The sequence below is a fragment of the Barbus barbus genome, assembly GCF_936440315.1.
Source record: "Barbus barbus genome assembly, chromosome: 2".
In the NCBI taxonomy this organism is placed as follows: domain Eukaryota; kingdom Metazoa; phylum Chordata; class Actinopteri; order Cypriniformes; family Cyprinidae; genus Barbus; species Barbus barbus.
In genome coordinates, this window is record NC_136730.1 from 40,478,071 (window position 1) to 40,540,110 (window position 62,040).

The 62,040-nt window shown below is 36.2% G+C and overlaps 3 protein-coding genes across 3 annotated transcripts; 2 read left to right on the forward strand and 1 right to left on the reverse strand.

The window, feature by feature from the left end:
* The first annotated feature begins 16,731 nt into the window (after positions 1-16,731).
* On the forward strand, positions 16,732-28,039 carry LOC306882543 (eukaryotic translation initiation factor 4 gamma 2-like). The gene is made up of 21 exons (XM_079437250.1): positions 16,732-16,888; positions 17,689-17,799; positions 18,021-18,086; positions 18,745-18,870; positions 19,135-19,237; positions 20,061-20,192; positions 20,287-20,353; positions 20,450-20,601; positions 20,693-20,803; positions 20,879-21,061; positions 21,880-22,018; positions 22,120-22,256; positions 22,341-22,448; positions 23,720-23,848; positions 23,932-24,036; positions 24,118-24,333; positions 24,427-24,685; positions 25,170-25,374; positions 25,469-25,677; positions 26,037-26,158; positions 26,242-28,039. Exons 8-21 carry the CDS (start codon positions 20,518-20,520, stop codon positions 26,305-26,307), a joined length of 2,073 nt encoding a protein of 690 aa, XP_079293376.1. The 5' UTR covers positions 16,732-16,888; positions 17,689-17,799; positions 18,021-18,086; positions 18,745-18,870; positions 19,135-19,237; positions 20,061-20,192; positions 20,287-20,353; positions 20,450-20,517; the 3' UTR covers positions 26,308-28,039.
* Positions 28,040-31,514: 3,475 nt separating this feature from the next.
* LOC306882854 (RNA polymerase-associated protein CTR9 homolog) lies at positions 31,515-49,953 on the reverse strand. The gene is made up of 23 exons (XM_079437820.1): positions 49,787-49,953; positions 49,218-49,316; positions 48,910-49,149; positions 48,714-48,831; positions 47,408-47,497; positions 45,951-46,207; positions 45,767-45,874; positions 44,852-45,088; positions 44,679-44,768; positions 44,462-44,590; positions 43,701-43,884; positions 43,529-43,617; positions 41,697-41,882; positions 41,518-41,605; positions 41,284-41,432; positions 41,079-41,195; positions 39,976-40,121; positions 39,815-39,886; positions 36,570-36,852; positions 36,325-36,479; positions 35,842-35,920; positions 35,648-35,754; positions 31,515-33,594 (listed from the first exon to the last, which is right to left on the reverse strand). The coding sequence occupies exons 1-23, from the start codon at positions 49,829-49,831 to the stop codon at positions 33,201-33,203; spliced, it is 3,462 nt and encodes a 1,153-aa protein (XP_079293946.1). The 5' UTR covers positions 49,832-49,953; the 3' UTR covers positions 31,515-33,200.
* Positions 49,954-51,194: 1,241 nt separating this feature from the next.
* On the forward strand, positions 51,195-57,603 carry LOC306880211 (inositol 1,4,5-triphosphate receptor associated 2-like). Its single transcript, XM_079433580.1, has 16 exons — positions 51,195-51,385; positions 51,478-51,531; positions 51,621-51,806; positions 51,908-52,015; positions 53,102-53,282; positions 53,390-53,448; positions 53,844-53,904; positions 54,074-54,232; positions 55,265-55,382; positions 55,477-55,527; positions 55,607-55,684; positions 55,761-55,817; positions 55,904-55,963; positions 56,057-56,112; positions 56,226-56,319; positions 57,043-57,603. The coding sequence occupies exons 3-16, from the start codon at positions 51,626-51,628 to the stop codon at positions 57,214-57,216; spliced, it is 1,437 nt and encodes a 478-aa protein (XP_079289706.1). The 5' UTR covers positions 51,195-51,385; positions 51,478-51,531; positions 51,621-51,625; the 3' UTR covers positions 57,217-57,603.
* Positions 57,604-62,040: the final 4,437 nt, after the last annotated feature.

Here is a 62,040-nt window from a genome sequence, read left to right on the forward strand (position 1 = left end):
TTAAATATTGTGAATGATTCATTCTTAATTATTATGAAGTATTTGTTTTATTTATTTATTTATTTTTATTTATGTGTTTGTTTGTTTATTTATTTATTAGTCGCACAACATAACTTTGGACAAAAAAAAGTTAAAAATTAAAAATTAGAGGACCAGTTATTATTATTATATTTAAAATAAATGATCACTGATATTACAAATTACAAGTTTTCCATTTTTTAATTAGGCTTTTTATGCATTATAATGAAATCATATTAGGACCGTTGTATCACCTTGACATTGTTGACTTAATGCCCTCAAAAAAAAAAAAAATTAAAACATGCTCATCATAGAAGATAATATTTTTTTTTATAAATAACATTATGTATTTTTTCCATGAGGGAAAAGCGTCAAATCATGGATTCTGTTTTTCTAATGCAATGAAACATTGTGCCCAAAAGCATCTAAAACTGGACTGTACATCCTTAATTAATGCCTGAGCAAAATATATTTGTAGCAAAACAAATACAAGCACAGATTGCATTGAGAAAATGAAAAATCTGTTAATTATACTATGAAAAGGGTGGTCAATGTCTGCTTGCACAACTCATGTTGATTAGATGGCACACATGCCTTCCTGGCTTAACCCTGATTCATATCCGCAGAATAATTTTTTGCTTTGTGACAGCACTGAATGGAATCAGAGTGTGTCTTTTACTTCAAAAGATGTAATGACAGCTCAGTGAACTGATCATCCAAATGCCTGAATCTCCTTTGCATATTTGAATATTGAAATGAAGCATCAGAAGCACATGTAACAGCTCAAATGGAGGCGGGCCGAGCATTATTGAGGCAGACGGTGTCGGTTTTCCTTCCAGCATGAATATTACAGCTCTCAGGATTTGTCATTCTGCTGTCTTTCACAGACAGGGTACGGGGGATGTCATCCATCACAAAGATCATTTCATGGCCCAGACCTTTATCAGAGTAGATTCACATTTAAGGTGGAGCATTTATGCACTGACATTAAGCTCACATGATGGATGATAGGGCAAACAAAGCCTGAACTTCAGTCCTCCATCTTACGGCTGCAGGTAACGATGGCAAATGTCTGCATATTCACATTTAATGATACAAATGTTGATGTTTACCATCCAGCTACTTTAATATTGCAGATAATATCTTTAGATTGTTTGTCACTTTGTTATACATTAGAGATCATCAGGGACCTCACTGAGATCCTTGATTAAATATTCCTTCTGTGAACTATATCTCGAGGCAACTTTATCATTAATACTCAGATAATGGAAGACATCTTTCCTTGTGTTTTTCACCGCTGCGTGGGAAAAAAATGCAGTAATTTTCATGGGAAATCAACCAGAAAGAACATTGAGAATGCCGAATTGTTTAAAAGAGAAAATCTGTCATTATTTAATCACCCTCATGTCATTTCAAGTATTTCTTTCTTCTGTAAGACACAAAAGTAGATGTTTAAGTGAATGTTCAGGCTGCTCTTTTCCTAACAGTTAAGTTAAACAAGAAGCTGTCAGCCTGTTTCTGCAAACAGAAAGTGCTGTTATTCACCTAAACAAGGTCCCAGAACCACCCTCGACCTCATGCTTCTACATTATCATCCTTCAATCTGAGAGGCATTGCCTTGACGTGAAAGTAGCTGCGGGGCTCTTGCTATCTGAGTCAGATGCACAGAGGGCATCAGGCAGACTTCTATGATAGTCTTTGTTTGGTTTTTGCACTGATCTCAGAGGTAATTATGCTGGGTTTGAGGGTTTACAGAAAGTTACAATACATGAAATAATGAAAATCTGTGGGCAAATGCACCACTCCACATTACATTTAGTCTGGCATTACTCTCACTGAAGCTTGATGAGTCCAATTTAGAGTCCAAATGGATACTACATGCTGGGCCAGACACAATAAATATTTTGAAAATAAAATCAATAGGCAGTGCAGAGACCTTTCTAAAAATGTTACCTAAAAAGGATTTTCTAAAAAGTCGCTAAATGTGCCTTACTCAAAACGTCCATGCTTCTCATATACTCTAATTTTATATTATATTAGAATAGATTACAATATATTAGATCAGATTAGATTAGATTATTAAATTAGGTTGCATTATACACTGAATATTTATATTTCTACAAGAAATGAAAAATATATAGTGATTTAAATTTAAAGTATATACAATAGAAAAAAAAAGTTTTTCAAACTTTGATAGTGTATATACTTAACATTTTATTTAAAATGTTATGGTTTTTGAAAGGGGTCTCTTATGCTCACTAAGTTTGTATTTGTTTTGATCAGATATACAGTTGTTGTTGTTGTACATTATTGACACACTATTTTCCTATTTTGATATTGTGAAGTTGTTTTGACACAATCTGTGTTGTTAAAAGCGCTATATAAATAAAGGTGACTTGACTTGTTGGGTTTTTTTAAGTAATATTGTGAATGTTGTTAAAATGATTTTTAACGCTTTATCTTTATCGTTATCATTATAGTTATCGTCTTTGGTGTGAACGGGCCTTAAATCTAGTAAAAGTTATAGTCGGCCTAAAAGTTACCTGGAGTAAAATTAAAAGTTAATGGCAATTTTGTATCTCACAGTCATGACTAAGCTGCATAGTAGTAATTGCTTAAAGGGATATTTCACAAAAAAAAAAAAAAAATCTGTCATTAATTATCTCTCGTGTCGTTCCAAAACCATAAGACCTTTGTTCATCTTCGGAACACACATTAAGATATTTTTGGTGAAATCCAAGAGTTTCTGACCCTGCATAGACAGCAAGGGTCCTACCACGTTCAAGGCCCAGAAAGTGGGACATTGTTAAAATAGTCTGTGACATCAATGGTTCAACCATAATTTTATGAAGCTAAGAGAACGTGTCATGATACTGACATGAACACGCATCGAAAACTGACACAGAAAAGAATAAATAGTTGAATAAAGTCATTGTTTTTTGTTTTCTTTGCACACAAAATGTATTCTCGTAGCTTCATAAAATTAAGGTTGAACCTCTGATGACACATGGACTATTTTATCGATGCCCTTAATATCTTTATCGGAGTGTCTATTTACACTAAGTGCAAATAGCCCATCTTGTTGGCAAAGGCTATTTACACTAACTCCGCCCACTAATGTGTGATTGGGTTAGTCAACAATAAAAAAATAAGTTGGTTCAACATCAGTTTCAGTGGCGTAGATGGTGAGGCGCATGCTTTTTGACGCGAGCGACCCGAGTTCGACCCCACCTTTTGCCAAACATTTTTTTCTCCCTTTTCAAATCTCATATCGCATCAGAAAGGCATTTATTTTCAATAAAAATTAAGGACATAATCAAAAAGTTGAAAATAAAGTATCGGGTAGGGTTAGGGTAGGTGTAGGGAGGGCTTTATTGTCCCAATAAGGTGGCATCCATTTAATAAATTTGAATTAAAATTATAATTTACACTACGTTATTATTGCGTACTGTTTTATAAAGTACTACAATACTAAGGTGCAGATAATTGCCACTATTTGCAATAAGTAGTATAAATAGCAGAAAATCTTGCTATTTTAATAGTGTAAATAGAATCTATAGCTATTTGCACTTAGTGTAAATAGCATATCGTTAAAAAATACTGCTATTTTCACTTAGTGTAAATAGAATCCATCGCTATTTGCACTTAGTGTAAATAGCATCTGTCACTAAAAAAATATACACTTCCTATCTTTATAGGCCTTGAATGTGTCAGTTGTGTTGCTGTCTATGCAGGGTCAGAAAGCTCTTGGATTTCATCAAAACTATCTTAATTTGTTTTCCGAAGATGAACGAAGGTCTTACATGAGGAACGACATGAGGGTGAATAAATAATGACCGAATTTTTATTTTTTGGGTGAACTATCCCTTTAATTGTGAAATTTCTTGTAATTGTGACTTTATTTTTTATTTCAAAACTTGTCGTCTTTAACTTTTTATTTTATAAAAACAGGCTTCAGTAGTTAATATATCAAAAATGACACATATAACAAATTATATAAAACGGTTTTAAATAAAGAAAAAATATTTATATATTTTCATCTCACAATCATCCCAAACATTCTTTCTGCTATGTTTCAACAGAAAGCATGGCTCAGTAGTCAATGCTTTCCAACAGTTAGTGTTTATAAAGTGCTCTTGACAGTGAAAGTATGGAGACTGCCAGCGCTGGTGAGCAATTCACACAGCTAACCACCTCAAGTGTTTGAGTGAACACAGACCACATACCTAGAATTTGTGTGAGAGGCAGGTAATGAAATCCAGGTCATTTAAATGGAAAACAACAGCTTAGGTGAAATCTGTAAGGCCTCTAAATAATCAACATGATCATAGCTTTAAAAACATATAGTACACAAACCTTTTAGTATGCAAAGAGATGCACACTTTTTGCTTTAAAATGGTTTGCGTTAATGGTTTTAGAAAGTGCATGGGGGGGGGGGGGGGTATTATATGGTAATATTTCAAGATGAACATTTACTAGACTGAAGCAACTAGAATATTCATGTTAAAATGTGAGTATCAAATATAATACATTTGTGGATTTTTTTTAGGAAGCTTATTTGTTCATCTCTTATTATTCTATTACATTGCATTATATGTAATAAAAAACTATACAGAGCTTTGATCCTAAAACTAAGCATTTAAATATCATCTTACTAAGACATTTTACTAGGCACTATAGAGTGTAAATTGATATTTAAATTTTATGTAAGTAGTCTGTTTTACTGTTGTAAAGATGTCATAGATTCACATTAAAAGGGGTGCATTATAATTTATGTTTTCTTATTTTTTTTATATATTCATTATAACTTGTTTTATGCTTTTATTACTTTCTATTCATATTACTGTATAATGTTACTCATATACTCAGTTACTCAAGTATTATGCATTTATATTCATAATTATATTACTCATATTCCATTGATTCCTTCAATTGACATATAAAAGGAACATTTTGTTATGCTTAAGTGATGTTTGGACAGGATGTTGGAAACTTATTCTCTGAAAAAATATTTTATATGCAAGGATGTATGTTTGCTTACATTTGTCTCCTATTTTCGTGATACTAGAAGTTGTTTTCCAAGAGCTGGTATTTGCAAGAAGATTTGCTTAACTCTGTTGTTTCTGCTAGAAGGATGTAAATCCACAACCCATGTCTCTATTTATATCTTACTTCTACAACCCAAATTCCGGAAAAGTTGGATTTTTTTTTTTTTGAATAAAATGAAAACTAAAAGACTTTCAAATCAAATGAGCCAATATTTTATTCACAATATAACATAGAGAACTTAACAAATGTTTAAACTGAGAAATGTTACACTTTTATCAACTAAATGAGCTCATTTCAAAATCAGCTGGGAGAACATCTAGCATCTAATTAAGTTAATTGACATCAGGTCTGTAACATGATTAGTTATAAAAGGGATGTCTTAGAGAGGCAGAGTCTCTCAGAAGTAAAGATGGGCAGAGGCTCTCCAATCTGTGAAAGAGTGCATTAAAAACAACATTCCTCAACATCAAATTGCAAAGGCTTTGCAAATCTCATCATCTACAGTGCATAACATCATCAAAAGATTCAGAGAAACTGGAGAAATCGCCATGCGTAAGGGACAAGGCCGAAGACCTTTGTTGGATGCTCGTGGTCTTCGGGCCCTCAAACGACACTGCATCACTCATCGGCATGATTCTGTCATTGACATTACTAAATGGGCCCAGGAATACTTCCAGAAACCTCTGTTGGTAAACACAATCTGTCGTGCCATCTTCAGATGCCAACTAAAGCTCTATCATGCAAAAAGGAAGCATGGTCCAGAAGCGCCGTCGTGTCCTGTGGGCCAAGGCTCATTTACAGTAACTGTTTCAAAGTGGAAAAGTGTTCTATGGTCAGACGAGTCCAAATTTGACATTTTTGTTGGAAATCACGGACGCCGTGTCCTCCGGGCTAAAGAGGAGGGAGACCTTCCAGTGTGTCATCAGCGTTCAATTCAAAAGCCAGCATCTCTGATGGTATGGGGGTGTATAAGTGCATACGGTATGGGCAGCTTGCATGTTTTGGAAGGCAATATGCTGAAAGGTATATAAAGGTTTTAGAGCAACATATGCTTCCCTCCAGACTACATGTATTTCAGCAGGACAATGCAAAACCACATACTGCAGCTATTACAACAGCATGGCTTCGTAGCGGATGTGAGTCTCCGCAAATTGGCTTCTTTACCTTCTCTTATTGCATGCTCTGAAGATTTTCATCTCTTTTGCTCTTGAAGATTATTATACTCAGATTGTTAGAATATTAGAATTTAGCATAACATATTCAGTTTGGTTATTGTATCCATTTTTAATCCTTTATTTTATTTTTTTTATATATTTTACATTTAATCATCTGTAATCATTGTCACTTATACTTGATTTTTGCTTGATACTTGATAAATTGATTTTTAATGAACTGCATTTTGACGGAAAGACTGTGTCTGCCTGGATCTCTTCTCAGTGCATTACATTTTTAGACCGATAAATATCAGCAACTGCACCGAATTGTATAATTTTTCTCAGTATTGTTCCTCCTTAAGTATGAGCTCAATGTTCTCCTATATACTATATAAAATCATACAAAATTATATTTTACAAATATGCTAACATGTGCTAAAAAATATTACAATGTGTTCAATAAACTTCCATTTCAAAAATATAGAATTTTCAGGCTCTTATTTAATATGTCAGACTTTACAGGATAATGTAAGACAAAATGAGGCATGTTACAAAGACACAATAATTGGGGGGGACTTTATGTATAAATATTTGTTTCTACAGTTATACAAAAAAGCAAAGCTAAAGCATTCAAACAAATAAATAAATAAATAGACTGTGGTAGCTTACACACACACACACACACAAGCTCACTATGATCTCAAGCAACAATATCTCATGACCATTTTAGTCTGTAACACAGGGATAAAATATGCATACATTTCCCACATGAATGAACTGGATTAATTAACACAATGAAAACACAATTGACCAAAACCATTTGATAGTTAACTGTCAGTCATATGCAAATCATCATACCACAGTCATTGAAAATGATGAAACCAGTCAGTCATCTCCTATAACCTTTCATTGTACAGGGTCCCATGGGTGCACATACACACATTATAAATGACTTGGTCTATGATACATGGATCTATAGATATTACTGCATAGATTCAGCATTCAGCTGCCTCTGGATAAAATGATTAACGAGAGCTATGAATGAAAATGAATGTTGCCTCAGCACAGTAAATAAACTGATTTACTGTCTGAATAAATTCCTGCCGTGTTTGAAATAGCATAATAATTTTACAAAAATTACAGCTTTAAAAAAAAACAAAAAAAAAACAGAACAGAGCAGTATTTTGTTCTTGTTTCTGTCTCTAGGTGAAATAGCATGAATCCAACAGGGAGAAAAATACTACAGTTCCATCAAGGAACTACTTTTTTTGTCATAAATATCCCAAAGATCCCTTCCGATTCAGCCTATGCAGTGCACTCAAAATCTCTCTGCTGATAGTTTTGACACTTCATACATAACAAGCCACAAGAGAGCTCAGTGTAAACTTTGAACCAGCCTTTCAAAACTGACGCTGATACATAGAAACACATTCTCTCACTTTTCATGAAATTAAGCTATTTCAGGTTTTTAATTTTCTGCTTAAATTTGTTTTCCCCAGCTAGGTGAGTTCTCCACAATTTGAGATTTTGTCACATTTGCTTTTGTACCCACTCAAGGCCACTTATTCAAAAAGCCTGGCATCAACATTGTCAAAATTTGCAATATCAGATCAGTATTTGACTGAACACTCAAATTATAGTGAGCTTCAGGGAGTGTACATAATCCAGACAAAACTAGCAATACACACAAAATAATAAGTTATGAAAATGAGCAGCGTGGTACTGACTGTCAAAGCAGCGAGTAGAAACACTGGCAACACTTAAAGGGTAAGTTCACCCAAAAATAAAAATTCTGTCATCATTTACTCACCCTCAAGTAGTCCCAAACCTGTATGAATTCCTCTGTTCTGCCGAACACAAAGGAAGATATTTTGAAGAAAGTTTGTAACCAGGCTGTTTTAGGGCACCATTGACTTCCATAGTAGGAAAAAATACTATGGCAGTCCATTGTGCCCCAGAACTGCTCAGTTTCCCACATTCTTCAGAATATCTTCCTTTGTGTTCAGCAGAACAAAGACATTCATACAAGTTTGGAACTACTTCATAGTGAGTAAATGATGACCGAATTTTCATTTTTGAGTGAACTATCCCTTTAAGTGTTGCCAAACATTCACTTTGAATGTTTGGCAGTTTCTTCTGCTGAGAAGTTTCTTCTCTTAGTTTCTTCAAATTTAGAGAAATGTAGCATTACATCACTTGCTCACCAATGGTTCCCCTGCAGTGAATGGGTGCCGTCAGAATGAGAGTCCAAACAAAATATGATTCAGATTGCTCTAGAACCATATTTTAGAACACTGTAGAATCATAATATAGATCTAGGTTCTATTATAGTCTTTCTCGTTATATTTCCATCACATTACCTGATTAGGCCCGTTATCTAGATACAATCCAACATATCTGCAAAACACATAAGAGCAAGGGTAGCTACAATAAATGACTCCAAACCTCAGAATTCATTCCACAGCCTGCCCTCCTCAATCAATAGCAGCAGTTATGGCTTCAGCTATAATATGTAGTCTGTTCCCAGTATTGATCCAGCACTGCTTCTCGACCCATGCAGCTTTGCCGTGGTGGCACAAACTCGTATCTCAGAGAAACATTACTGCTAATTACTAAATGATGAAATGAATGCAAATTATATTCGCAGGTAGTTTTGCATTTTGTGCAATTTGGCAGCACTTCCCAAAAATGATGTATCACACTGGCTCTGTGCGTAAATTTTTTATGACTCACATTAAGTTTCCACTTAAGTTCTTGTTCCCAGTTTTTTAAATCTGTTTACTAGAACACAGATAAAAACTGTGTTGTAGTTCCAGACCAGATTCGGACTTGAATGAGCTGGCCTTGACTAGTCATAATATGGACGGTCATATTATTAAGTCTGAGTCAGATCTTTTCTATATTATTCTAAAATAACACTGTGTTATATTATTTTATATTATTTTATATATTTTTCTGTTTTTGTTTTAATTTTAGTTAAAGCTTTAGTAATTTTGTTTCATGGTTTTGTCATTTTCGTATCATTTTAGTTTGCATCATTTTATTAGTTTGTGTCATTTTTGTATGTCTGTATAGTTTTTATAATTTTTTATTTCCTTTTTAATTTTAGTTATTTTAGTACATTAAGTTAATTATAATGAGAAATGTTGCTGAAATAAAACAGGTTTAAAGTTTTTACATTTTAATTTATTTTATTTCAGCCTAATATTTAATATTATTATTATTATTGTTGTTGTTTTGGTTTTAGTTTTAATTAATTATAATAATCCAGCGCTGTATAAAACACATTTGAACTGCCAGAGGAGCATGTTTTAGTCATTTCTCTATTTTAAACTGTAAAAAAAGAAAGAAACTTAACAAAAGTTAAGTCATAAATATATGAGATTTCTGAGTAACTGTCCCCAGTAACACTTTGTCTTGCCAAATTGAATTTGCTTGTTCGCCAAATGCAAAATGTCTCACTCAACCAATAAATTGCTGTCAAGTCAACCACAGATTCCTTATTCAGGAAAATATCATTTAGAAATGACAAAAAAAGTGAATTTGTCATCATTGCGTATACATAAACGATGCATACTGTATATGAGATCTGTGCAATTTTCTTAAAAACAGAGTCTTACAAACAACACTATACACAACACGTCATACACAAACCTCAATTAATAAGCAAAATATGAGCTCTAACAGCACCACATACCACACAGCAAATAAATAATAGTGATGATGACAACAACAACAACTGCATAATAATAGATGCAGCAAACAGCAAAAGACTAAGCCTATAATACCAACTGCATAAATTAGTCATGCTGAAATGCATGCTGGGAGCTCGCAAATCAGCAACATTATTCAATATGAACTTGCTTGTTCGGGCAACTAGGAGCTGTGAAATATTGTTGGTGCAAAATGTGATTCAAAGTAATTAATTCCTTAGTATCTGTGATTTAAAAAGCCCTGTACGCTCGATAAACCACACAGATTACTGGAGATGAGCTCATTGAGAGTAAGTGTTTATGCAGATGAGTGTCCAGTGTGTTTATCTCACATCAACCTAATGTGAAATCTTTACATAACACTCAAAACTGTGGCAGGTGATCTTAATAGGAATAATTTCATTAATTAATTAATAAGAAAGACTTCAATGCACTCAGTACCCTTGTATAAAAAGATGGGCCTACACATTAGCAAGAGGACTTATTCCAAAAAATTATATACTAGAAAATAATATACAAATAAATAAATAAATGTGAACTGAATGGAATGTTTTCAGACACTTAATTGCATGTTATTTACAGTGTATTTACAATGTATTATAGTTTGAATTTATATTAAATGCAATTAGTTAAACCTAAAAGTGTTTTTGACCCATTTAGAACATCTTTATATGTAATTTCATAATTCTGGGGTTAAAGTGCAGCATTGAATATACTGACAAGCATTTATGGTAAACTGTAATTTGCATTGTCATGTATTGAAATAGCCTATATTTTGTACTCATTTGTAATGATGAAGTTGCAATTTATTATATTTAAAATATATTAACTTTAATTGTAATATTGAACAAAATATGACAATTAAAAAAAATAATAATAATCAAGTACTTTGCATACATTTCAGTATGCTAGTTAACACATCAAAATAAGTGTACTTCTTCAAAGCATGACAAAAGAAATGTGAAAAACACATACTTAAATGGATAGTTCGCCCAAAAATGAACATTGTGACATCATTTACTCAACCTCAAGTTGTTCCGAATGTTGGTTACCAAATAGTTGCTGGTAACCATTGACTTCCATGGGGAAAAAATACTAAGGAAGTCAATGGAGACAAGAGCTGTTTGGTTACCAACGTTCTTCAAAACATCTTCTTTTGTGTTTCTCTTTAAGTACACTTAAGTAGCCTTTTATTAAATTAACACTATTACCTGCAAGTAGCTACAATCTTTATAAATATACTTTTAAGTACACTACAAGTGCACATTTAATTAAGCACACTTAATTTTTAACAAAGGTAATCATCATGACTATGCAACGTTTAGGTCCCAGCATCACCATCTATATACAGGCCTGTTTTTCTGCTGGCATAGAGCTCTATCTAATTTGCAAAGAAATTAATCATATGTGACAAAGCATAGGATTTACCTTCTCACCCATACAGCTGAAGATAAATGATTCATAATAGCAAGCATTTGAAGTGAGTATAATTCATGTAAGCAGCTGTGAGTACAATTTATTATGTTTGCATAGGAGAGTAGAAGCAGATTTAATGCCTTATTGTGCCCATAGTTTCTCCACTTAAACTCGTTTCATTGAATCTGAGCTCTTTTGTCCTCTACTGTGACACAAAACCAATAAACCCTTGTCTCTAATTGTATTTATGAGCTTGTAATAGCGTTTTTCGGACTTGAATGAAAACAGGGTCACTTTGTAAGTATGTTGACAGCATTGTAGAGAAAATAGATGGTCCATCTCACTGAATACTTGCTATCCATCAATCATCTCCCGGTGAAAGACCACAACAAAAACGCAAAATTGGATTTATTCAAACAGTTACAGCCATTCATTAAATTACATTCAGATAAACAATGTAGTCTAGATTGTCTTCACAAAGGTGGATGATGGAGAATTTTATCCGATAAGAATGACTTGACAATGATTTTTAAATCTTAAATCAAATTCAGAAGAAGAAGAAGAAGAAATGAGCTGAAGGACAATCATTGAAGAGTCACTGACCCCATCTGCTGGTTAATGGTGATAGTACCTCAGTTCGCACGTCATGTAAACATGCCAATGCGCTGCAGAGTTTAGCTCCAACCCTGATCAAACTCCCCTACCTGTGGTTTTCTAATGATCCTGAAGAGACTGATGTGTTTAATTAGGGTTAGAGCTAAACTCTGCAGGAAAGTGGATCTCGTGGGCCAGATTTGAGGATCCCTGATATAGGCTATACTTAAACATTTAACTAATCAAACAACCAGTTGTTGGTTAAATAAGTTAAGAGTCATCAAAGCAATTTTATGAGTAGGGTGGCATTTAATAACTTATTTTCATTAACACTGTTAAATTAAAAGTTGAATGTCTGAAATCTTGCTTTTCCCTGAGGACCCCATTACAGCACTTAAAGCAGATCAGAGCAACACATTATTACACGGGTTTCTCTGAACCTCATCAGCATAAGGTGGACGGACGATAAACCTCAAAACAGAAACAAACCAGGTACTTGGACATTACCGTTCTCCCTCCAGAGGAACATTATTGTAATCTAAAAAGACACTAGCAATAGCTTTAATAAAATTTCTGTCTTTGTAATAATTTCTGTGACAAGTTCATTAGAAATAGCAGTGTAGCTGTATCAGTTCAAGGGCACATCGAGTGAATCCATGTTTTGTGGAAGCTGTAACTATACTGTGGTGTGCAAAAACCAAAGGGATCATTATACTTTCTAAAGAGGCTATCATGTTGCAGTAGAATTGCTCTCATCAAAGGGAGGAAATTAAAATCTTAATCTTACATCTTAAATGTGAGGATATTTGCAAGGCATATCAGTGAGGAAATAAACCATGGGCAATAATCTCTGATTCAAATTATTTCCCTTGTGCCTCTGGATTTGCTGTCTTAAAAATAAAGATTTGACATTGATGTTTCCATGAAGAAATGTTATTCCATGTATGGCCATTTGTAAATTTGATGGGTCTTGTTTCCGGTCTCATTTGCTTCCAGCTATATCTTACAATAACGCTAGTTTTGCTGCTTGATACTACAAATTGGTGTGTCTTACCATATTAGTTTAGTGTATTATCTTAATTATGAACACACTGGTTTATAATGCAAACCGCTGTTATCCTTCTTGTTATTTCCCTATAGCGACTAATGAATCAGAAGTCTCAACCCTAAATGGTTCTTCTGTGGCATTGCTGTGAAAAGCACATTTTGGACCCTTTATTTTTTAGTACATATCTATAATTTCAGTCATATCAAATCATTTATCATGTGTCATTTAATACTTGCAGTGATTAGGGTTATTGGACATCACATTTGAGCTGTGTCTGCAATGATATGAACAATGTAAATAAAAATAGAAGAAGGTAAAATATTCTGAATTTGCTAGAAAATCATTATAGCAGATAACCACAGATTATGGAGGAAATTTAGATGTTGCATTGAGAAATAGGTGATATTTGCTATATGGAGGCTGTCTGAATCTCCAGTCTTTTTTGGTCCAGGAACATGGTGAAATCAGGTAAATAGGGCCACTTCTTGACTAGTCTCAGTGACAAAAGTGGCCTAATTTACCTGAAGTCAACCTAAATAAGTAATTCAGACACTACTTCTAATGTTAAAGGTAATGTAGGTTCTGTAAATGGCAAAATTATAAAATAATAATAAATCTGTCCACGTGTTGATTGCATACACGTATCAGACAGTAAGTGTGCAAGACTGTCCCAGGTCTGAAAAATGGCAAAGCTTGGTGACCTTAACAAATACTAAATCCACAAGATCTCTAATAATGCTTCAGAGTAGCATCTGGGGCTATCCCATCATGTTCAGGAGCTCACATGCCTTGAAAACTAAAAAAAAAAATGTAAGAAAAAAAAAAAAACCCTTTCAGACTCAAATGAATTAAATATCACATCTAATTGTAAACATAAAGTGTTGCACTATTTATTGATGAGTACAGCTGGTAAAATAAGTAACTAAAATAAGAACTAAAAGATCGGAGAAGAGGCCCACAGAGCCTTCAAGATTTGAAGACTGTGTGGAAGAATGGGCCAAAATCACAGCAATGCATGTGACAAGTTTCTCCATACAGGAGGCGTCTTGAAGCTGCCATTACCAACAAAGGCTTTTAAATCAATTTCAGCAATACCTTTTCCCTGTGTCATTCCATTTTATTACACATAACTTAATTTCTGAACTTATTTGTTTTGTTTTATTTGATTACTTGGGTTGTTACTGACATCTGGTGAAAATTTCATGTCAACAGCACCTTTAGAAATGCAAATTACCGGGGAAACTGGTGACGTGATCAATACTTATTTTAACCGCTGTATGTGTACTAATTGTTTTTATCAGTTGATTAGAAGTACCACGATGAATACATTTTGTCTGTTACTGAACAGACATTTAGAAGTTTATTTTAAAGTGTGAAGTATTGAAAATCAAAATGTAATAAAAAGTACTCCACGCTTGTGGCCTTCATTTGAACACTTGGGCCATATACAGGAAATACTTAATCTAAGTAGACAAGTGGACAAGTGTCATCAGTAGTTATACAGTATAGTTAAGATGTCAGTGTGAGAATATCTGTGTTGTAACATCGGAACTTTCTGGAACGTTTGGTCCATGCCCTGTTGAAAAACCAGCATATCCTGGTTAGGTAAGTTTTGAAGCATGACTGCTGGTTTGAGCTGGTTTAAGCTGGTTCTTAGCTGGTCATGAGCTGGTTTAAGCTGATCATGTGCTGGTCCTAAAATGGTCTTAAGCTGGTCCTGAGCAGGAGCTAGTTGCTTAGGACCAGCAATGACCAGCTAAGGACCAGCTTAAACCAGCTCAAACCAGAATTCATGCTTCAAAACATAACTAACCAGCATATGTTTTTTTTTGTTTTTCAACAGCGTGGACACATGTGGTCTTTACACCACTTGAACACTTGGGCCAAATAATACTGTAAATATATCATGTATTGTAAATAGACAAGACCATAAATCTGAGTATTGAGATAGTCCCTTTACTTCGTTTTTTATGTGTGCACTATAGGGTAGGCCTACATGTGCAGTGTGTGTGAAGTAAATTTCATTGTCAGTATATTTTGTGTGTGCTGTACATGTGCAGCCAGATTTTTTAAAATACGTCAGTTTTTACATGGGTTCACAAAAGTGCACATCGAGGTTGTGTAAGCACCTTTCTGAAACCTAAAATGACTATGGTCTCATGGACTTTATGGAAATGTGCTTGTGGTGGCCATTTTTTCAGTGCGCACAGGGCCAGATTTACCTCTTATTATGACATTGGCAAATTACATTTGTGGGCCCCCCCTTCCCTGTTAATATAGAATATTACCATCCCAGCAAACAAAAATATTTGGTAATCAGTGGAAACCGTTACCGTGCTCTCTATCACCATTAGCGCAAAGTCGTTCCGCTTGCGTTTTGTCATTGAAAATCGAATGTAGTTCTTAATTTTTTGAAAACAGAGACAGACCATTTTTATTTCAAGACATTTGTCATGTTTCCATCCTGAAAACTGTTGTTGCCAAAGTTAATGCACCTCCCACCAAACTTTCGGTTGCTAATTCCAAAATGTCATTTTAGAGCTAATAATGGATGTTTGAGCCATTGATATGCAGGCTAATGCAGTTATTAGAGAGAGAGAGAGAGATTAAACGCATTACTGTGAATACCTGCATCTGTGCGTCCCTCAGCAGTATTCAGCAGCACCATCTCTTAATCTTTAAGTTGAACTACTTCAAGAACTTAGATACTGAGAAATGTCATTCATAGCTTTTCAGCTGCAAAACTATTTAATTGATGAACTTGTGGGGCAGCGCTGACAAGTTTATGTGCACGACTCTGTGTGTGTGCACAAGTGCGTGTCTACTGTGTGTGTGTGCGTTTGTGAGAGAATGGGAGAAGGAAAGTGTGATTTCCGTACATAAAAATGGTGCAAAACATGGAAAAGTTTTGTCATTTTTATCCTATTGTTTGTTATATTTATTTTGGGTTTTGGTTCTTTAGCCCATAGTATAACAAAGATATATTACATACCTCTTCATTATACTTGGGGCCCCCCTGGACAAGCGAGTATAGGCACGTGCCGAGAATGCCGAAATCTGCCCTGAGTGAGCAAGACTGCCAGACAAGTGATAAAAGCCTAGTTCTAAACAGTACTTCATGTAGCTTTGAAATATTTACGATTTAACCGAGGGGGACCTCCCACAGAACGCAATTTCAACTGGGACCCACAAACCCTATCTATAATTTGAATGTCAAATAAATCAATACTAATGACCATACACAGTTAAAATAATGTGAGGACATTATTAAAACTAAATAAATGTATCTAATCAAATCTCCATCACCTGCTTTCAGATGAAGCGGCATTTAATACACGGAGCCGTAGTTCGCTGGCAAAATCGCGTTCATAATTGCATGCGATTAATCGTGCAGCCCTACTTTTAAATAAATAAATAAATATACAAATAAATCGAATGATTATAACATTTAGAAAATAGATAGGGAGCTTTCATTTCATGCTAAATTAACCAAGTAAATGATTCAATGACTCACATAAAAGACTATAGTCGCCACCTACTGGCGAAACGATAAACTGGGGCCACCGATTGAACATCAGTGAATCTTTTCGATGAACTGGCTCGAAAGACTCGAGTTATTGAGGTGAATGGCATCCTAATTATTATTTGTCCAGTGCAGGTGCAGCACAACGTGATGATGACGGAACATCCAGCATGTTTGACTCGTTCAGTGAATAAAGCTGCGGCTGCGCGTGACGTCAGGTCGCAGTTCTCCTCCTCACACCGGTGCGGCCAGAGTTATCACGGCGCACTGCTCTTCAACAGTATTATTATTCACGGTTAAATAAACTTCCTATCTCATCTTTTTCTTTTTTGGTAACCCAACACCATCAAAGCTGAAGTTCTTTTAAGAACAGGTAAGATTACTCTAATCAGACTTACATTAGCCACTGAGCTGCTGCTGTAAAATGGCTCCGGTTGCTCGCATGTTCTTCACTCGCTAGACCTATAACGGCTAACTCCGTTATCCCGGTGAACCGAGCGCCGTTACAGAGTTAAACCCGGAGGTGTAGCGCTGTATGTGAGCTGCTGTGTGTTTATATGTTGATTGTGGGCTGTGTTGACTCGCTTTATGGTCCTTTATGAGAAAATGGCGTCCGGTTATTAGATCAGCTGTTCTCTCCCTGCCGGTAAACCGCCCGTTTGACCATAAAACAACGAATATTATACTGCCAAGTGACCCGCTATTAAACCTGAAGCCTGGTTTTGTTTTCCACTTGTTAATAGAGTTGAATTGAATGTCCAGATCGTGGCCGTCTTCTTCTGTGCGATAACTAGCCTCAATGCTAATGACAACTAAGTGTGTGATTTTAATTATTACTGTCTATCATAATCATAAAATGCACGGTAATTTAAACTGTCCGTGTGTAGTCTTTATTATCTGACTGTACAATTTTTAATAAACGCAATTATAATGCCGCTTGAACGTGTTTAATAAATCAAGGCTCTTTTGTGAAATCTGAGCTCATGGCAGAGGCCTTGTGCTTTGTTCAGATTTGATGGCAGTTCAATTCTTTACATTTATCTGCATTGTCACTTTTATTCAGTACGACTGAAGAACCATTTAATCTCTCCTGTACGTTTCAGTTCAACTTAAATGCTTGGTGTTTCCATTTATGTTGTAAATGTATCTCAAAGTGCTTTTCTCCTCTTTTAGGCCGTGTTTCTACACCCCCACCCTTTCACTTTCATTCTTTTTGAGGATCTTTCATTGTCAAGCCGCCAAAGTGGAGAGTGTGATTGCAGAGGGGGGTGCTTCTCGTTTCAGGTACACATTTCACTTATTTTATGGCTCTATGCCTTTTCAGAAGATCATTAATTTACCTAAGGTATAGTTAATAAGATGCATATTGTTAGCTTTTAGTTAAGCTTATAGCCAGAAAGAACTCGTATTTCATGTGTAAATTCCGGGGATGTGGGGAATGTAGATTGGAAAATGAGTTTGAGTAATTTAAATAAAACTCACAATACGAATCTTCAATTTTATAGTGCTTCTTCGGGCAGAGGAGGAGGTACGGGTGCATCTCAGCACTATCCCAAGTCTGTCGGCAACAGGTATGTTTGGAAAAAAATTAGTTGACTCTGAATGGCAACCAGCAAAAAAAAAAAATACTGTAGTATTTTCTTTGTCTGAAGAAAAATAAATAGGTGAAGTCACCATGAAATCAAAACTGATGGTTCTTTTTATGTAATGTTTGTTATAAATGTATTCTCATATTTATTTATTTTTAAATTCATATCTCCTCATAATGTGTAACCGAAATAACATGTGTTCTCTGAATTGTGCATCATTGCGGTCAATCGGTCACTCAAGAGATCGCAGTAATGACAAACAAGTAGCCAATCAGTTCCTGAAAGGCAAAATCAAGTCCAGCCCACCTTTTTTGGTTTGAGCCTTTTCACATGGATATAGGTCAATTGGAAAGAAAAGATTATTTCAACTTGCGTTTCATGCTGTCTAAACATAGTCAGATGCTACTTATTAATACGGGCACACTAGTTTTAAATGTAGACATTTTAATAGTAGCTTGTCCTGAATCTGAGGTGTTGACCTCATGTGAGGAAATGCTAAGTGTTTCAGTCATGTACGGGTGGTGGCAGAATCCTTTCTGATTGGTACAAAAAGATATTTCAATGCTGATGTTTTATGATGGACCGTAGTAAGTCACTAAAGCCTTGGCAAAACAAATGACTCTGCACTGTTGTTTTATAGCGAATTCCTGGGGAAAACCCCAGGGCCTAGCGTTCAGAGATGGGTTCCTTCACGAAGCACTAGACGAGATGTCAACTCCTCCAACGAAAAAGAACGACACGATGCAATCTTCAGAAAAGTGAGAGGGTAAGAGTCTGAAATGAATCTCCTCAGTGACACAGTAGAGTTTGTCCCGATTTACCTTTTGAGAGTAATATAATACACCGTGGAAAGCAGAATACACTCCTATGTCCTGCTGTGAAAAGTGTGTAAAGACAAGTGTCTGGCTTTGCAAAACATTTCCTCCTGGATTTGAATATTCTTGGTTGCAAATGTCCTTGAAGTAGCTTTTTAAATGTCAGTGGCAATGGATATAACTGAAGAACTAACTGATTTGTTTGTTTTTTGTAGCATACTTAATAAACTGACACCTGAAAAGTTTGACAAGCTATGCCTTGAGCTCCTGAATGTGGGCGTAGATTCAAAGCTCGTCCTCAAAGGAATCATCTTGCTGGTGAGGGTTTTGTTCATTATAAATATGTAGGCTAGAGTCACAATACCAATACTGGTGAAATTTTATGATGCTCAATGCCAACTTTAATACCAAAGCCGATGGCTTTTCTTACACTAAATTAGCACGTCAACATTTGTGGATCTGTTCACCTGAATCCCTCCATAACGCTGTAATTTGCAAAAACGTACCTTTTTGTTTGGCGCGTGCACAGTCGTGTACTACTTGCGTTTCGGCCGCATAGAAGAAATAATATGCCATGCACAGGACAGACAGATGCAAAAATAAGCTGGGAAAGCCATTTGATTGAATTCCAGTAATCTCAATGCTCGGGCAAACCGCTATAGAGTTAGAACTGGTCAATGCGATTTAACAGGTTTCATAGAAAGAGAATGTGTGCCAAATCAGTTGTTGAAGAATTCAAATGTTTGTTTTTGAAAATGTGTATTGGCGGAAAAAAAGTATGTACGTGTATAAATTAGTTTTTATTTTAGGATATATTATAAGCCTAATAAATTGACCTCAAAAAGGGAATCCATGAGCAATAATTGCTTTATTTTCATATTAGCTATATATATTTATAAAGAATTGTTTTTTAGATTATTAATAGAATTTCTTGGTAAGTGCCCGCAATACAAAAAGTTTTCTCAGGAAACCTAAAGTGCATCATTCAGTTGCATTAAATATAAATAACACATTAAAATTAAGTTACACACTTCTGTGTCTGCTGTACTGGTCTGATAAATTAATTTATTTTGTTTTTAAACTTGCCTGTGTGAAATACTTTTTAATTATCTTGACCCAACTACTTGTTCACTTTAACTAGATTGTAGACAAAGCCCTTGAAGAGCCAAAGTATAGCTCGCTATATGCTCAGCTATGTCTGCGTCTGGCAGAGGATGCTCCAAACTTTGACGGCCCATCAGCAGAGATCCACTCATCACAAAAGCAGAGCACTGTAAGAAATTCCTCTTTATTCATTTGCAAGAAGCTTCACCGCACAGAGTACTGTGTTGGGATATTTATTCCACTGTTTTGTCATGCTCCTACAGACATTCAGGAGACTTCTGATATCCAAACTTCAAGATGAATTTGAAAACCGCACCAGAAATGTTGACCGTAAGTAGACTGTGGAAGTGTTAACATTACAGCAACTATACTGAATTGCTAGATATTTACTTGTTTTCTTTTATTTCTTTTATTTTTTTCTACCAGTCTATGATAAAAATGACAACCCACTCACCTCTGAGGAGGAAGAGCAGCGTGCTATTGCCAAGATCAAAATGCTGGGCAACATCAAATTCATTGGAGAACTTGGCAAACTCGATCTCATTCACGAGTCTATCCTTCATAAATGCATCAAAACAGTGAGTTATTCATAAATCCTCATTGAAATATTCATGTCGGCTACTTGATCTCCAACCTAACGTTGTTGCATTCGAACTCTCCTAACTGAAGCTTCTGGAAAAGAAGAAAAGAGTCCAACTTAAGGATATGGGGGAGGATTTGGAGTGCCTCTGTCAGATAATGAGAACTGTGGGGCCAAGACTAGATCATGAGAGAGCCAAGGTAAGCTGCTTTAAGACTAGCAGGACTTTGGGTGCATTAAGACGGAGTATTTCCTAACACCCTTTTGTCTTGCAGTCTTTAATGAATCAGTACTTTGGCCGTATGCGGTCCTTAATGAACAACAAGGACTTGCCTGCAAGGATTCGTTTCCTGCTTCAGGATACCGTGGAGTTGCGAGAGAACAACTGGGTGCCTCGGAAAGCTTTTATTGATAATGGACCTAAGACTATCAACCAGATCCGTCAGGATGCAGTAAAGGTGAGACCCTTCCAATTATCTTTTGACCTTTTAAGTTATGGGTTTGTTTTGAATGCAATAACATTGTAACTCGTTGCCTTTCTGTGAAATAAGCTGTTTTGACATTCGCGCAAATCTGAGGACTTTTTATTTTGGGAAGGGGTGAGTTATGCGATACCTGAAAATCAGTATATCTGAAGGGAAACGTTTTCTGAGAAACTGTCTTTGTTTTCCTCCGACATTGCAATATGGGGGGAAAAAAATCACAAGATAACTTTGAATAGCTATGTAAGAATAGAATGAATTGTTTTAAAGTTAGTGGGGTGGTTTTTGCTGGTCAGTAAATCTGCATGAAAATAAAGCTTAGTGGTTTTTGTTTTCTCTAAGTTTTTAGACTAATTATTTAACTTCAATTTAGCAAAAAATTGGGCTAATAAAATGTATTCATTCTGTTTAAGAACCAGCATTTTTCAGTGACCATTTCAGAAACGTTTTCAGAAACTACGTTCTGACTGTTGTTGGCCAATTCAGTATTACTATTTTTTTTTTTTTTTTTTTTTTTTATTATGAAAAAAATATGAAACCGTCATAGCAATATTGTAAAAATTTAATGGCATTTTATTGTAAAATTACAACCGTAATGTCTTAATATTTGTTTGAACGGTAAAACAAACTTTAATTTTGTGGTGTTCGTTTACACTTATGCAGCCCATAATACCATCCTTATTTTTTTATTTTCAGTTTTGGGGTTTATAGGTGTCTATGGCCCGAGAAGGCTTGTAAACCCTTGCAGATATGGAAATTAGTTCTTATTTTTTTTTGTTTTGTTCCTTTTGCAGGACTTGGGTGTGTTTATTCCACCAATGACTCAAGGAATAAGGACTGACTTCTTTCAAGAAAGTCCTTTCTTGCCGACAAGAATGAAACCTGATCGAGAAACTCTTGGGGGATTAGCGGATATGTTTGGGCAGATGCCAGGTATGTCCTCAAGTGCGTTGACATTTCTAGGACAGGTGGTGCATGACTGGATTTGCTCTATAGTTCACTGCTAGCTTAATAACTCTGTTGTCTTGTTGTAGGCGGTGGGATTGGTACTGGCCCTGGGGTCATTCAGGACAGGTATTCCCCCACCATGGGCCGTCGCACAAACCCTCTTTTCAACGGTCATGGTGGCCACATGGCCCCTGCACCCCAGCCTTTCATCAAATCCAACCAGGTGAATGCCCAACACCCAAATAACTAATGCTTTAGGACTTCAAAATATTAGTGCAAATTACAAGTGTTTTTGTTCTGATCAAAGGGGCAGAATATGATTTTCCAGAGCCAGACTCATTCATCTCAACAGCAAGCTCAGTCCAAGGATATGCCGCCACGTTTTATTAAGAAAGGACAGCTGAATGCTGATGAGGTATGAATGATTTTAATTTCAGATGATGTATTATTGTTATTGTCATAACTGGTGTCAACATTTCAGCAGTTTAGACCAGTATCAGTACAAATTTGTTCTGAAAAAAATTTAAATACTGTTGAAGCCTTAAAACAGTTGACAAATAACAAAAATCTAATTTTAAGGCAACCGTTTCAAGGTTGTCCATAGTGATTATCCATATAAATGAGGTTGTTATAACTATTTGTTATACACCCAATATTTTTATTCTTTTTATTTTATTTTTTACTATTCACTCTGTGTAATCTGGGCTTAATTTTAAAGGAAAATGATTTTGGTATTGATGGACAAGGGATGATGACGTGCTTTTTCATATTTCAGGTTATCCAAGTAAATTAATGGTAAATTTACTATTTACATTTTTTTTTTTCAATAAGTTATGCCATGTCCTCGGTAGAGGACATCGGGACTCAATAAAAAAAATAAAATAAATTAGTTGCATATTCATTCGTGTCTTTATTTTAAGTCACCAATACATTTTTAGTTTTCAGGATTTTTTTTATTTTTTTAATCAAACTTTGCATAAGATTCTCAACTGTTATAACAATGATTTGATATACCCTTTTTCTTTCTGCAAAATGTGTGTAAAATGGCCATAAACTGGTTTTCTCATCATATACAATGCATCTAAAAACTAAATGTAATTTGCATATTAATGTTTTTGGGGCAACGTAATGAAAGTGTAATAATGGGAGTATTAATTTACAAGATTTTCATAATGTCTTTTATTCACTTGTTGTCTCCCAAAATGCATAATAAACATGCTTTTAGTCCTGGTGTCCTCATATGAGGACATGTATGACATCAACATCCTGTTTCATAACAAAGTAATTTTGATTTCAAACCCCATAACATTTTCCTGAGCTGTTAATTTGACCGTTTAAAAATTAGACTGATTTAAATAATTACAATGTTATCATATTTCCGTAAGAGTGTCACTAAATTAATCGGACACTTTTGAAGACCAAGAAGAGGGGGGAGTAGTCATGTTGAAACATCCAAACATTCAGTATCTGAAAAGCCCTGAATGTGCTCTGTACAGAACGTCCAGACTAAAAGCTGTGGCATGTATAGTCTCAGAAATTCACTCAAAGATAATGTCTTCATATGAGGACGCAGGGTCTCAGGAGGTTAACGGTTCACACAGTGTGCGTTCTTTTATAGTCTGGTTTTAATTTGAAGAAAAACTTTTCATCTTGAGTTAATGACTAAAATTTATTTTCATATTTTAGATCAGCTTGAGACCTGCTCAGTCATTCATTTTGAGCAAAAACCAAATGCCAAAGTTGCAGCCTCAGATACCTACCATGATTCCTCCTAGTGCTCAGCCTCCACGCACATCCACACCACCGCTGGGACAGGTAATGAGTACTGTAGTTCATAGGAACAAAATGCCATATTTCTTATTTTCAAGGTGCTCTTAACCCTTTCTTATTGTTTGTAGCCGCCGCAACTTGGCCTGAAAACCAACCCACCTCCAATTCAGGAGAAGCCACAGAAGACGACTAAGAAGCCACCTCCTGCTAAGGAGGAACTGCTTAAGATGACTGTACGTTCCACTCAATATCTTATTATTGGAAATGGTTCACTGAAACTTTTGAGTGAGCAGTTTCTTAAATTTTGTTTGCAGGAGAATGTTGTGACTGCTTTCTTGAGTAGCAAAAACATGAATAATGCAGTGAATGGGGTGCGAGAGATGAAGGCTCCCAAACACTTCCTGCCTGAGATGTTGAGTAAGATGATCATCTGCTCCCTGGAGAGCCCAGATGAGGACCGAGAGAATGTCAGTACTCTGATCAACACCCTTCGGATGGAGGGTCTGGTCTCGGGGGAGAACTTTATGCAGGTTTGTATACACTTTGCACCAGTGAAGTTCACCCTTACAGCATCTTGACTGAAGCGAGGACTCATCGCTTCCTCAAATTACATCTTTTTGCAGGCTTTCCTCAGTGTTCTGGACCAGTGTCCCAAGATCGAGTTGGATGTTCCCTTGGTGAAGTCTTACCTGGCTCAGTTTGCTGCCCGGGCGATCATTGCTGAACTTGTGAGCATGGCAGAGTTGGCCCACCCACTGGAGAACGGCACCCACTTTCCTCTTTTCCTCCTCTGCTTGCAGCAAACGGCCAAAATGAAAGATCGGGAGTGGTTGACCGACCTGTTCCAGCAGAGCAAGGTCAGCATGCAGAAGATGCTGCCAGGTATGTGCTTGTTTCCTCCCTGTATGGTCGTACTTGCATGCGTCTTCAATTTTTGAGAAGTTTAAAGTTAATCAACTTAACGTTAGTATGTATTTATGCTTTTAGAATGGTAACTGGGTTGACACCTCTACAGTTTACTTCAAATGAACTACAAATAACATTCTGAAGTTTTGTCCATGCATCAACTGAAAACAGCATAGACTAAAAAGATCTCCCTTCAAAATGGAGATTGATTGAGGAATTGATAGTCAACCCAGCCCCACACAGCTGATGTTAATCCAAGTGCTGTGCACGAAATAGATGTTGACAGTCGATGAGCCATTTGGTTGAAGCACTTATTAAATGTTACCATTATAAACCTTGATTTTTGGCCCCCTCATAATTGTTTTGGACTAATTCAGTTGCCAGAATTGTGATTTAAAAAAAAATATTTTAAAGTATTCTGTATGGTCTGGTGTTCACACATTCCTGTCTCTGCCTACAGAAATAGATCAAAACAAAGATCGTATGTTGGAGATTCTGGAGGGGAAGGGCCTGAGCTTCTTATTCCCTCTGATGAAGCTGGAGAAGGAGCTGCTGAAACAAATTAAAGTAGATCCTGCCCCGCAAACCATCTACAAGTGGATCAAGGACAACATTTCTCCAAAACTGCACACTGATAAGGGTTTCGTTAACATTCTCATGACCAGGTATGATGATGGAACTGATGGCCGAAACATTTCTTGTAAATGGATTGAAGTTTGTTATATGGACACTTGGTTAACCCTCCCAAAATTCTTCTAGCTTTTTGCAGTACATTATCCATGAGATGTATTCCACTGAAGGAGAAGACCAATTATCTGCACCTTCGAAAGAGCAGCTCGACCAGGAAAAGCAGCTGCTACTTGCCTTCAAACCGGTGATGCAAAAATTCCTGCATGATCACGTGGACCTGCAAGTCAGTGCACTCTACGCTCTACAAGTGCACTGTAACGTCCATGCTTTTCCCAAAGGTATGGCTAAAAATCTTCTAACTGAAAATTTGATAATTCCCCCAAACTTGAAGGAAGGCTTGTTTTGTTTCTTTTAGTGATTTATTAATAGTAATATAATTATGATTGGTCAATTATCCACCCCAAGACTTTGAGAATAATTAATTTAGTAATTTTATGTATGCCCCCCCACAGACCTGGATGATTTTATACCATGGTTTATTAATAACAAATATAGTGTTTGATTTATTTTAATACAGAATGCTTGAAGTCATGGAAATTCTTTGACCTAAGATGTGGGAACCTTGGAGTTTGTTTACCAAGACTTGGAATTGAAGTAATCTTAAAGTAAAGTTTTTAATGGTCTCTCTTCTCCTTAGGAATGTTACTGCGTTACTTTGTCTACTTCTATGATATGGAGATAATTGAAGAAGAGGCCTTCCTAGCATGGAAAGAAGATATTACACAGGAGTTTCCAGGGAAAGGAAAAGCATTGTTCCAGGTAATTATCCTATTGCATTAAACAGTTACCCACCATTTCTTTAAAAGAAACAAATAAAAATATATTTCTTCCCTGTTGTTTAGGTGAACCAGTGGCTCACCTGGCTGGAGACGGCAGAAGAGGAAGAGTCTGAGGAGGAAGCTGACTAAAGAACCAGCCAAAGCCTTGACTTGCTCGCCTCTGTCATCTCTCCTGTTTTGTTTCACCATCTCTCCTTTCACGTGTATTAACCGCCGCACTCCATTCCGTGCTGCTGTTTCCAGCAGGGTCAAGCCAACGTATTACTTCACGCTTCTTTTTGGCCTCATTGTTTAAAGCATGTAATGACTAGCATTTAAGACCCACCACATGGTATTAGCAGCTTGAAACTATCTTTTTTTTATATATATATATATATTTTGCTTTTAAGAACATGTATTTGCAAGAGCCTTTTCTGCTGCTGTTCATTTCAGCACACAACTATAGAAATGCACTTTTGCTCAGTGTCATATTTTGAGTTGCTGCAATATTCACTTTTGTTTGTTACAAAGATTCCTCAGTAATCATTGGTTACCATAACTTTTAGTGGATGCGTTGTTCATACCTCACAGTAGTGGGTGTAGTGTGCTGTGTGTGTGATGGAGTTAAATGAAAACTCTCCAGATCTGCAAGGTGCTCAAGTCTGTGAAACAGGAAAAATGGTTTACTTTCCAGTTATGATTGTAAAATGTCTTTTTGTTTTTTGTTTTCTTCCCCTCCTATTGTTTTTTTTATAATGAACAAAGCCATGTGGGAGAGATTAAATTATGCGGCTTTTTTTTTTCTTCCCCCAACCCATGTGTCCCCTCCACTACTTGTCAAGCTGATACATGTATATGTATTTTTTTTTTTTTTTACAGCATGTTCAGGGATTACCAAACGGCCTGTTTAGATCCAACAATCTGATCCAAACAGAAGTGTAACTTTTTTTTTTTTTTTTTTTTTTATGCATTTTAATTGGTAAAATAAAGTTGAAACAAGATGAGAATTTGGTATGGATGTTCAATATACAAATCACTGTTTTACAACCTAACAATGTTTTCCCGTAATGGGTATTATACATATGTAATCATGAGGGGGAAATCAAAGCTTTATCACTAGGTAAAACAACAGATAGTGACCTGCTCGTGTGGTTTTGATATTTAAAGTGTTATTGTACGGTGTGAGAGCGTCGAATGTTCAGTGTACCACTGTTGCTTTCAATAAAGTCAACACCAGCATTTATTTGGCCTTATTTCATGTGCTTGGGGGTGAATATGTGGAACAAAGAACATTTATCTCTTCTAATTACTGAAGGCCATCCTCCAGTTCAAAATTACAAATGAACAATGCTGGATTAAATTTTTTTTTCTGGATTGAGTTTACAGAATTTTTTACATGTATGTCAATTATAGCTGATAACACTAATGGTTACGCGTCAATGTTCAGTTTCTTATTTTTTGCTCCAATCCTGAACTCTGCTTCTTCCTGAATATCAGTTAAATTCATTGTCACTATTTGTGTTGGGTTTTTTTTTTTTTTAGTTGTGGTTAGCACTGAATGATGACATCAGAAATGTATACTTATGCAGTGATTCATAAATGTTTCTTATTCAGGAATGAAGAAAATAATGCTTACAATCCTTAATCAGAAATGAATTATAAGAAAATGCTCTGGTTTTAAGTCCGAATATACTGTAACTGTATATGATATGCTCCATAAATGATGCTTCGTAATGTAATTTTTAAAGTTAATTTTTATCTTGTTTTTCTGTAGTTATCTCATTCATATTGTGCAATGCTTTCCATAGGTAGGCTGTTATTGTATTATTGATGCCATGTTGGAAACATTTTCTAATAAAGAATGAAAAAAATATAATTTGCCGATTAAGTTGCATCTACTATACTGTTCAAAACATATTGGGAGTGGGGGGGGGGGGTAGCAGTTGGTTTAAGTGAGTTTGAATGTGACATGGTTGATGCCAAACGGGAATCTGATTAAGAGAAAATGCCAATGAAATTTGGCTAGTGGATGTTGCATGCTGAGCCACTCCCCCGTGCATACGGGTATAAATAGGCAACAGGTGAATCCACTCATCAGGTTTTATGCTGAGGAGCTGAGAATTTGTCCCTGGCAACTGCCGATGGTTTGAGGTTGTGGCATGGGGACATAACGTCTCCGTTCCCTGAGGGTTACTTACGTAAACCGAGACTTTCCCTATCTATTGGTTACTACGAGTTATGTCGTTACGACATTAGGGGTCCATGGAAAGCGCCACAACCTGAGTGATGGTGTCTTCCACCGCCGGTGGCAGATCACTTAGGTCTGCCATGGTGCCGAGCCCATGAGAAAGGAGGTCCTTGCTCAGAGGGATGCGCCAGGGAGAGGCTGTCGTGAGGAGCATGAGTCCCGAAAACCAGCCCGCACTGGAGGCATCCATCGTGACAACGACATGCCAAGACACTTGTTCTAGGGGCACTCCGGCCTGTAGAAAGACAAGGGGCTGAATGAGCGGCATATGCTCACGCAAACTGTACCGCGGTGTCATGCCCATCCTGGGACTTGGGAGTGTCACCAGTGCTGAAGTGGTCTCATATGAAGCAATCAGAGCGGCATGTCTGCGGCTGTGGATGTCATATGCCCCAGGAGCCTCTGAAAGTGTTTCAGTGGTACCACCATCCTGCCTCCAAAGGAACTCAGGCAGTTCAGCACGGACTGGGTACTCTCACTGGTGAGACTCACCGTCATACTCACCGAGCCTAACTCCATACTGAGAAAAGAGATTCTCTGCACGGGGGAAAGCTTGCTCTTTTCCCAGTTGACCTGTAGCCCCAACTGGCTGAGGTGCCGGAGCACTAGGTCCCTGTGATCGCACAACTGCTCTCATGACTGGGCCATGCTGAGTCATTCGTTGAAATAGTTGAGGATCCTGATGCCCACTTTCCGTAACGGGGCAAGGGCGCCCTCCGCGACCTTCGTAAAGAAACAGGGGGACAGGGACAGCCCGAAGGGGAGGACCTTGTACTGCCATGACCGACCCTCGAACGCAAACGTAACAACGGTCTATGTCGAGGAAGGATAGAGACATGAAAGTGCACGTCCTTCAGGTCGACTGCTGCAAACCAATCCTGGTGCTGGATGCATCTGATGATGCGCCTCTGCGTTAGCATCTTGAACGGGAGCTTGAGAAGGGCCTGATTCAAAACTCGCAGATCCAGAATTGGTTGAAGGCCGCTGCCTTTCTTTGGCACAATGAAGTAAGGGCTGTAAAACCCTGACTTCATCTCAGCTGGAGGGACAGTCTCAATTGCGTCCTTCGCCAATAGGACAGCAATCTCCTCACGCAGGACAGGGGCATCTCGGACAAGTGGCACCAAAGGGACAATCGACATACCCGCAGTGGTGCAACGGTAGGAAGTCGTGCTGGACGGCCCAGAAGGCACCGCGTTCTCACCATGGCAGGGCTCCCCATGTCCCCAGAGGGACCAGCCGGAGATGCGTGGGGAGATGTTTCGTCCCCAAGCCACGATCTCTTTGTATTGGAAAATTAAGACTGATTACTTCTTTGAGACTGCTAGTTGGTCAAACTAGTTCTTATGGTCAAATGTAAGTCTTAACATTTATGCAACAGGCCCCTGGTTGTTTCAATAAGTTTTGTATAGTATTTTCTTTTTCTTTACTTCAAAAACTATGTCTAAAAAGTGTAATATTTTATTTATTTGAGGTATGAGATGTGGGAATGGTGAAGAGACAGAGGGCAAACATATTACATTTTAGGTCAGCATTGCCATCTAATCAGCCATTCATTGTTGTCTTAAATATCCTGCATAGCACATGGGATTTTGACCAAAAAAAAAATCAGTCTTGATTTTTGTAAAATGTTGCAACAAGATGTTCTTTTTTTGTGTGTGTAAAAAATTGCAGTTTTGGACATGTAAGGTAATAAAAATATAAAAAGAACTTTAGCAAATAGAAAGCAAGCAAATATCTTTCAAATAAACTTCATGTGGAACATGCCACCGATCCGTGCAATGTTTTCACCTTTTTCCCCCTTACCTGTTTGCATCTCTGTGCTCTGATACAAGTCCCAGTGGTTCTTAGTTGGATTGAGGCCTGGGGAATGTGAAGGCATCAATGCCTTCGTCATCCAGAAATTGACTGCCTATGCACTCTGGCCACATGAGGCCGGGCATTGTCATGCACCACGAGGAACCCAGGGCCCACTGCACCAGCATAAGATCTGACAATGCCTCTGAGGATTTCATCCCAGTACCCAACAGCAGTAAAGGGCACCGTTGACTAACACATGGAGGTCTGTGCGACCCTCCAAGGATATTCCACCCCAGACCATCACTGACCCACTGCCAAACCTGTCATGCTGGATGATGTTTCAGGCCGCTTAACATTCCCAAAGGCATCTCCAGCCTGTCACGTGCACCATTTAATTTGCACCAAAGCAGGTAAAACTGATTCACAATCACTCATGCTTCCTAACCAGACAGACTGATATCCCTGAAGTTCAGAGCTGGGTATATTACTTACAAATTATAATCTGTTACTGATTCCAAATTATATGACAAAAATTGTAGTTAGGAATGTAATCCATTACATTACACTAATATAATCAGACTACTTTTGATTACTTTTAGATTACTTCGGACCTAACTTATCACATTGATTTAAGAATCTTTTACCATATTAATATAAAATTACAAAGAGTAAGAAAATATATTCTATTCATTGTAATTAACAACGTGAAGCGTAATAAACATTACATTACGTCAAGGTTTCACAAACTTGGCTTCATAAAGGAAATGCAGTGTTTGAGTTTAATGAAAAGCTAATAATTAAATTATAAAATTAAAATAAATCACTTAAAAATAACATTAAAATCACTCACTAAAAAATATTTTAAAATATTTTGTTTACGTGCATGTCATGTAACCATTAATCAACACCAGAGAAACGTGAACATGCAAATGTAATTTCTAATAATTAAAATATTTATTTTAAAATACTTCAAGTAAACAGATAAAGTGAAAGAATGCCTGCATTACTTGTAACTAAGAAATAAAACAAATGTGTGCGTTTTAAAGTGTTTGAAAGACAAAAGCCTCCCAATGACATAGAAATATACATAACCTACTAATTCAGATAAACATGAATGTGTTCATCAGTAGTTTATGATTGAATATATGATGAAATGATTTTTGTAAATCCAGTGGTCAAAAGCCGTGTAGCCACATGATGACTGGTCTCTGTGTGAATGCCCACTGGAAGATGGAAGATTTTGTCAATGTATATAAGCGGTAGGCTATTTTAGAAAGGATGAAAAGATGAAAAAGAATGGAATAAGGAGAAGGAAAAAGCCAAAAATATTTTATTGCTATTGTATAAATAATACGTAATCATGTAATCAATAAAAAGTAACTGGATTCTGATGATGAGTATTTTAAAATTTAATCTAATTACAAGTAATCGGATTACGTAATCCAGATTACATGTAATCAGTTACTACCCAGCTCATTTTTTGGTGTGGTGGATATTTTCTTGGTGCACTTTGGGCAGCTTAGTACCAATTGAGCATTGTTTAGACACCACAACCTTCCGGAGTATTGTTGCTGACCATGTCCATCACTTTATGACCATGTGTACCTATCTTGTGATGTTACTTCCAGCAGGATAACGCGCAATGTCACAGAGCTCAAATAATCTCAAACTGGTTTCATGAGTTAACTAAACTCAAATGGCCTCCACAGTCACCAGATCTCCATCCAGTAGCGCATCTTTGGGATTTGGTGGAGCAGGAGATTGATCATGGATGTGACGCTGACAAATCTGCAGCAACTGTGTGATGCTGTCCTGTCAATATGGACCAAAATGATATCTCAGAGGAACATTTCCAGCACCTTATGCCTCGTTTCCACTAAGCGGTACGGTTCAGTACAGTACGATTCGGTACGGGTAACCCACTGCCATACCCTTTACTTGATAGGAGTGGTGTATTCCAGAAAGTAGCGATCGACAATAAGCACAACTCTGCCTCTTTTATGTCAGTTTTAATGAACAATAATAGCCATTATAAAAGTATAAGTACAAAGAGGCTTATATAAGAGGAAATAAAGACAAAAGCAAACAATTCAGTGTCAAACGTTTGCTACAAAGTCAGCACTGTAAGTTACTACGGTAAAAGTCAAAATAAATATAAAGTTAAACTTTGTGCTCAGTCAAAACGATATGACCAGGAACAAATAATAGATTCATGAGACCACGAATGCCTGTTAAATATACACAAAATGAATTGATTCTCGTTTAATTACTACAGAGACATCAGAGCTAGCTGCAAATATCGGAAGGACTAGCTGAGCGCCCGGTGATCGCGTATAGCTTCGACGTATTGCAGATGAGCAAACACCCTAAAAAATTCATCTTGCTCCACCCTTTTGGTACCCTTTGCTGTGCTAGGTACCCCAACGAAAGGGTACCAAAAAAGTGGTACGGTATGGTTCGCTATTTTGGTACCATTCACAACTTCTGACAATGGAAACAGACATAATTGCGTACCGTACCGCTCAGTGGAAACGAGCCATTACTGAATCTACGCCACAAAGAGTTCTGAAGGCAAAAGTGGGTGCAACTTGGTACTAGCAAGATATAGCTAATAAACTGGCCAGTGGGTGTGTGCATAAAAAAAACCCATCATTAACCAGGATTCAGTACAAACTAGAAAAATGTTTAAAATTACTTTTTATTCAAAAGGTATTTCATATTGTATACCAACTCTGAATCACAGCTTGCGATTCGTCCCTCGTGCTTTTAGACTACAGAGCACAGTATATGCTGTAATGCTCAACAAAAAAGCGCCTGCTAACGCGGTTTTGAACATTTCTTACTCAAAAGACTGAACAGAAAACACGTTCTCATTTCTGAAAAATAAAACAAAAAACTGTGTAAAATCTGAGAAACATTATTCAGGAAGACACATAACTACATACTATGATTTGAACATTACAAGAACAAAGGCTTTTCTTTTTGCTCAACGAACTCAGTCACTGTCGTCATCAGATCCTCTGTTGGAAGCTTCATTGTTGGACCCCTCCGGCTCAGAGTCGTTATCGGACCTCTGCGGAGAGCCCTCGTTCTCTGAACCTCGATCTGAAGCGGCGGCTGGAGATCCGGCCTGAGATTCATCGTCAGACACGGAGCGGCTCTTCTTGCTCTCGTTGTCTGACTGCTCCGAGTCGGACTGCTGCTGTGGTCTCCTCCGCTTCACCGGGCGTTCGCTGCCAGACTCGTCCTCGTCTGAGTTTCCAGAGCGCTGGGGGCTGCCGGCCTCACTGCCCGACTGGTTACGCTCCTCGTTGGAATCGCTGTCAGAAGCGATGCGTTTCCTGTGGCCTACGTCGTTGTCTGAACCAGAGCCGCTGTCCCTGGGGTTTCTAGACATAAAACAGACCATTTAAGGAATAAATAAATTCTTAATGAAACTGAATTAGCAACAGATGATGTTTTCAGAATTATGAGGTACATCCAAGTCTAAGAGATTATGGTAAAAGAAAACAACAGGATGGGGACTTGGTTTTATGCATCGGCTGTTGATTAGATTTTGAGGTGTGTGTTTCACTCAAAAACAGATGAAAAGGCAAAATAAGATGAACTTGTAAGAAAAGGTTTTCAGTGGTCTAAACAGGGGGGGGGGGGGGGGGGGTCTTTCAAACAGAGGAATCCAAGCAGTGTTGCCAGATTGGATGAACGATTTCCAGCCCAAAAGCTCACAAAAACCCGCCCAAAACTTTAACTGTCAAAATAATGTGATAGAATGTAAATCAAGGATGATAAGCCATTTTTAACTCCTTATAATGAACTAATGATGACAAAATAATATAAATATAATGCTAGATAAATTTCCCATGGATCAAATCAGAGCAAATACATTAAAGAGAACTACCAAATATGATTAAAATATGCAAGCAGACACGGTCAAAACGGCAATCAAGAAATTAACCGATACCCTCGAAAAACACATGCATCATTTTCAATGTCAACAGTCTGAATTTAAATGCAAAAAAGTGCCCAATATAAGCGATCAGAATAAGCAACGTAATTATAGGTATTTCACACTCGTTCATGCACACACCATGACAGTCAAAACTGTCATTCTGTATGATAATCTGACAATAAAAAAATTAACAACAACAATAATGCTCTTACTTTCGTGTCGCACTATAATTTCACACAGAACTAAGTCTTTCGTGAAGTTCATATTGTACATAATATAGAATTTTTCACAGTCAAAACTAACAAGTCCAGCATCTTTATAGGATATACCAATCTGGACCGTTTAAAAGATAAAAGACAGGATCGTATAGATATTGATTAAATATTTTAACTGTGCTCTGATTTCGGAGTTGCAGTGATATAGCCTTCGTGTCATCTCGCTCAACAGGTGTAATTCACGTTTTGAGAGTTAAAACACTCTCCACTCTTTACCATCAAACTTATATGTAGGCACTATGGTCACTTAGAGTTATAGATTCAAAATCAGATCCTTTATCGTGCTAAAAACCCGTCGCTCATGAATCATCACGTCTGTCTGTTGATCCCTAGTGATTGGCTAAAAGTGCGGCCGCGACGTCAACATCAGCACCAGTCTCTTTGCAGTGTGCGTGTGTGTTTAGTAACGTTGTGATGACTGATTGGATGCATGCAGTAGGCTATATATGCACACTTGGGCTTGTTTGTTAACCAATTAGCCTATACAATTTATATGCTTTGAAAACCACCAAACTGACCAAAAACTAGCCCAAATTTTGTCCACCCACCCAAGCCAATATTTACCCGCCCAATCTGGCAACACTGAATCCAAGGGATTGATTGTGTTTAAAGAAAAACGGTAAAAAAAAATAAAAAATAAATTTTTTAAAAATAAACAAAATGAATATAAAATAAATAAATGAAAATTAATCATTTAAATGTTAGGTAAATAGATTTTTTTTTTTTAATTATACAAATATTCCATTAAAATAAATGAATACATGAATGAAAGAACAAATTACAAAGTATATAGTATAATAGTACTATAACAATACTATAATGAATAGGGGAAAAAGTAAGAATGATCTTTTTTTTTTTTTTTTTACAGTATCTACTATCAAGATTTTTTAAACTGGCGTCCAGGGGGCACAAGAGAGTGCAAGGGAGTCCATATAAATGTTTACAGAAAAAGTGTAAAAATTGTATTCTTTTTTTTTTTTTAAATCATACATCACCAGAGAGAAGTCTGTCATTTCACTAGAAGATCCAGTTATATTTTGTTTAAAGATCATGAGGTCTTTTTTTTTTTAAATGAAACATGCATGGATGAAGCTCAAAAAAAATAAAAATAAAAATAAATAAATAAATCAAATAAAATAAAATCGCATTTACAAAATAGATATTGTGAAATTTCAGCTCATGTTGGTAGTTCAAGCAAACTCAAGTGACGTCTCTCACCTGTCTTCTGCTATTTTCAGGCCATCCTCATCAGAGGAGGAATCAGAGGATGAAATGATTGCCTTGGACTTGATCTTCCCTTTAAAAGACGGCGGCATGCGCTCCGGCTTGGGTTTAAAAAGAGACAAATGCAATTGAACTAAATCTCAACATAAAGGTCAAAATTTCATATTAAGTGCTCAGAGCATCGGTACCTTCTCGATCCTCTTGCGCTCTCTGGGCTTGCGCTGCTTTTTAGACCTTGAGCCTCCTTCCTCATCATCTGAACCAGGTCTGAGGAAACAACAAGAGAAGCGCACTGAAACTCAACCTGACCCAGAATAAACCAGTTTTAACTACAATCAGGTGTTCAGAAAAAAAAATGCAAAAAAAGAAAGAAAAAAATAAGCAAAAATACAAGTACAACATTGGCTCACATTTTGCAACGTTTCAAAACAATTGTGCCAATATTCCATTCTTAAAAATATTATTAAAAATATAAATAATCGTTTTAAATAATTATGTCTATATATTATAATTTAATCATTTATATCTTAATTTATGATTTCCATACATGTAATTGCATCATGATCCTCTGAACCTAAAACTCCTAAAAGAAATCTTAAAAGATAAAATATAAATATCAGATGAACGAACTCATCCATGAATTGAGTGGATATGTTGTTATTAATGTTTACCTCCTCCTCTTTTTACGGGGTTTCTTCTCGCCATCCTCCCCAGCATCCTCAACTTCACTGCCACTCCCAGATTTCTTCTTCTTCTTCCTTTTGATCGGCAGGTCCTCATCAGAGTCATCGTTGACAAAGTCATCAAAGTCACCTCCTTTCTTGCGCTAAGTAAAAAAAATACATGAAGATTTTATTACATAAAAAAGGGGGTGTGGAAAAAACAAGAAAAAAATTGTTGAAGCGTTTGGACTGACCCGCCCACTGCTTGCTTTCTTCTTCTCCTTTGCTGCTGCTTTCATCGTCTCTGAGAAGTTGAGCAGGTTCTTGGTCTTTTCCACATATTGGGCTCTTTGCTCCAGCAGCTTCTTCTGCTCCTCGACCACTTTGTTCTTCCTATCCTCCTGTTCTTTCTGCATCTGCTGCCGCAGCAGGTCTCTCTCCTGCTCCTGCTTGGCGCGGTGTTCCTTCTCCTCCTCATCTTGTTTACGAGCTCGGGCCACATGGTATTGAGCCTGGCTTAGCAAATCAGAGCACTGCCTGAAAGAGAACATACATTTAAAATGATGCATTGTTAACATGTCATTTAATAGCCTTCCAAAAAAAAAGAAGGAATAAAATGTATTTATATTAGGGCTGTCAAAGTTAAAGCGTTAACACATTAATTTTAACGGCACTCATTTTATTAACGTAGCACACATTTTCTGTTTGACCCGTGGCCTAGCCCGTATTTGAAGAAATGGAGATGGTGTCGCCAACTTAGCCGACCCCTTCAGCGACTTTTTTTCCCTTCAAAAAACGCTTAGCTTTATTTCGTTTCTGAGACTCAAGTCAAGTCAAGTCTGCTTTTTTGTCAATTCTTCCACATGTACAGCACATACATACAGAGAACTGAAATTGCATTACTCTCAGACCCTTGGTGCATACAGTTAACATTTAAGACACTGACAGTAGACGTTCAAATACAGATAAATACAGTTTAAACATATGTACATACAACTATACAGATATACAAATGAGGACATTTGTAGAAAAATAAAGAATGAGATAAAGTGGCATAAGGCACATGACAGATCAGTGTTGCATGGGGTAAAAGAGGGGAGGGGTGCAAGGACGGGAGGGAGTTCAGCTTCCTGACAGCCTGATGTATGAAGCTGTCCTTCAGTCTGCTGGTTCTCGCCTGGAGACTCCGCAGTCTCCTCCCTGATGGCAGCAGACTGAAGAAGCTGTGTGTCGGGTGGGTGGGATCGCCTGCAATGCGGAGGGCTTTGCGGGTGAGACGGGTGCTGTAAATGTCCTGGAGGGAGGGGAGAGAGACACCAACGATCTTCTCAGCTGCTCTCACTATGCGCTGAAGTGACTTGCGGCAGGATGCGTTGCAAGCGCCATACGACACAGTGATGCAGCTAGTCAGGATGCTCTCGATGGTGCCTCTGTAGAAGGTGCACATGATGGGGGCCGGGGCTCTGGCTCTTCTCAATTTGCGGAGGAAGTAGAGACGCTGCTGTGCTTTCTTGGCCAGTGCTACAGTGTTGTTAGTCCAGGAGAGGTCCTCAGTGATGTGCACACCCAGGAACTTGGTGCTGCTCACTCTCTCCACAGTCGCACCGTTGATGGTCAGAGGGGCATGCTGAGTGTGTACTCTCCTGAAGTCGACAACAATCTCCTTCATCTTCTCCACATTCAGAGAGAGATTGTTGTCACTGCACCACCCGGCCAGGCAGCTCACCTCGCTCCTGTAGTTTGTCTCATTGACTCACCAGTACTGCCACGCGAGAGCAAGGTCTTGCTTTCCCAGCACACACACACCTCTCTCTCTGTGCGTTTGCATTGTTTAGAAAGCGGCAGAGAGGAGCACTTTCAGTTAAACACAGATATTATGTTGCTTCTCTAATTTTACATGCAAGTATAGCCGAAATCACAGCACATCTGTCTTTATCTTATGTGTAGCCTGTTTGATTTTATCAGACGACGGCTCAATTATGAATCAGGATTGTTTGTGCAGTTTAACATCTTGGAAGGGAGAGCTGTCTTAATGGATCACGTTTCAGTCACTATTTCATATTCATCCCATTGTCTGACAACAGAAACAGTAAAATATATCAATGAAAACTGTTTTATTGAGAATTTGGCTGCATCAAAATACAGTATGTGGACACAGAGAGGCAAACAAATCTAATAATAAATAATAAATGTACATTTTGCATTTTCAGAAGAAGTGAGCTGCCCTGTCATGCAAAAATGTAAACAGGTTTGTGTAAGTAAATTGCTCAGTGCAAAGAAATAGAAGTAATGGAAACCTGGTATTTCTTTTTTCATATGTCTAATAGACATGAACAAGTTCTCTGAAAAACTTCTCTGACCTTTGAAACATATCTAGTCTTCATGCTCTATGTTGACTATGGTTTCAATAATAATAATAAACATACATTTGCATAAAGCATCCATATTTGTCCATGCCCATGTTGATTAGAGTATTAAAAACTTGAAAAGTATTAATTTAATGTACATTTAGAACAAATAAAAATGTGCGATTAAGTTGCAATTAAGCACGAGTTAACTCATGACAATCATGCGATTAAATATTTTAATCGATTGACAGCCCTACTTTGTTATTTATTTTTATAGATAGATAGATAGATAGATAGATAGATAGTATTTTATTGAATAAATACAATTATTAAAAAAGTTAAAATATAAACATCATATATATAAAAATACATTATATATAACATATGTATGGATCTATTTTTTATATTTATATATATATATATTTTTTTTTTTATAAGTTATGTGTGACCCTGGAGCACAAAAGCAGTCTCAAGCCGCTGGGGTATATTTGTAGCAATAGCCAGACCCAGCTGTATGGGTCAAAATTAACCTTTTTTTTTTTTTTGCCAGAAATCATTAGGATATTAAGTAAAGATCATGTTCCATGAAGATATTTTGTAAATTTCCTACTGTAAATATATGAAAACGTCATTTTTGATTGGTAATATGCATTGCTAAGAACTTCATTTGGACAACTTTAAGGGCGATTTTCTCAGTATTTTTATTTTTTTTGCACCCTCACGATTCCAGATTTTCAAATAGTTGCATCTCGTCCAAAAATTGTCCGATCCTAACAAACCATACATCACTGGAAAGCTTATTTATTCAGCTTTCAGATGATGAATAAATCTCAATTTTGAAAAATTTACCCTTATGACTGGTTTTGTGGTCCAGGGTCACATATATAAATTATATATAAAACATCAATTTGTTTAACTAAACTAAAAATCAGTGTGTAATTTATAACATTTATAAAATATATCAAAAACTAATTAAACATCATATATAGATAAAATACACATAACTGTATATTAAGCATCAAAATATTTTAGATTTGCTCATGACACCCTGCATTTTCATGGGAGGTGTCAGATCCCATCTGACTGGGGCATGCTGTAACAGGAAACTTCAATTTCAGAACAAATATCGCACATCTGGAAAACAAACCTACCTGGCTTCGCTTGCGGCTAGCGCTAGGTCGAATCTCATTTTGTCTCCAGCCTTACTGAGGTAGCTGAAGTACCTGTGAGAACAATAACAGAAAGTTATGAAAGGCATATGAGAGCCTCAGGCTGTGTGTGTCATAGCCTGGAGGTCCTGAAGTTCACGTACCTGTGAGCCAACTCCAGCTCTTTCACCGCACTCAATACAGCCTTCAGATTACTCTTCTCGTCCTTCAGCACTAGCGTGGCCAACCTCTGCAGCACCAGCGCCACATTAAACAACAGCACGGTGTCACTGGGAGCCACATGCCGGGCCTGGGAATTAAAGAACCGGAAAAAACTTAGTCAGAAACATGCATAATTAGGACTGCAAAGATTCAAATAATATTTGGTAGCATTCTACAATAAACATTAACAAAGATAAATAACTACTATAATAAATGTATTGCTCATTGTTAGTTAATGCTTTAACTGACATTATCTAATGGGACTTTATCGTAAAGTGTTACCAATGAATTATAATTAATACAATAATAATACATAATAAAAATAAATATATGCGCATTAATCCTGTTATTTTGATGAAAAACAGCTACATTAATATATGTACATTCCAGTATAATACATTGGGTTCCACTTTACAAGATAACTAAATAAGCAATATGTTAAATTAAATAAACTGTTAAATACTATTTTTATTTAACGAATTATGCAACATATAAATAAATATTAGCATAATCATATAATTAGCTTGCCACATAATATCCAGCAGCCTGATTTATAATTCAAGAAAAAAAGGATACTATCATGTTTGTGGTTCTATGCAGGGTTATTATAGTTAACTAAAACCATAAAAAACTTGAAATAAAATAAACTGAAATAACACACACATACATATATGTAATATAAACTTTTAAGGCAACATTTCTTGTTTTCATTCAACTTAGCTATAGACACGTTTTAAAAATAAAAACTATTAAAAATTACAAAACAACAAAATGATTTAAACTTCAGCAAAAATTCAAAGGAAAATGAAATAAATACCAATTCAAAATATTAATAAAACTATAACAGGGTCTTGATGTTGTCATGGTCACATGCCAAATAAAATATTTATTATAAAACATGTTTTATTTTGATTTAAAATGGGTTTAATTTTTATTTTTGAAATTTTTAATTAATTACTAGTTTTTCATTAACTTACAAAACCCAGTTTGGAAAACACTGCAGTAAAAAAAAAGAAACTGCCAAGTGATATTAAGATTTGCCCACCCTCAGAAGAGTCTGTTTGCACTCCTGCAGCTTGCCACATTTGAAGAGCGCTCGGGCCAGATACAGCAGCACCTCTGTGTTCTGATATTTGTAGAATTTCTTCAAACAGTTTTCATACTAAAGAGACAGAAAAACAGGACTTGAGTACAGATCCAGAACAAAACAGTCCTCTTCAGGGGACAGTTCCTTCAGTTTATTCTCTCACCATCTGCACAGCACTGATGTATTGCTTCTGCTCCACATAGATGTGTGCGAGATTCAACCAGACATCATTGATCTCTGCTGTGGCCTCTCGGACCTGTGCAAAAACATCCCGTGCCTCTCGGAAATAACCCTTGTGCGCCAACACAGCCCCTGAGTCACATGGAAGAAAGATGCTTATGATGAAATTGACCGCTAACCAATTAACTAACCGCTAATTAAACAGCAGATAAAACACCTATGCCATTGGCAGCATATAGATTTTTGGCATCATTCCTCAGAACTTGTTTATAGATCGCCAAAGCTCGATCCTGGTGCCGCTTTTCCTGCAAAAACAAATTAAATAAAACTGTAAATAAATAAGACAACTAATTCTAAAAACACATGACGGTTTGTCAGCTGAATGACGCGAGGCACCTTTTCTCGGTCTCTAGTTGGCTGATGCAGCGTCTGAAGCCACACGTTACCCAGCGCCAGCATAGAGTAAGTGTCGTTCTGTGTAGACGGCTGCTTAAGAATGCGTTCAAACTTCTTCTGCCCGGGACCCCACTCTTGCTTCGCCAAGTGAAGGTTACCAATCAGAGACCAGGCATCAGGGTGGTCCTGCAAAACAAAATTTATTTATACACATCTTATTAAAAAAATATATTTTATAAAAAAAAAAAAAAAAAAAAATTATGAAAGTCTAGATGCATAAGCCAAAATAATCAAAACAGCCCAAAAGTTGCAAAAAAAAAAAAAAAAGCCCACAAATTATAGGATAAAAAAAATGCAAGTGCACAGCACAGCTTTACTGCAGCAATATTATAGTTAACTAAAACCATTCAAAAAAATTATTACTTAAATAAAATAAACTTTAACTGAAATAAAATATTTGAAAAAACACTTCTCAGCTAGCAACATTTCTCATTTTAGTTTAACTTAATTTACTAAAATAACAAACTGAATATAATTCATTTAAAACTATATAGTCATACATACATAAACATTACTAAAAATTACAAAAACACAACAAAATGACTAAAATTTAACAAATTAAAATGAAAAGCGAAAATACAAAATACAGAAAAAATGAAGAAAACTTAATAAAAACAGTGATACTAAAATAACACTTTACTGAGGAACAGCAAATGTTTCAGGTCACAACAAGACGTTGATACTTGGTTAAATTTCGGTTGCGACGTCGGGTGACCAAAATTCAATGAAAATTTTTAATGTCAATGTTAAATTGATGTCCAATACCGACGTCAGCTGACGGTGATATTTTGTTGTTTTTAGGTTGTGTAACCAAAATCCAACGTTAAGTCAACTTCAAATTGACGTCAAATACTGACCCGATTTATATTTTCAATCAAAATGCAACATCTGTCCAACGTCATGTCCAATGTCAACTTGATGTTATATAGATGTCCGGTGCCTGCTGGGTAATTACAACACCAGGTACGAGGAGTCTCCTTAAAGGAAAACTTCACTTTTTTTGAAAATAGGCTCATTTTCCAACTCCCCAAGAGTTAAACAGTTGAGTTTTACCGTTTTCGAATCCATTCAGCCGATCTCCGGGTCTGGCGGTAGCACTTTTAGCGTAGCTTAGCATAGCTCATTGAATCTGATTAGACCGCTAGCATCTCGCTCAAAAATGACCAAAGAGTTTTGTTATTTTTCCTATTTAAAACTTGACTCTTCTGTAGTTACATCGTGTATTAAGACTGACTGAAAATGAAAAGTTGCGATTTTACAGGCTGATATGGCTAGGAACTATGCTCTCATTCTGGTGTAATAATCAAGGAACTTTGCTGCCATTCCATGGGTGCAGCAGGTGCAATGATATTACGCAGCGCCTGAAAGTAAGTCCCCGTAATATCATTGTGCCTGCTGCACCCATTATTGATAATAAATCGAATCAACTGAGAATTATATTACTAGTTTATTTATCTCAACAAACTAGAACCATATAGAATTCAGAGGAAACATGATAATGTTAATTAATTCAATTGCTTTTTGGTAACCATGTGACATGCCCAACCATGTGATCTTTCTTTGTTTTAAGGGGACTCTTGCACCTGGTATTGCAATTAGGCATTGAAGATCACGTTGTGACTGAAAGTTTGCCGTTGCTCAGTAAAGCTGTGGTTTATATCTCAAATTATCTTTGTTGTCTTTTGTTTTACTTTTTGTCTATTTGAATTAATACAGAACTAGAACACTGAGAATATATGTTGGTCGTATGTATAAAGATAAGAACTACCTACCTGATTGATCTGAAGGGCTTCTTTAAACCAGTCGGAAGCTTCGTAGAAATTTCCCTTGTCACGCGCCATCGCTCCAAGTCGCAAGTAACCTGTAACAGATTCAAATAAATCAAGAGAACTGACCATTTCCTGAAAAAAGGCTACACAAAATGAAAACTGCGATGATGCATACAGTCCACATAGTTGGGATGCTCTCTCAAGATGTTCTTGTAGAGTTTCTCAGCCTCGTGGAACTCGCACATGGCTTCATAGAGTCTGGCCAGGTTATAGGAGGTTGTGACGGAGATGGCGTTGTAGTAGTGCTCATCATGCTCTCCCTCAGCTTTTGCCCTCTCCAAAGAAGCCAGGAAGTATTTCTACAAAGAAAATGAAATGTTTTCTGTGGTAATGAACAGAAGAACCACAATATTCATTTAAAGGGATAGTTCTCCCAAAAATTTAAATTCTGTCATTAATTACTCACCCTCATGTCTTTCCAAACCTGTAATATATCCATTCATCTTGGATACAACACAAATGAAGATATTTCTGATGGAATCTGAGAGCTCTCTGAACCTCCCATAGACAGCAAGGATCCTAACACAATCAAGACTCAGAAACGCAGCAAGGGCATCGTTACAATAATCCATGTGACATCAGTGGTTCAACCATAATTTTACAAAGCTACGAGAATACTTTTTGTGCATCAAGAAAACTAAAATAATGACTTATTTTCGTAGGTAAAATTACAGTTGAACCATTGATCCTTGGACCTTTGCTGTCTATGGGAGGGTCAGAGAGCTCTCGGAATTCATCAAAAATATCTTAATTTGTGTTCCGAAGATGAACGAAGGTCTTATGGGTTTGGAACAGCATGAGGGTGAGTAATTAATGACACAAATTTCATTTTTGGGTGAACTATCCCTTTAATCAGAGCTAAAAATCCCTCTTTACCTTTGCCTCACCAAGGTTTCCCAACCTGAAGTGTAAAGCCCCCAAATTATTGAGGATCTCAGGAGGAACATCAGCTTGGACCTTCTCCTGGAGGATACGAGTGGCCGTGCCATATGCAGAAAGAGCACCCTGCAGGAAAGATAGGCACTTCACAGTTTGAGAGAGGTATATGTTGCATGAGTCCAGACACAAGCATATGCAGGAATAACGCTGTTACCTGAATGTCTGTTTGTTCCAAAATCTGGGCGAGCTCAATCCAGGCTTCCACATCATCGGAATACTGTACTGTGACTTTTTTCAGATGTTCCTGAGTAAAAAAAAACAGGAGCCTTATAGTTTCTGAGAAAAACTTTTTGTAATGCCATTTTTGATATATATACATGGTCATACTTTAGCAATGTCTCTCTTCTCCTGGTCATCCAATGTGGCGTAAAGTGATCCAAGGATTTTCATGGTTTCATAATTGTTGGGATAGGCCTTCAGGACCTTTTCAAAGCACTGTGCAGCATTCTCCTTGTCTCTACGATATACATACATCTGGCCCAGGCCAAAGAAGGGCAGTACGAAAGTAGATGACGCAAACTGAGTGGCCTGATAGTAGTACTGGAAGGCCTGGTCGTAGTCCTCCTAAAAGCAAAGACATGTGCAAGTTTATCAGCATTGGTGTTACACACTGCAGGAAATTTAAGCTGAATGACAGACTGATGTATTGGCAAGGTCAAATAATGTTTGGCCTCTGTCCATACTATCAGTCTTCAGTAAATATTACACTAAATACTTAACTTTGTGTAAAGCATTGTGTAAAAAAAATAAAATAAATAAATACAATTATTCTATATACAGATCTACTCATCATTATTTTAAGACCAGTAGTTTTCGGTAATTAAAATAAAGTAGAAATAAAACAGTTAAATATTAATGTAAGATAAAAAAAAAAAAAAAAATTGAAATGTTCACTTGTCAACTTACTGAAATAAACAATACTAAAATTACTGAAACTAAAGCTGAAATAATGTATTAAAATGTAATAAAATTCATAAATTAATTACAGTTAATTTAATGAAATTTAAAACAAAAATAAAAGGGTGTAATAAAATTATTAAAACTTAAAATTAAAACTCAAAATATAATAATAAAAGCTAATAAAAAAATAAATCAAGTTAAAACATGATACTAAAAATAATACTAAAATAACACTCTTTACTGTTGATTATGCTATTATTCCCAGCTAATTATCTATGTAATAACATGTTATATGAAATATATACGGAGAACTATTTCTAATGAAAGACGTCTCTTTCTTACCTGGACGTGGAAGGAACGAGCTAACTGATAGCAGCTCTCTGCTTGCATAGCCTCCACCTCTGTGTTGTGAAAAGCATGAAGAGCCAGATGCTGCACTTTGCTGTAGTCCTGAAAAACACAAAGCACGTATAAAGTACAAGATCTCCACTTCAAACTGTAGATCATAAGAGAGATCTAGCTTTACCTTTTTGAAGAAGAAATGGTTGGCGAGATGATTGAGCACCATGGGGTTGCTGGGGTCAATGGTGTAGGCTCTGGAAAGCAGCTGCACACCGTTCTTGATGGAGTCGGCCTCTTTGTTGTTGAGCTCCAGCACAGCCAAACCCACCAAAGCTCCCACACATTTGGAGTTGAGCTCCAGGGCTCTGCCAAACGCCAAGCGAGCTTTCTCCAGTTTGTTGAGCTTGACAAAGCAATGGCCCATGCCTAGTCTAACCTCGGCTGCAATAAGACAATTTACACAGAAATGAGCTCTGTGAGTCTTGACCAGTCACTGCTAACCAGCAGTTTGAAACACAGGGCCCTATGATTTCATGATGCAAAAAACAGACGGAATCCAGTATGAAAATGGAATTTACAGCATAATGCGGAATTTCACCGAATGAAGCCAATTTTGGAAGAATATATCAAAAGTAGGACTGTAAAGGTAACCAAAATGAAATATACTCATGCGTGACACTCATGTGTCTTTTCAGCGTATGCCATCTCACTACATGAGGACATAAACACATAAAATTCATCTTCAGAGATGCTCTGAGAATCACAAGCATTTCACTGGATAAAACTATAGTCATATCATGTACACACAGAAACTTAAAGGGTCTTTAGGACAACCCGTCAAAATTAAAGTTTGGTTTAACTTGACAGAAATATTACAATTGTACAGCAGAATGTACTTCTCAAAGAAATAATAATAAAATAAAATAAAAAAATAATCAATATTTTTTTCTTTTTATAACTTTAATACTAAATCTCTGTTGTGCCAAAATAACGGCAATTGCCCAATTTTCATTTGTTTACATTTGAAAATATTAAATTGTTAATGTGTGATATGCACGTTTGATGATGAATTATATTACATTATAAATCCATAAAAACAACACAATTTCTGAAAAAAAAATTCATGAAATAAAACATTTCTCATTAATTATTAAAATAGCAAATTTCGGTAACACTTTATTTTGATAGTCAAGTTTAGACGTTCTCCTGAATAAGAAAATTTGCAAGTATATCTCAACTTATTCTACTAACCCCAACCTAATAGTCTACTAATACTCTAACAAGTTAGTTGAAATGCAGCTAGCAAGTAGAAAGTATACATTTATTGAATATTGAAATGAAGTGTGACCAAAATGTAAATTAATTATAAAAATGTTTTATGAATTCTATTGATTTAACATGCATTGATTATTCAAATGTATTTAAACAGAATACAGAAAACTTAAAACATGACAGAACTTTATGAAGAAATAAAACATTTCACAGGGCCCCAAGTTTATATTATAATGTATAGTATTGAAGTAATAAATGTATATTTTGTCAAGATTTGATTAGAATACATTGATCTACTATAACTATCTAGGAAGTGGTCAGGTTTTAAGGAAAAGACAGTAGTATTTTTAACACATCTGACAGACTCACCTGGACAGCCAGGGTTAGTGCGAAGTGCTTTTTTGTAGTAAGCTAGAGCTCCTCTGTAATCCTTTTTGTTGAAGGAGATACACGCCTTTCCTATTGAAGCACATAAACAATCATTTATAACAAGGCAATATCTATTAATAGCATACGCTTGGCATAAACATGCAATAGTCAATGGTTGCAATCTACTCTGAAACCTGATCCTGTAGAATGCGCAAGATTGACATGTTTTGAATTTGAGCATGCAGCACTCGCATTTAATTAATTAAAACAACGAATATGATATAATAATGGAGTTTAATTATCAAATTAGGCCATATTGAAATTTGTGTTTTTCCTCCCTTAAATTTAAAATGCAATTTAAGACCTCTTCAAATGATAATTAAGTCTTTTGTTATAGCATTTAAGACTGTTTAGGAACTTAAATTTGATCTAACTAATCTAAAGGTTTCGAAGGAACACTGTAAAGGGTTTCTGCAGGTTTTATCAATGTAAACTTAAGACTTTTTAAGCAAAATTGCATAAAATAAGACGTTTTATGAAAAAATTGATCACAATGAAGTGAGTTTATGATTAAAACAAGAACAAATATCTGGCACTGGGCTCAGAAAAATCAACTTGATTGAAAGCGAAAGCAAGTTTTCATTCCCCACTTAATGTACAAAACTTCATAAGTTCAATTTGCATCTCAAGTAAATGTATCTTGATTTAATGATGTTTAGATAATTGCATTGAGGAAAAAAAAATACTAAGGAAGATGCAACATTTAATGTCACGACGTCATGAATATAAGACTTTTTGCTCCAGTTTAAGACCTTTTTAGGCCTTAATTTGTGAAAGGGGCGAACTAAGACCCTTTAAGACTTTGAGACTAGTTGCTGTCAAACGATTAATCGCGATTAATCGCATTCAAAATAAAAGTTTTTGTTTACATAATATGTGTGTGGGTACTGTTACTCGTATTTATTATGTATATACAAATAGACACACAAACAATATATATTTTGAAAATATTTACATGCATATATTTATATTCATATAATTTATTTTATATTTAATATATAATAACATATTTTTCTTAAATATATGCATGTATGTGTATTTATATATACATAATAAATATACACACTCATATATTATGTAAACAACAACTTTTATCTTGGATGCGATTAATCGCGATTAATCATTTGGCAGCACTACTCGAGACCCACACAAACTCTGCTGTATTAGGAAAAATAGAGTGAATTGTGATTTCAAGTTGACTTTAAATCAGACTTTTAAGTATATAATGATCATGTGCCGTACTTACCCAGGAGTGCAGGGATGTTGTTTGTTGACTGGTTCAGTACAAACTGAAACTGAGCATCTGCCTGATCCATCTTATCTCCTTCCAGGAGACAAAAGCAAGCTCTTCCCAGCAGATGGTTCTGCAGAAATGAGAAATATCATGAGGCTAAAGACCGAACATCAAAACACAACGATAACATACTGTAACCTTTATTTACCTGATCATACATGATGATCTTGTCTGCCATGGTGTACAGAAGAGTGGACTGGTTGATGAGGTCCTTCTTTGCATCCTTGTTCTTCTCTTTCCGCGCCTGCTGGACATAGTAAGCTGCTAGTGTGTCCAAACACGTCATCTGGTCCTTCTCGTGGTCTCTGTAATCGAGGTTTCCATCAATGCGCGCCGCCTCCAGCAACTTGACAAAATCTTCTGTCTTGCCTTGCTTGTAGTACTCCAACTGAAAAGAAATAGTCGTGAGATTTTTTGCACGCCAGAAATCCTAATAATGTCAAGCTTGTCACTTACAGCGAGTGCAATCCATATGTGCAGCTGTGTGTGTTCCTGTTTGAGGATACTGATAACTTCATCTCCCTCTGGAAGCTGGTCAAAGTCAAGCTCAATAACCTGAGGAAGAGACAACAAATTAATGATCATTAATGAGGACGAGACTTCAAAATAAGATGCAATTCCTCCAGTGAGTTTGGCTGAAACTAACAGTAGAGCTCTAATAACTAAAACAAATATCATACAATAAATATAGTATACATTCAGTTAATGTGAAGGGTTTGTTGCTGTGATTTTTCTTTAAACTCTAGTTTGTACAATTTGCCTGGTTCTCAGTTAATGGCATTTCACATATATATAATTTAGACATGAACTTCATTAGAAATTGCTTGGAACACGTTAAAAGTTTTTACGACTGAGTTAGCCTAAGGCTCATGAGAGTATTGCTGTCATCCGCATTTGTTAATTAATTAATTGTATATAAACTTATCAAAAGCGCGTGAATGATAGCATGCTAGCAGAAGATAGCTATTCACATTACTGTAATCAAATTATATTCAGCACCGCATAGAGATCAAACAAGCCCAAACCTCGTCTGTGTCCCGCAGAGGGATTTCAATGGATCCCCGAGACATGGTTGCGACTCAAACCAAAACCCAATATCACAGTTTTTGGTTTGTACTTGATCGTATCCAGTGGAGATGATCAGCAGCGGCAGCCCCACACACTCACCAACTGAACACTACACTTCCGGATTAGCGGTCAAGCGCTTCAAATTAAAAGTCCTCGAAAATTCATACATTATGGACTTTTTGTTTTAACATTTTAAAGACCTTTCTGTGGTCATAAAATGATCGTGAGGCGTGACAAATTATTAAAAATCCAAATATTAATAAACGTATATTTAGTTTGGGTATAGTGTGACAAATCAATAATAATAACAGTAATAACAACAAAAACAACAACACATATGATACGATAGAAGTAAATGTATATCTAAATGATAATATAATATAATATTTTATATTATATTATATATATAATATAATTAACATTACTAAAAAATAGAAAGTTAAATAATAATAATAAAAATAACAAATGTGCAATGATGAATATTATTATATAATTTTAGACATAATTACTACTATTCATATTACTACTACATTACTATTATCATATTGTATATATAAATAGTAATAATAATAATAATAATATATACAACGAAATGAAAGCAGCATAATTATATCTATTATTTATATTTTATATTACTTGTAAATTATAATTACATAGTTATACTATTGTTGATGACAAATATGCAATTATATGATAATAGCATAATATAAAATTATAATACAAAGTTATATAGTTGATTAATAATAATAAATTGATATATGTAAATATATTAAAATAATAATAATATATAATATTTATATCTAAATTTATAATATTATACAGAGAGATTATGATAACAATAACAAATACACAATGACATTATAATAGTATAGTTGTCTCTAAAATTATAATAATATATTAAATAGACAAAATAATATTCAGATTAAATGATTAAAATTCATATTAATAATAAATGAACAATGACAGTAGTATTATTATACTGTATATTAATAATAATTATTATACATAGACAATGATATGACAATAGTTTAATTATATCTAAAATTATGTGATGATATAACATTTTATGGAATAATAATTATTATTATTGTTATTATTCAAATTAGAATTAGAATTAGAATTATACATTTTAAACATAAAAGGCTGACTAAGAGAAATACTCTGAAGGTTGGATATGTTTGGTGAAATGGAAAAGGACAATTAGTGGGTGGCCTTGAAACATTTGATATGGAAAACTGCAGAATGTTAATTAAAATGGTCCATTACAGCATTGTTTTGTCCTGCTAGAAGCACACAGGCAGTGAATGGAGGGCGTTTGGGGGGAGGGAGCCATGTCATCTGGTTTTGATGTGTGCCAGTGTGTGTCTATAATGAAAAGAGGAAAAGGCTCAGCTGTTGCTTTTAGAAGTATTGAGATCTACAAGCAACAAGGATGTTGCACACACTGTAACTATGACCAAGAATGAACTAATATGCATGATTGTCAACAGATCATCTATGCTGTTTTGATAATGCCATTCTTGTGTGTTTTAAAAGGATGATATTCATTTAAAAAGGTATGTAATTTTATATTGCATTTCATGCCAAAAATAGTATATATCATTCCGTTATTTCTGATGTCTCAGTTGTTGTCATTATCATATTTCAGTAAAACCATGAAACAGAAGATCTCATTAGCTCATCTTCAGTAGATCTGGAAAATGTAAGTCCTTCTCTGAATGAAATGAAGGGTATTGAGATACAGATGCCATTGGAGTAACAATATCAGCGTTTTCTTTCTCTGATTGTCAGTGGCTATGGCCTCAGAGAAGCTGACTGGACGTCAGGGCTCTTTAGAGGAAGACTTTGGGCCCCATCTTTCCTCTTTCAGGCTCGTATCACAGAAACATGACTGTAATGGATGCAGCGTCCCGAGTCTTTCCATCGACTCCGGAACATACTCAGTGGAGCTCTGCCATCTGCTTGAGAGCAGTGAAGGTGATATGATGCTTTGTTAGTATTTTGATACTATCATATGTATTTTCTGAGTGTGCAGCTGTAATTACAGTCATCTTACCTGTGTCTTTACATTGCTTTAGATTTTACATCAGAAAACAGGACTCTGTGTGATTGTGCTGACACCAATGGCTTTTCAGAGGAAGACCTCCTGAACATAACGTTTGAAGCATGTGACACTACTGGCAAAGGTACGGTTTCCTGTTTAAACAGTTTAATAGATGCAGACTTGCACATTTCACACACTACTGTTCAAAAGTTTGGTGTCTTTTAAAAGAAAAGTTTTTTATTTTTATACTTTTATTTAGTAAGGGTGCAGTATACAGTATGCAGTAAATTGATCAAAAGTGACAGTACAGACATTACACACACACACACACACAATATATATACTGTGCATACATTCACTGTGAAAAAAAAAATCCGTAAAATTTACTGTAAAAAAAACAGGCAGCTGTGGTTGCCAGAATTTTACAGTAGCAACATTTTAGGTTTTACAGTTTTAACTTAAATTTACAGTTAAATACGGTCATTTCATTAACTGATATAATGTTAATATACCAACCTACTGAAGTACTGAAATCTACCTTGTACCTTTGTAATATGCTGATAACCACCAAAAGCAGGTAGTGATGAGATTCACATGATGAACCAAAGCCCATCACAAGCAGCTTTTAAATATTAACATATATAGTGCACAGTGTCATTCACACAAACACTAAACAACACACTAAATAACACACATGGAAACTGAAATAATGCAATAAACATTAATTTAACAACATTAGATGTAACATACAAACCTAATGTACAAAACTGAGAAGAAACAGTTTTTCATCAAATTTGAAATGTAACGCAGTGAATTCTGGGAATGTCAATTTACGGTTATTCACTGTAAATTATACATTATTTTTCACTTCCAAAAACGGTATACTACCATAAAATTACATATAATGTCCAATACAGTTTTTCACCATATATAGTATAGGGGAACATACCATTAACCATTTAACAGGTTTTTACTGTAGCATTTTTACAGTCTTTTACTGTTAAATTCACAGGCAATTTTACAGTGAAAAAAAAAATATAACAAATTACTTTGCTTTTTTCAATTTATTCGTATTTGCTGTCCTTTTGCATTTTTTTATTCATCAAAGAATCCTAAAAATTTAATTAAATTGAAGACTCAAGGAATGATGCTGAAAATTCAGGAATTGCATTTAAAAAACCGTACAGACTCCAATCAGTTGAACAGTGTATCTCTCTGTTACCTATAGGAGAGGTTCACTCCTCCACTGTGGTGCAGTATCTTCAGTCCATGACGCTCCAAAGCACTGGCCAGGACAAGCTGACCAATTTACGACATATGCTGGACCCAGAGAACAAGGACCAACCTGTTAGTAGAGATACGTTTCATGCTACCATGAAAGCGTGGATCACCCAGTGCTGCCAAGATGGGTGAGAGATACAGACAAAAACACAATGTCAGGGTATTCAAATGACGTGATGTGACTAATTTTAAGATGAGATATTATAATGTGTGCTAAACACTGATTTATGTATAGGGCTTCTGAGGATAAAAAACAGCAAACAGGATCAACCTTAAGAAAATTGTCTGTAACTGGTAAGTGAATAATAGTGAAAGCTTACACAAGTTTGGGGCCAAGAAAATGTTTTAATGTTTATGAAAGAAGTCTCTATTTTTGTGAAATATTATTGCAATTTAAAAAAAACTGTTTTCTATATTAATACATTTTAAAATGTAATTTATTCTTGTGGTGAAACCTGAATTATCAGCATCATTACTCCAGTCTTCAGTGTCACATGATCCTTCAGAAATCATTCTAATATGATTTTGTGCTGTCGAAAACAGTTGTTCTTATTTGTTTTTTTGTGGAATCTGTCATTGTGACTTTTGATCAATTTAATACATCCTTGCTGAATAAAAGTTAAAATTCTCTTTTGTAACTGTGACATTTTAAACTTTCATCTTAAATCAGTCTCACATTGTCCCCATAGGGACTGAATATCATCTTCCTTTAAATGAGGCCACATTTACAGATGTAGCTGAATGTCATTGGTCAGTTAAGTGATTTTCATTGTTTTTTTACTATATTTATTTAAAGAGCCCAGAAATGGCTTGACAGGTGCAGTTTTCTGTCTTGTATTCACATATTTATAGATGGATAACAAGCCTTTAAGAGCATCTGTGATTGCAGCAGTATTCTGATGGTTCTGTGTGGTTTCAGTGAGTCTGGAGATCTGTCAGGTTTAGTGTCTGAGCTCAAACACACCCAGCACAGGTTGAGTGAGCAGAACAGCAGCCTGCTGAGGACCGTTTCTCAGTGTGAGGACACCATCCTGCAGCTCAGTCTGGAGGTGTCAGAGCTGCACACTAAACTGGCCAGGTATCCACTCATATGCACCTCTCTCACCACAAATCTATCTGTGTGTGTGTGTGTGTGTGTGTGTGTGTGTGTGTGTGTGCTTAAAAATATGACTTGACAGATATCAATGGAATGCACTAAGTACTAAATTAAAGAAATAGTTGTAGATGAGTTTGTTTCTTCATCTGAACACATTTGTAGAAATTTAAGATTACATCACTCGCTCACCAGTGGATCCTCTGCAGTGAATGGGTGCCATCAGAATGAGAGTCCAAATAGCTGATAAAAACATCACAAGTAATCCAAATGATGGCAGTCCAATAATTAACACCTTGTGAAGTGAAAAGCTGTGTGTTTAAAAAAAAATAAAAAAACATAATAAAATAAATAAATAAAATCCACCATTAAGATAATTGAATTTCAAACCATTGCTTTTGGCTAAAATACGAGTCCACTATCCATATTTTTCTCCAGTGAAAAAGTCATCTGGTCTGAATCGGGAGAGAAATATGCACAAGTACCATTTACAAGCAAAAATAATCCAAAACAGTGGATTTTGATGTGAGGGGACAATAGGGGATATGCTTTTTTCACTGGAGGAAGCATTATTATGGATTATGGATTCGTATTTTGGCCTTAATGATAGATTTATGTCTTACAAAGATGCAGCTTTTCCATTCACAAGATGTTAATTCATGGACTGCAGTTGGTTGGATTACTTGTGGATTATTGTGATGTTTTTGTCAGCTGTTTGGACTCTCTTTCTGACGGCACCCATTCACTGCAGAGCATTGGTGGGCAAGTGATGTAATGTTAAATCTGGGATGGCCTGAGGGACTCAGTGAGGGTGAATACATTTTCAGCGATTTTCCTTTTGGGATGAACTTTAAATAGAGCCAGGCATGAATGAAATGTGTATTCGTTATTAAAATGCCATCAATAAGTAAATACATAAATATTATAGGCTATGCAATGTCATCAGTATAACTGATATAATAAATAATCAATATAGCTTAATAATTATGTTTTTCTTTTCCTTTCAAATGTCACCAGTACCCAGCTGTTTGTAGTAAGAGCCCGATCCCTTTCAGAAGAACTCGATGAAACCAGATGTGCACTGAGGGAGAGCCAGGACACAGCTGCAAGAGCCCAAGCCAGCAACTGTGCCTTAGTATGAATCATTCACGCTCTTGAAGTCATAATACTGATTACACTTGTTTTATAAATGACTATTCTTACCCAGTACCTTGACATTTGTCTTTTAGATAAAGGAAAGTGAACGCTTGAAAGCCCAAATCAAAATAACCGAAGAAAAGGTACTGATTTTATAGAATCATACATTGTAAGTATTTCGAAAAGGTTCTGTTGTGTGTTAAATCACAATATCTTCCACAGAATGAAAAATTAACCCTTGAGAGGAATCTTGCTGAAGATCGAATTAACAAACTGAGGAGAGAAAACTCTGAATTAAGGGTGAGAAAATCTGTAAGTGTGTATTTTATATGGCCGCAGAGTGAGCTACAGTAATACTGTCTGATCATGTTCACAGGGAGAATTAGAAGAATCTCATATGGTACTGGCTGTGAAAGACAGGGACCTTACAAAGGTGATATTAAACTCTGTGGTGATCCTTTTTACTGTGTCAAGTACATTTTGTCTTTCTTTATGGCACTTCTTGTTTATTCCACACAGAGAAGCATCCTGCTGGAAAAGCTGAAGGACACTCACTTTGAAAGTCACAAAATTATTGAGGTATTCCTTTGTTGAGAATAAGCTTGTGACAGTGTGGAAGAATGGTTTGACTGTTCAGTAATGGTGTTCTGTTGTCTGCTAATGCATCTGAAGGGCCTGCAGTCAGAATTGATGAGGCTACAAGAACACTCACAGCAAGCACTCTTCAGGTAAACACTACCGATGCACCTCTCCGTTTCATTAACAGGAAAAGTCAGTTGGTACTTGTGAAAAGCAGCAAAAAAAGTATAATTTATGCTCTATATGCAATCATTTTTGGCAGGTTAAATAAATACCACATCAGTTCGTACATTCCACAGAGGACAGGTGTGACAAACCATCAGTCTCTGCACCATGAGATGCAGGAAGCTCAACCGGTAACTGTTTATTTCACATTTACTGCTGTACAGTGGATAATCTCTCTGATACATGAATTATTTCAAAGTTAATGGCCAAATGTATCTTTATAAAACTTCAGTGTTTTGAAGATTAAATATAACTTGGTGCATCTGTCATTGCATTTATGTTAAAATAATAATAATAATAATAAAACAGAAACTCATTAGAGGGTACAGCGGCAATATCATCACAAAATCATTATCATTGCTTATTGCACTAGATCAAGCCTAAAAGTTACTTTTGGGGAGACATTTTTGTTCATTTTGGTGGCATTTTTGTCATTCATTTCTGACACTGATGCACAATCTAACAGCTAACATTGCCCACAATGTGGGAAAGAAGCCTTTCTACAAATTAGATGTTTATGTTTCCAAAAACAATGATACAAATAATACATAATAAAATAATAAAAATTAAATAAAAATAACTAATTATAAGACAAATTAAATCCCATTTCAGGGGGTTAATCCATGTATGTTGCCAGTAATTTAGAGAGTTCTAAGGCACTTTTGTTTTTGTTGTTTAAAATAATTAATGATTTTTAAATGCCTCAAAACATAAAGAAACCTCAAGAAAATCGACATTCGTTTAAATAAAAACTTGTCTGCTATCAACATTTTACGCCAAATTAAATCTCTTTTTTTGTTACGTAATAAACGTAATGGCTGTACATTATATGTTCTCTTCTTCTTTTCTTTCAGTCGCAGAATACGGCTATGGAGTTGATTAGTGGTTCACTGAGACAGATCTTACCCAGCGTCCCTCAGAGAGCAGACAATCAAAGCCTCCAGAAGATCAAGCCTGTAGAGATTTCCCATGTACTCCACACACAGCTCTCAGAGACTGTGAGCAACACTCACACAACATCCACATGATACACTGGGGGCTTTGGCTGAAGTTACTAAAATAGTAATAGTGAATGAAAGTTATTTTAGTTTATTATTAGTAGTAGTATTCAGTCCTCGCAGAAATGACCCCTGCAGCCTTTTAGCAAATTGCAGTGATATTTACAGCATTTTTGTGTTGTTTTGCAGTGAAAACCCGTAGATAATCATGATGTACTTGCTTAATTAGTGTAAATGACAGTACAATATGTAATTGATATCACTTGACATTTTAAATGTTTTTACAATTGTAATTTTTACAATTATGTCTTTGTTTTTGTAATATTTTTTCATTTTCTTTTAATAGTATTATCTGTTATCACATTCGCTCAAATATTTAAAAAATGCATATCCATTTAATAAATGAACATAAAATCCAGGAGGCGCAGAGTTATTATTATTAACGTGATTATTGTTGTTGTTGTTTTGTTGTCCTGTTGTTGTTATTATTATTAATTAATTATTTTTTTAATCAGCTAGTTCATGTTTTAATATTGAAAGCCTGATCTGCTGAATCAGACCTAAAGAGATAGTTAGGGATATTAAAATGAACTCAAACTAAAACCATAAAAAATATTTTCATTACTTAAAATAAAGGTAAATATATATATATATATATATATATATATATATATATATATATATATATATATATATATATATATATATATACACACACACAAAAAAGTTTTTTTTTATTTCAGGCAGTTTCTCAGGAAACATTGGCATTGTTTAGTTTAACTTGATGTACTAAAATAATTAAAATAATATGAATAAAAACTGATAGAAATATTATTAATAATAATAATAAATGAAAGCACAACTAAAACTAAATTACTAAAACTTTAACTAAAATTTAAATGAAATAGAAAATATAAAAATAACCATTTCAAAGTAATTCAAAATATCAATGAAAAAAACTATAATACTATTTCAATGCTAATATAAGACTGTAGTCTGTTTTTATTTGAAACATTTAATTTTACCCTCATGTCATTCCAAACATGCAGTACGTTCTTGTTTTGTATTATGTGCTCTTTAGGACAAAGTTGGCAACAGTGCAAGTGAGAAGTTACAGAGACTCTATCTGCAGAAGCAACAACAACATGGAAGTTCTAGGTATCAGCTGGTCACACTGTAAGGAATCATTTTTTATATCTTGTGTCGTCTTATAACATTGCTTTGCATGATGCATGTTGTCCATCTGCTTTCCAGTCTGAAAGAGCTGGAGCTTCTTGAATCCCCGCTGGCAGCGCAAGGACAGCACAAGGCCAAGCAACAGACACAGGAAGCCCACATAGCGGCCGCCATCACCTGGTGGAGAGGCCAGACTAAAGAGGGCAAGAAAAACCAGGCTGCCCAAGTCCCACAAGAAACTGTGATGGACATTCAGAAGCGGATCCAAACCCTGGAAGTCAATCACATAACAGCCCAGCTGGAAGAGACTAAGCGTGGCATGAAGGTGCTTCTCAAAGACCAGGGAACGAGCACCTGTGACGATGCTCGGATTCAGTTTAGGGATGTGGCTGTGGTCACTGATTCATCAACAGAGCGTTTGGCTGCAGAAGACCTGCTGAAGTCTCTGAGGAAAGTGGAGGACATGGTGGCGCAGGCCTTGTGGGCAGCTCAGGTGCTCGTGGGCAGCGAGAAAAGGATAAAGGAGAGGATGAAGGCCATCGGCATGAGGGTGGAGAAAGCACTGAGCAGAGCTGAAGCTACTGAGAGTCAACTCAGTGCCCTGGAGGCCACCATCTCTGCTAACACACAGGTATGGACTGACACAGAATGACTCGCACCAAATGCATTTACACTACTGCCGGCCATAAGTTTGGAAAAATTACGATTTTTGAAATATTTTAATTATCATTTTAAAGTCTCTTATGCTCACTTAGGCTGCACCTATGCTATCAATAATATAGTATAATACAGGGGAAAAAAATGTTAAAATATTACTTATTCCTGTGATGGCAAAGTTGAATTTTTGGCAGTAATTACCCACATGACCCTTCAGAAATAAGTCTAGTATGCTGATTTAGTTTTCTGTTTTTAGAAAACAGTTGTTGTAAACTGTCCTATATTGCGCAATATTATGTTTTTACTGATTTTTGATCAAATAAATGCAGCCTTGGTGAGCATAAAAGATTTGTTTAAAAAAAATTAAGAAAATTTTATTTATTTTGGACGTTTGACCACTAGTATGTACGTACAGTATATAAAGTATGTAACCTGATTACATCATGTTATAATTGATCTAACATGTTGTTTGTATTGTTCTAGTTGTTATGTATGTCTCAGTCCGTGGCTACTGGGCTCCTGGTGGACTGTAGTTCAGCTGCCGCTACATCCTTTTCCACACCCGGGCCTGTCGCTCAGGAGAGCGTCCTCACTCCACTTTCATCTGAAAATGGTATTATTTACCTTTAAAGTTACTAAAACATTTCAGATGACTCTTCTAAGATTATTTGTATGATCGCTACTTTTAGTAATGTTTTATGTAACAGTGCTTAAATTTGATTGAGTTCTTGTTTGTGTTCAGTGGCTGCAAATCAGAATGGCATACTAGCTTATTTCACTTATTTTTTTCTGTAATATATTTATGTAAGTACTAGGGCTGTGACGGTTGTCTATTGCCACTGGCGGTAGTGCATGTGACATCACACACTCTATAACAATCATAATACAAAGTTTTGTATACAAGTGTAATAATAATAACAGCTGCAAATTGTTTTATTTAGACTATAAATCTATGCCAATTCACAAATTACCTCAAACGCCATACACGGCGTTTCCTAGATTGGCAGGTTTGAGCGCAGGAAAATACAGTTTATTCTGCATTCAGCAAATTTATTTTGTGTTGGGCGATGGAACTTGTTGGGAAACCAAATACTACATCGTCGATCTGGAGCCACTTCCATTCATGTAACACATCCGTGTTTGTACAAGTGTCTTCAAGTTCACATAACGCCCTGCTGGTCAGGTTTGTCTCAGAAAGCAACATAGTGTTGGCTCAGATCCGGCCCACATCTGGCCCGTGTGAAATCCATGCGGGCCAGATGTGGGCCGGGTCTGGGCCAACACTGCTTGCTGTCTGGTGTGTTGGTGATGCTTTCTCCAAACTGGCCAAATACGAACGAGACAGCGGTAAATGGAAGATGCTAACAAGAAATGTGGCAACATACGCCGCGATTCCTCTTCCACAGAGAGCGCATGCAGACCAGGTGTTAACGCGCCCGCTTGCCTGGTGGCGGAACAGTGAACTGTGTCTAAACCTGACGCTCTGTCACAACACAACAGGTTGAGTCTGTCTACAGGATGTTTGAACTTTGTGTTAGTATGTCATAAATAAGACGAGGCAGTTTACTGTGAGGGATTTGTCGTGTTGTATCATGCCGCATCCAGTGTAGGCAGCATTACTGATTATAATGGGTTCTATAACCTAGTATTTTGTCGCGTCTCGCCGTGCCGCTCGCGTTGGGTAGACAGGGTGGGTGTATTTAACTTTCTTATTTAAGGCTACTTTCCTTTTTAACTGTATTATTTCTTTGATATTTATTTTCACTGACGGAAGTGCTAAATTAAACACGCACGTTTGTTAATAAATGATCGAGCCTCATTTATTTATTTTTTGCATTTCAAAATTATATATATATACAGTGCCCTCCAAAAGTATTGGAACAGTGAAGACACAATTGCTCTGTTGGCTGTGGAGTCAAGACATTTACTTACTTACTTACTTTTGTCATTTAGCAGACGCTTTTGTCCAAAGCGACTTACAAATAAGAAAAAGTAAGTAAAACTAAAGGTTAGAACTCTATAAATACTATATACCCACATATTTAAGGAAATAAAGAAATTAAATAAAATTGACACATGCATATAACAACATTTCAATAATAAACATGTAAATGAATTAACTAAAATAAAAAGCGATACTTCTATCCCTTACCAGTGTCCCTGTCCGGTGGAGTCGCACGGTAGAGTTGATGGTCTTTACACTCTTCGGGCTTCACACTAGGAGGGCTTCACACGACGACTGCCGCGGTATAATAACCTATTTTATACCAATCCAACAAATCACCATTTCAATTCAGCTGGACCCACTTTCCTGTTTATCAACTAAAAATGGCCAAGCAAGTGCACACACTGACAAGATACGCGATACAGTACGAGACCAAACACGATTTCAGCAACTCTCATTTACAAATAGGATTAAAAGATGAATATGAGACAAAACTACAAAATGTCACATTTTATTATTGGGTGATTCAACACATAGATGTTTTACCAGCTAATTTGTTCAGCACTTTTAGAGTTTCATCCCTCTATCTGATGTGAGCATAAGTATTGGAACAGTTGCGTCACAGGTGTGGAGAAAGAAAGGGAACTGTAATGATCCCAAGCATACAGCCTCATCTGTAAAGCATGGTGGAGGTGGTGTCATGGCATGGGCATGCATGGCTGTCTCTGGAACAGGCCATCTCAACTTTACTGATGACAGTAATGATGTATGATGATGTATGATGATGTATGATGACAGTAGCAGAATGAATTTGGAAGGGTACAAACCCATCTTGCCTACCAATATTCAAGAATATGCCACCAGATTCATTGGGAAGTGCTTCATATTGCATCAGGACAATGACCCAAAACACCCTGCCAGTTCAGTCAAGGAATTTATAAGGGCAAAGAAATGGAAAGTCTTAGATTGCCCAAGTCAATCTCCAGATTTAAATCCGACTGAACATGAATTTCACCATTATGAAATGGCTGCATTAAAGGCTGGGAAAAGTATTTCAAAGGATGAGACCAAGAGTC

What these genes read in the sequence shown, in the direction of transcription:
- LOC306882543 (XM_079437250.1), top strand. Translation starts at nt 20,518, where the DNA reads ATGCTGGGCAACATCAAATTCATTGGAGAACTTGGCAAACTCGATCTC. An exon ending in GACAGCTGAATGCTGATGAG is followed by an intron (nt 22,449 to 23,719) that starts GTATGAATGATT and finishes TTCATATTTTAG; the next exon opens with ATCAGCTTGAGACCTGCTCA. An exon ending in GTTAACATTCTCATGACCAG is followed by an intron (nt 25,375 to 25,468) that starts GTATGATGATGG and finishes AAATTCTTCTAG; the next exon opens with CTTTTTGCAGTACATTATCC.
- LOC306882854 (XM_079437820.1), bottom strand. Translation starts at nt 49,831, where the DNA reads ATGTCTCGGGGATCCATTGAAATCCCTCTGCGGGACACAGACGAG. An exon ending in AGATCATCATGTATGATCAG is followed by an intron (nt 48,832 to 48,909) that starts GTAAATAAAGGT and finishes TCATTTCTGCAG; the next exon opens with AACCATCTGCTGGGAAGAGC. An exon ending in TGGAACAAACAGACATTCAG is followed by an intron (nt 44,591 to 44,678) that starts GTAACAGCGTTA and finishes TCTTTCCTGCAG; the next exon opens with GGTGCTCTTTCTGCATATGG.
- LOC306880211 (XM_079433580.1), top strand. Translation starts at nt 51,626, where the DNA reads ATGGCCTCAGAGAAGCTGACTGGACGTCAGGGCTCTTTAGAGGAAGAC. An exon ending in ATGTGACACTACTGGCAAAG is followed by an intron (nt 52,016 to 53,101) that starts GTACGGTTTCCT and finishes TGTTACCTATAG; the next exon opens with GAGAGGTTCACTCCTCCACT. An exon ending in AAGACAGGGACCTTACAAAG is followed by an intron (nt 55,818 to 55,903) that starts GTGATATTAAAC and finishes TATTCCACACAG; the next exon opens with AGAAGCATCCTGCTGGAAAA.